The sequence below is a fragment of the Papaver somniferum genome, unplaced genomic scaffold (genome assembly GCF_003573695.1).
Source record: "Papaver somniferum cultivar HN1 unplaced genomic scaffold, ASM357369v1 unplaced-scaffold_10, whole genome shotgun sequence".
Lineage (NCBI taxonomy): Eukaryota > Viridiplantae > Streptophyta > Magnoliopsida > Ranunculales > Papaveraceae > Papaver > Papaver somniferum.
The window spans coordinates 19,798,445-19,870,533 of NW_020618825.1; the positions used below are offsets into that span (position 1 = coordinate 19,798,445).

Consider the following 72,089-nt stretch of genomic DNA (forward strand, 5'->3'; position numbering starts at 1 on the left):
GATAATAATTAGGAATATTAAATTCTTTTATTAGTCACAATAATATTTGTTGACAATTTTACAGACAATCACAATTATAATTCAAAGTGATGATTCCACCCAAATATTTCACCATATCTAAAACAACCCCAAAATTATAACACTTTGAATTTTGGTTGTGACTGATTTTCCCACATTTGTACAAACTAACAATTATATTTCATTTCTATAAATTAAGTTATTTTTATTTATTAAGAATAATTAAATTTATAAATTTAAATTAAATTACAGACCCTTTGGTCGGTAGGCGAGAAACAAGCTGAGCTCCAACCCCTTTCTGAATAACAACACCCAACCTATGGAAAATAAAACTGGCTAAACCACTACCAGCGTCATTGCTAACTAAGGTTGCACAGGAACCGAACCAGAACCGGAGAACCGCACCAAAACCGGCAAATCGGGACCAGAACCGTACTGGAACCGGAAAAGGCGGGACATGTACAGGGAATAGAATATGAGAACCGGTGTAGACCGGTACAGGTATTGGGTATAGGGAAGTACCGGCTTGTACTGGCTTGAAATTCCCGGTTAATAAGAGACGTTGATTATAGTTATACAAATCAATCTCAACTATTCGTTTTAGGTTTGGTATAAGAGATAAGGGAAAAATTCGATCAGCTTCTCGTTATTTTTTTTCACTTCCAGTTTCTTCTTCACCGCGGCTTCAAACTTCATCTTCTTCACTTCTATTGAAGAGTGAAGATTATTCTTCATTTCTTCTTTATGCATCTTCTTCTCTTTTCATTTCTTCTTTTCTGTCCTTCTTCTTCATCTGGTTTAGGGTTTTAAGCACCTATCTTTCAATTTCAATTAGGGTTTTAACCAATTGATAAAAAACAATCAAGGTAAAGCATTCATTTGATTTTGGGGTTTATTTGAGACCGATTTAGGGTTTTATTCAAAATCAATTTATGTTCTATTAAAGGAAATCGATTAGAGATCTGGATATTTATTATTTGTTTCTTTTTCTTCATTGACTTTAGAAACTAATTGTATGTTTGATTTAGGGTTTGATTCAGAAGGAAAGGAGGAAAGAAATGGATGTTGGTAAAGTGCATATGCAGTTTTTGAAGATGGTTGTTGGATTTGGTGGTTCAATCATGTTTATATCTATGTTCAATCAAACAATCTTATTATATTGTATTCCTGTTCACATATTTATCAATTTATTATGAATCAATTAATATTTTTCTGGACGTTTTATGAATTAGCTTCTTAGAACCATTAATTGAATTTGTAGGGATTTGGTAACATGGGTTCTCTGATCTTTGGGATTCCCTGAAAATGGTTGAACTTTGTAAATTTTAATGAATTGAATTTGTGGGTTTATTTTATCAGAGGATTGATTGTTGTTAATTGATAAAGGTAATAAGTAAAAACCCAGTACCGGACTGGAACCGGACTTGTCTTACCGGAACAGGTACAAGTACAAGTACATGTACATATACAGGTACTCACAATAGAGAACCGGTGAACATGAGGTACAGGTACCGGGTTCTTAGGAAACCCGTATTGTACCGGCCCATGTGCAGCCCTATTGCTAACTAAACAATTTTTCAGACGTTTGAAAAAAAAAATCATCACTAAGCTCTCCTAAAGTAGTAAAAGCTAAGACACCCAAACCGTAACCATGAGCAACACAATCAGACAAATATTTAGTAGCTTGCGTGAAATTGCTCTCGAAATAGCCTGCCCGGCCCGGAATAAAGGCACAAACATCATCACCAGTGAAGGAAGAGACCCCTGTGACATCCATACACACATCCTGCCCGTTTTCCCAATTGAGCACAAGGATATCGGTTGGGCGTAAGTCCTTGTTATCATATGATAAAATACCCAGGTTCGCTTCCTTGCGTGAAGGTACACAATCTTTGTAACAGATGTCGGTAGCTAAATCACGAACTAAGTCATGCCGAAACTTAATCCCAACGTCTTTATCATAATGAAGTGCATGATCGCCAAAAATATCCATAGGTTTACTGCAACAAGAGCATAACCCACCTTCGACGAACAAAGGAATACCAAGAAGATAACAAACTACAACTCTGAACTGTTGGGGACCAAGGCACTGACCAAGTCCACTAATAGGGACATTCAAAAGATAATCCTGAGCATGCTTGATCTGGTTACACTGCCATAGTATTGAATCTCTAGCAGATAAAGTAAACTGGACAGGGATCCGCTTCTTGACTGCATCGAAATAGGAAACTGCCTGGGAGTGCATAGAAAGGGGGGAAGTGTCGTCGACGCAATAAGTAGAAGGCAAATCACATACCTTAGTAAATTTCTGAAGAGCTAACTTGTAAGCAGCACCATTGTCGGTTGGGAATAAACCACCAAGTATCACCTTCCGCACCGAGGTCGTCTGACTCTGAGAGGAAAGATAATAGTAGGTGCGACTTTCTGCCATAGTGTAAATACCGAGGCCACCATCTTTGATAGGCAATGTAGCTAATCTCTGTTGCAAATAACTGAAACCAGCTCCATCACCCGTTATCAGAAGCCTCAAATACTTGAGTAGGTGATCGTCAAAGAGGTCGGTGGCTTGTTGTATAGCAGCAGGATTGGTGGTACGCATAGCAAAATATAGTCTGGAGACACCGACACAGTTACGAAGCAGCAACATCTCACTCTGAGGGTCTTTGAGTTTTTTGATAGCCGGCATTAGCTGAATAGTCTTGTTCACCCTACCAAAAACCATGTCGCTCATGAAATCCATGTCCAAACTCACAGGTCCACTCAAAAGTTTAACACCTTTGCTAGGCCTCCCAATGTCTTTGGGGAAAACACCCTCCTTGAGGCTGCGAGGATCAAGAGTAGGCCAAAAAACCTCAGTTTTCTTGATATTGAGATGCAAGCCTCTAGCCGGTCCTTCAGATTCTATAATTTTCAAAGCTTAGGCAACCTCCAACGTATCGCCGACAATAGTGCCATCGTCAAGATACCAAGCGTGTAAATCGAGCTTGCAACGAGTCATAACTTTATAGAATTTTTATTGCACTTATTCTCATAAGGGAAAAAAGTGCAATAAAAATTTCGAAGATTGTGAATATGACCAGACTATCCTTATCGGAAATAAGTAAATTAAATATTACAGACTGTTAAAATGACCATATTACTCTTAATGGAAAAAAGTGCAACAAAATATTATGCAGACTGTGAAAATGACCAGACTACCCTTATCAAAAATAAGTGAAATAAATATTAGAGATAGTGAAAATGACCATATTACCCTTAATGGAAATTAGTGCAATAAATATAATGGAAACTGTGAAAATAACCAGATTACCCTTATCAGAAATAAGTAAAGTAAATATTACAAACTGTGAAAATAACCATACAACTCTTATAAGAAATAAGTAAAGAAAATATTACTGTGAAAATGACCATTTTACCTTACTAGAAATAAGTACATAAATCTTTTGGAGACTGTGAAAATGACCAAACTACCCTTATCGTAAATAAGTAAAGGAAATATTACACATTTTGAAAACGACCATATTACCCTTACTGTGAAAATGACCATATTACCCTTACCAGAAATAAGTGCAATAAACATCATGGAGACTATGAAAATGACTATATTACCCTTACAAGAAATAAGTGCAATAAATATCATGGAGAATATGAAAATGACCAAACTACCCTTATCAGAAATAAGTAAAGTAAATATTACATACTATGAAATTGACTATTTTACCCTTACTGGAAATAAGTGTAATAAATATTCTGGAGACTATGAAAATGACCAGAGTACCCTTATCATAAATAAGTAAATTAAATATTACAGACTGTGAAAATGACCATATTACCCTTACTGGAAATGAGTGCAATAAATATTATGGAAACTGTGAAAATAACCAGATTACCCTTACCGGAAATAAGTAAAGTAAATATTACAGACTGTGAAAATAACCATACAACCCTTATAAGAAATAAGTAAAGTAAATATTACAGACTGTGAAAATGACCATATTACCCTTACCGGAAATTAGTGCAATAAATATTATTGAGAGTGTGAAAATGACCAGACCACCCTTATTAAAAATAAGTAAAGTTAATATTTCATACTGTGAAAATGACCATATTACCCTAACTAGAGATTACTGCAATAAACATCATGGAGACTATAAAATGACCAAACTTCCCTTATCAAAAATAAGTCAAGTAAATATTATATTCTGTGAAAATGACCATTTTGCCCTTATTGGAAATAAGGTTAATAAATGTAATGGAGACTGTGATAAGGGTAAAATGGTGATGTTCACAGTCTATAATATTTACTTAACGTATTTCCGATAAGGGTAATCTGGTCATTTTCTTTGTCACTATGTATTTATTGCACTAATTTCTAGTAAGGGTAATTTGTTCATTTTCACTGTCAGCGATATTTACTTTACTTATTTCCAATAAATGTAGTCTGGTCATTTCACAGTCTCCATAACATTTATTGCACTTATTTCCCCTAAGGGTAAAATGGTCATTTTCACAGACTGTAATATTTACTTTACTCATATCCGAAAAGGGTGGTCTGGTCATTTTCACAGTCTCCATAATATTTATTGCACTTATTTTCAGTAAGGGTAGTATAGTCATTTTCACTGTCTATAATATTCACTTTACTTATTTCCGGTAAAGATAGTGTGTAATGTGTTCATTTTGACAGTCTCCATAATATTTATTGCACTTATTTCTAGTAAAGGTAAAATAATCATTTTCACAGTCTGTAATATTTACTTTACTTATTTTTGATAAGGGTAGTCTGGTCATTTTCACAGTCTCCATAATATTTATTTCACTAATTTCCAGTAAGAGTAGTATGGTCATTTTCACCGTCTGTGTGATATTTATTGCACTTATTTCTAATAAGAGTACTTTGGTCATTTTGACAGTCTCCATAACATTTATTGCATTTATTTCCCCTAAGGATAAAATGGTCATTTTAGCAGACTGTAATATTTACTTTACTCATATCCGATAAGGGTGGTCTAGTCATTTTCACAGTCTCCATAATATTTATTGCACTTATTTCTAGTAAGGGTAGTATGGTCATTTTCACTGTCTGTAATATTCACTTTACTTATTTCCGATAAGGATAGTCTGGTCATTTTGACAGTCTCCATAATATTTATTGCACTTATTTCCAGTAAGGGTAAAATAGTCATTTTCACAGTCTGTAATATTTACTTTACTTATTTTTGATAAGGGTAGTCTAGTCATTTTCACAGTCTCCATAATCTTTATTTCACTAATTTCTAGTAAGAGTAGTATAGTCATTTTCACCGTCTGTGTGATATTTATTGCACGTATTTCCAAAAGGGTACTTTGGTCATTTTGACAGTCTCCATAATATTTATTTCACTTACTTCTAGTATGGGTAAAATAGTCATTTTCACAGTCTATAATATTTACTTTATATATTTTTGATAAGGGTAGTTTGGTCATTTTCACTATCTCTGTGATATTTATTGACTTATTTCTAGTAAGGGTAATATGGTCATTTTCACAATCTGTAATATTTCATTTACTTATTTCCAATAAGGGTAGTATGGTCATTTTAACTGTCTTCATGATATTTATTGCACTAATTTTCAGTAAGGGTAATATGGTCATTTTTACTGTCTGGGTGATATTTATTGCACTTATTTCTAGTAAAGGTAATATGGTCATTTTCACAATCTGTAATATTTCATTTACTTATTTCCGATAAGGGTAGTATGGTCATTTTAACTATCCCATGATATTTATTGCACTAATTCCTAGTAAGGGTAATATGGTCATTTTCACTGTCTGTGTGATATTTATTGCACTTATTCCTAGTAAGGGTAATATGGTCATTTTCACAATCTGTAATATTTATTTCACTTATTTCTGATAAGGGTAAAAATGGTCATTTTCACTATCTCCATGATATTTATTGTACTAACGAATCTGATATATTTCGTCTTCAGTTGTGTTATTTGGTTTTTGGTACTTACATTTTGTCTAAAGTTAGTGTTTGGTCTAACTTTTGTCCAACATAGGATTTGGTACTTGAAATAGACGTTGACTTGCATTGACTATATCATGTGATGACGTTTTTAACTTTCTGAATTTAAAATGTGTAAATACTAATTTAATTATGACTTTAGTAATAAAGACTTGTTAGTCCTTAAAATTTCTACGGTTTAAATTAGATCAGAAGAAAAATTGCACAAAATCGCACCGAGTTTCACAAGACAGCGGAGAAATTTATCCTCTTCTTCATTATAACTCTACTCTCGCATTTTCTTCTCTATAATCCCTTCAGTATTTTCCTTCTTTCTTTTTGTTGAAACCTATTTTATTAACACATCAGGATTTGTTGTACTTGGATCAAATGATGAAGAAAATCATTGTTGCAGAGATTTAGAATCTAGGGTCTGGTTTTGGGGATTTTGGTGAAACAAAAAGTCTAACAGAGGGTTTAATTTACTGTTGGTGTTGTTGCAGAAATGATTACAAATTAGTGATGGTACAATTTTTATTCGGTTAGGGTTTTGATTCTTCTTTGGGTTTCAATTTGGGTACTAACGGAATTGATTAAATCGGATCAGTTGGGATTCATTATTGTTTCGATTGACAATTTTGATGAAATGAAAAGAAATGATTAGTTCTTGTCGATTCACTTATGTAATTTGGGTTTCATAAGGGTACAATGAAGATCCTGGAAGAGATTGACGAATAAAAGATAACATTCTGAATGTGCAGATTTTTAATTTAAGCATAATTTCCTTCTTAATTTCACTTGTTTAAGCTATTTTTCAGATGGATATTGTTTAACTTTATTTGATAAGTTGTTCTTCAGCTTGATCGTCGATGAGATGGCGACTGTAATGAGAATATGTTGACAACAAAAGGGTTTGTTTTGTCTTTTCATCATTGTTGATGATTTTTCTCCTAGGGTTTTTATTTTTCTTATGGTACTGCTACTGTTTCTGCCCCATCAATGGTGGGAAGAACTTCAGAAAACGAGCTTGATTATGATGAGTGTTACTCTTCTAACGGCGATGTTAACGACATCAGTTAAATCAATTTTATTTATTTATTCTCATAATTACTAAACAGAAGTCAAGACTTTAAAGAGTCAACGTTATTTTTAAGTATCAAACCCTAAGTTGGACAAATGTTAGACCAAACACTAATTCTAGACAAAATGTAAGTACCAAAAGCCAAATAACCCTCTTCAGTTTATCCAAACGAGAAACTCAAGTCTAACTCTAGCAATCTTTGAACCTGTGATGTTCGAATATGATATATTTCGTCTTCAGTTCATCCGAACGAGAAACTCAGGTCTAACTCTAGCAATCTTTGAACCTGTGTTTTTCGAATATGATATATTTCATCTTCAGTTCATCCGAACGAGAAACTCAAGTCTAACTCTAGTAGTTTTTAAACCTCTGTTGATCAATTCCGATATATTTCGTCTTCAATTCATCCGAACGAGAAACTCAAGTCTAACTCTAGTAGTATTTGAACATGTGTTGATCCATTCTGATATATTTCGTCTTCAGTTCATCCGAACGAGAAACTCAAGTCTAACTCTAGTAGCTTTTGAACCTGTGTTGATCAATTCTGATATATTTCCTCTTCAATTTATCTGAATGGGAAACTCAAGTCTCTAACTCTAGTAGTATTTGAACCTTTGATGATCAATTCTGATATATTTCCTCTTCAGTTTATCTGAACGAGAAACTCAAGTCTAACTCAATGTGGTCGATTTCGTATCTCCGACTATCTCGCCTGGGTCCGAGATACCGAGACAGAACTTTCTCTTCGAGACAACCGGCTGGAATTCCGGAGGGACCATTTTAGGATTCTTTTTTATACTTGTGAAATTTGTACAAAAGAGTAGAGTCAGAGACGTGTCAAACTCTTGTAATCAACTCTCATAAATCCGCGACACATATATACCCTTTGGGGATTATATTATTAGCTCTCTTTCTTCTTTTTACGAGAAAAATTTGCTTTGTCTTTCACTCATTCTAAAACTCTCTCATGGAACAGAATGTTTCTTCTCGTATCGTATTGTGTGGATGTGGGCATTTTAACAAGTCTCTGCTCAGTATAAAATAGATACTAGGGTTTATTTCTTTTCTCGTGTCTTTTGAATCACTAAATGATGCACTGTAATTTTAGAGTGTATCCAAATTCAGGGTTTTGTTTCTTTATGATGGGATTGATCATGTTCTTTAATTAATTTGATTTTCCAATTATTACTCTTTTTTGTTTTGATTTCTTAGATTCTTGATTCCCTTCACCGATTGATCTTGCAACGGATGAAAACTGAAGAGTTTCAATTGAATTAGAGACTCCATGAAACTGTTAAACCAGAATTAAAATAAAAAACCGAGATTTCGGCCGAAATTTTAGCCGAGATCTAGCTCTAGCAATCTTTGAACCTGTGATGTTCGAATCTGATATATTTCGTCTTCAGTTCATCCGAACGAGAAACTCAGGTCTAACTTTAGTAATCTGATATATTTCGTCTTCAGTTCATCCGAACAAGAAACCCAGGTCTAACTCTAGCAATCTTTGAACTTGTGATGTTCGAATCTGATATATTTCGTCTCCAGTTCATCCGAACGAGAAACTTAGGCCTAACTATAAAAATATTTGAACCTGTGATGTTCAATACTGATATATTTCGTCTCCAGTTCATCCGAAAGAGAAACTCAGGTCTAACTCTAGTAATCTTTGAACATGTGATGTCCGAATTCGATATAGTTCTTCTTCAGTTCATCCGAATGAGAAACTCAGGTCCAACTCTTGTAATCTTTGAACCTGGGATGTTCAAATATGATATATTTCATTTGTAGTTCATCCGAATGGGAAACTCAGATCTAACTCTAGTAATCTTCGAACCTAGGATGTTCAAATATGATATATTTCATCTGCTGTTCATCCGAATGAGAAACTCAGGTCTAACTCTTGTAATATTTGAACCTGGGATGTTCAAATATGATATATTTCATCTGTAGTTCATCCGAATGAGAAACTCGGGTCTAACTCTTGTAATCTTTGAACCTGGGATGTTCAAATATGATATATTTCATCGGTAGTTCATCTGAATGAGAAACTCAGGTCGAACTCTAGTAATCTTCAAACCTAGGATGTTCAGATATGATATATTTCATATGTTGTTCATCCGAATGAGAAACTCAGTTCTAACTATAGTAATCATCGAACCTGGGATGTACGAATCTGATATATTTCTTCTTCAGTTCATCCGAATGAGAAACTCAGGTATAACTCTAGTAATCTTCGAACCTGGGATGTTCAAATATGATATTTTTCATCTGCGGTTCATCCGAATGAGAAAATCAGGTCTAACTCTAGTAATCTTCGAACTTGGGATGTTCAAATATGATATATTTCATCTACAGTTCATCTGAATGAGAAACTCAGGTCTAACTCTAGTAATTTTTGAACCTGGAATGTTCAAATATGATATATTTCATCTGGAGTTCATCAGAATGAGAAACTCAGGTCTAACTCTAGTAATCTTCGAACCCGGGATTTTCAAATCTGATACATTTCTTCTTCAGTTCATCCGAATGAGAAACTCAGTTCTAACTCTAATAATCTTTGAACCCGAGATGTTGAAATATGCTATATTTCATCTTCAGTTCATTTGAACAAGTGTAAACCAAATCTACTTCACTACCTCAAGGATTAGTTGAACTCGGGCCCTCAATCTACCATCGTAAACCAAATGATACTTCATAACTTCGTACACTATGTGACAAATCGAAAATCAAAGCAACAACTTAAAATTTGTCATTGTGAATCGAAATCTGCTCCACCACTTATATGGCTTGAAATCTACTACAATGGAGATCCAAATCTAGACGTGGACTAAAATATACACGACACCTTTTAAAATACTTGTTCATAATGAAGGTTGTTAATATCAGCGGCGGAGGTAGTTAAAAGCAAGGGTGTGCAGTTGCACATCCTGCTAAACCGCATCTTAAGCCTAAATTTGTCTAAATTTTCTGAGATTTTGGAATCCTAAGCCTATTTTTGCTATTTTGCATCCCTAGAACTAGAAATTTTCTGACCCGCCAGTGGTTAATATGCCGAATGCGCGAATTAAGTTTAGCAAAGAAACACAATTTAGCAAAGAAACACCAGCAAAGAAGCACAAGCTTCTCACACACCGGGGTTGATTCGTATGATAATCCGAAACCAAATCGCAGCCGTCCAAAAAATTTCGCGATCCGCATGATAAAATTTAAATTAATCTCAACCGTGAAACACTTCTATCAAAACCCAAATTCATCTGCTCTCACTTCATTTCCTCCTTTCTATTTTTCTCGCATCTCTCTCAATTTTTCCAGTCTCTCTCAAGCGGAAAAAAACCCCAAGTTACTACGAACACAGCCGCAGCCACCTTCACTCAATCACAACTACCACCACTGTAATCCCTCATCCCAGAACCAAAAATCTTTATTATTATTTTCATTTTGATTTACTTGAATCGAAAAAATGTTCCTACCTCATCATTCTTTTCAGCAACGAATACCTAGATTTGCTTCAGTTACCACCAATTTCACTAACCTAGTACTATTATTTCTATGGTAAATCTCTCTCTTTTATACATATGTATCACGATTGATAAGATTATAAGAATTTTGATGTTGTTAAAATGACACCCAGATAAAAATCCCTAAATCTTTTAACCCTAACTTTGTTTCTCATTTCAAATTCATCAATTACCATGTAGATCTTGTGTATAATCAGTTTTTATTTTTCTATCTTCATACTTGAGAGTTTATGCTTTTAAAACAGCTTAAATGCATCACGATTTGTGTAAATCAATCTTAATTTCAGTATGAATATTTGGTGCTTTGCTGTGTTAGCCTAGTATTATAGGGGTTTGGTTTGTTATTAATTTTTTAATGTTTTTTCGTTTTTAGCTCAGATGTATGTTTTACATAGAGGAGAAGAACAAGTAGGAGTTAATTCGTTTTCTACAATTGCTGCTTGATTGAGTTAGGGTGGAATAACACTGCTTCCTAATTTACAACTTATTCAGCTTATTTGGTGGTCAACAGGTACTTAGAGCACGAAATTAGTGAACTGGCAAACTACATATCCACTGTGGAATTCCATTCTTTGTCGCGGTGAGCTGCACATCCTTATATGATGGTAGATCATTTTAAAGATGTCACTCCTCAAGAGACAATCCAAATGGATAAAGAATGCCTGAGAAACATTATCTTGGAAGGGTACCTTGGAGGACGTCACATCGAGGAAGGAGCTAAGGAACTTCTTTCTCAGCTAGGTAACTAGCTTAACTGGCGACGGGCTTTCTTTTTGTTCTGTCACTTTTTGAAACTAGAAACAACTCTTGTGGACATACTCGTCTTGTTCTGTCACGTGGTATATTATATCTATATCATTATCCTTTATACTTAGTCTGTACTTAAATTTTGTCATGCACTGACTTAGGTTTTATTGCCAGGTGCATATTGCTAGAGTTGGTGATTTCCTGTTAGCTAGCTTGACAAGCTTAGCTGATCCATTTCTTGTTGTTAGCGATCTCGCTGCATGGAGTGCGAGTGTGTCAGAGCAGGGTCTTATGTTAACTTTAAGTTCCACAATGTTTCATTTGAAATGGTTAAAACTCATAATCCTTCTCAGCATATTCTCGTTGGAGGTGTCACTCTTGAAGAAGAAGCTGTTGGATGTATTCAGGGTATGCACCAATGTTTCAATAAATCACATCTATAAAAGAGCTACTGTATTTATGTTTGTACTAACATATATGCATTTCTATTTAGGTACTGGATGATTTGGATTAATAGCCAGTATAGAAAAAGAATCCGTACCTAGACAAATAGAGTAGAAATCCTTGGATTGATTACCAAATACTACTGTACTTGAGCTTCAGTTCTGCATCTTTGTCTTTAAAGAAGGTACTAGTTAGGAATTCGGTAAAAGGTGTTTTTATTAGGAATTAGTAAAGGAAAAATGAGCCAGTGGGGTGACTTCTTTTTGACTTACGAGTTAGATAGGTGGACTAAATCTAAACACGTAGTGGGCAGTGGGCTAAAATGTTAGGATAGATGGACTAAATCCACATATTGCTACAACTAGTTAGGAAATTTCTTACTTCTGTTGAGTTTTCTAAAAATTAGGGGGGGTGGGTGGGCTACAGCCAGGTTTAGCCAACCTTTGCCTCCGCCCCTGATTGGTGTGTTGACTAGTGTGATGTTTTCAATTATTTCAGTTAACGTTTATAATTTTTTGTGCTTATGTGAAGTATCCGAATTTGGATTTGTTAGTTCTAAAGTTTTATTTGATCTCTGTAGGAGCTATGGTCCAGTTAAGGATGTTAAAATCCCTGACAACAGAAAAGGATGCTCTGATTTGTTACGGTTCTTAACATGGACACTATCAAAATAATTCTAAATGAAGGGATCATTTTCTTGTGGAACTCGATTGCCGGCGAAGCCGTATTGTGAAAAATCATGACTTGTTGATAGGTATAATACTGAGTTTTCTTAGTTTATAAAAAAATGTTGAAGATTTTGTGTTGGTTTCTGCCCAATTACTAGTGAAAGAATATTTCTCCACTTCTGTTCTGTCATATATAACTTGTATAGCTAAATTTGTTCTATTTTTCCCTTTCACGAACTATTGTGACAAACATGAACATGAGCAAGTTCTTGAATATAAGATGAGGCGCCTGGGAGAGTTTGTTTTCAGAACATGAGCAATGCTACGTGCATTGATTTTTTTCGACTCATGACCACTGAACTCATAATGTAGGAATCGACACCAATCATTTTCATCTACATCCCCCAACTATTTATTCTTGGTGGTGCTATAACATATTTTTCTTCCTGATATTCCTTTTCTAGAAGTAGCTTATATGAGCTTCACATCTAGTAGTGGTCCTGCTACTTCACATCTAGTAAAGTAGCATCTAAGATGCACTTCTGTCTGTTGTTTCTGTCATCAACTTATATGTATGCTCAATTTTTATTGTTGGACAGGCGTATTAGATGCCAATGCTGAAACTGGTACAGCTAAAGAGAAAACTAGGTTCTTCTGTTCTTGATCTTGGTTGTGCTCTTCAGCCTTCAGGTATTTCCTTTCATTTTCTCATAATGTGTTATATTTTTCTTAACATGAGGATTCCTTAAATTTCTGGTCAAATCTCAGGTGTTTGAGCTTTGGAGTCGAGCATCCAGCTGCTTAAGTAGATAAATACTCTTGTCATGCCTGCAACCTTTATTCTTGTACCAACTAAGCAGCTGGAGAGGATTGTTTTTTTGTCCAACAACACTTGAGTAAGATTGAATTGTTTTTGGGTAGATTTCATAATGAATAGAAGGATTCGTTCGTATTTGTGTTTCGGTAGATTTGTAGATTGAGATTGTGTAATAATGAATGTAGGAATTGGTAGAAAGAATATGGATAGTTTGCTGAAAAAAGAAAATTCAATTGTGTTTCAGGTTTAATTGTATTTCAGTCCTGTAAACTGAAAGTGCAGGTCCATGATAATGACATGTATTACAGGCTTGTAAACTGGAAGCCCGGGTCCATGAAAATGATCTGGGCTACCCATTTTTTTTAATTGTAATTTAAAGAAATGTCCCAGGTTTAACTGTTACAACAGATGTACCTAAAAAGAACCACGTGTCATCATTTTGGTGTTCATATCAAAATGATGACACGTGTCTATTTTTGTCACAAATACAGTAACACCTATAAGTGTTAACTAGTTGGCATCAAATGATGAAACGTTCCAGAAAGGTTCGTTACCAAATAATTAACACTTATAGGTGTTACTGTATTTGTGAAAAGATACCCGTGTCAGTCAGTTAATTGTTGCGAATATGGAGTAACAATTAAAACCGTTAAAATAATTGTGGCAAATAAACACGTGTCCAAAGAAAAAATTAGATCAACTGTTGCTATTAATAATTGTGACGATTAAACGTAACTCATATATGATTATTGTCACAGAGTAAACCGTTGCAAAATTATATAACAATATTAATCACCGCGTTTCTGCAACGTCGTATATGTGTTACAAATTTAATCAGTAACAGATATACTCTGTGACAAAAATCAGGATTTGGTGTAGTGTGAACTAATTCTCTAGAGCATTCTGAGAAACAAGATACGTTCAGATTGAGAAATTTAATCAGTAACAGATATGCCCTGAATGTTATTACCACTAACTATCTTATTTCCTTGCTTGAGAATCTCAACCCAAGTTGTCTTCAATTGCTGTGCTGTACCTGCACCACCACAACTGCTCTGCTCCGCCTCATGTTGATGAAGAAAAGAACCAAGCACCGCTCCAGACATTCTCTCTCTTTAAAATACCCTCTTTTATATAGTATATAGATAATAAAATTACTAAAATACCCTCTTAATATATACCCCTAAGCGTAATGCATTACTAAAATACGTACCTTTCAAAACATTAACCCACCACTGTTATTGACCCTATGAATTCAATAATAAAATTCACTAAATCTGAATCTTCAACTCAAAATCCACACGAAATCTGAATCTCGAGTCGAAATTATCAAATCGAAAACCAAAAATCAAATTGATCTCTGAATCTGGATTGAAATCAGAAGAGGAAAAATCACTAAATCATAATTAAGTTTCAACGGTTCAAACACGCGAATCTTCGAATTCAAAAATTACCTGAAACCGAAACCTCGAACTTTAAATTTCTGAATCTAAAAACCTTATTTTATGAGATCTGATTATGGAGATGTTCTTGTAGAGATGGTTCTGGAATTTTGGCAGGTGATATAGTGGAGGTGATGTTCCTACGACGGTGGCGACGATGAATATGGTGGTGGTGGCTGACTTCGGGAGAGGAGGAGACAGAGCATAGAAATAAAAACATCGATGGGAAATATTATGTAGGTGACGGCAGATTTGGTACTATAACTTTATAGAATTTCTCTTTGAAATGGGAGGGGTATTTGTATTATGGATAAGGGTATTTGTGCAGGATCCATGGATAGTAGGGGTGTTTATAACATTCCCACGCAATATAAAGGTAATCAAGAATTGGCGTACCATTATAACACAAAGTCCATATCAGAAAAGAAATCTTCAGAGGAACTTTAAAATTCCCAAGCTGCTTATCAGGGAGGCATTCCATTTTAATTTGTTATATGTTAACTGATTTCTATGACAATACCTAACAAGTTTGGATCTTTTTTCTTTGTAAGACAGTGCTTTTCAGTTCTAATGTACTCTTCTTCTTTTTTTGGCAAGACTCGCGAGGAGATTTTATTAATAAAAGGCAAAGCAAATAAATAGAAAGAGGCTAGGCCAAACCTCAGGAAAAGGAGTGAAATAGATGAAAAACAAAAGAAAACATGCTACAAATTATTTGAATCGATGAGAAGAAATACTCTAGTATGCTAAACCAAAATCTTTCACTAATATTAGAACATGCAAATCTTATTGCATGAGAATCTTATAACACGTTACTCGATTACAAGTAGAAATTTTTGAAACACAGCCCAAAGAGAAATTTATAGATAAAAGAAAGGAAAACAGAAATGAGGAGGCAAGGCCTGACTTCAAATATTACAAGTAGAAATCAAACAAGCAATAAACAAGAAAGACATCTTTGACCCGATCGTTATTGTTGGACCATTATTTAGTTAAACGATAACTTGGGATAGCCATCAAATGGTTAGCTCTAGGAACAGTTAAACCACACTTTTCATTCATTTCCAACTTATGGGGTGACATTCCATGTGGGAGTTCTCAATTAAAGCAATGCACTAATTGTGCTAACATCAATCGGACCAAGGTAAGACCCATTTGCATTCCAGGGCAACCTCTACGACCTGATCCAAACGGCAGAAGCCTAAAGTCTTTTCCTCTCATATCTACATCCACCACAGTAAACCTCTCTGGGTAAAATTCCTCAGCATTATCCGACCACACTTTTTTGTCCCTTCCGATTGCCCAAACGTTCACAAATACCCTTGTCTTTTTAGGTATGTGGTAACCGTTAATGTTGATATCATCCATGGATTCACGAGGTATCAAGAGCGGAGTCACGGGATGAAGTCGCATACTCTCTTTTAGCACCATATCTAAGTATGGAAACTTCACTAGATCGGTCTCTTCTACTTGTCTATCCAACCCAACTACTGTTTCTAATTCTTGTTGAACTAGTTTCATGACACGAGTGTTCTTTATGATTTCTGAGATTGCCCACTGAACCGTCGTTGCTGACGTCTCCATCATTGCTCCAATCATGTCTAACGAGATTGCTTTGACGTTTTCACGATCTAATTTCAGTTCATTATTCATGGTCGTCTCTTGTGCATTCATCAAGGATAACAAAATATCGACGAAGTCCCTTTGATAATGATCTTGTTGTGACATTCCATGGTCTTTTATATGTTGGTCGATGATATGCTCGAGGAATTCATCTACAAGTTTGCCGGTTGATTTTATTTGCCTGGCCAATCCCTAAATATAGATTCACAAATAAGAGAACAGGAGAAAAAAAATAACTGTCAACCTATATTGGTCATGGATCTGACTCTTATATTTATTATTTATTGAAGGCATTATACAAGAATTTTTGGTATACATACATACCTGAGGGTCAAGTGTTCCAATATATGGAATGTAATCAGCTACGTTGAAGGCTCCTGCTAACCTAAAAGCTTCTTGGATGAGAGATTTAGAATTAAACCGATCATTCTTAAGTGATCCAAATATTGTTTTATGAGTTATATCTTCTGCTAACGATTCCACTATAAGGCTCAAATTAACGAGCACTTGACTATCAGCTGCAACTTTAATCGACTCAACAGCATTTCTCACTTCACTTTCTCGTGTAGACCTGAACGATTCAATCTTCGAATTAGTAAGTAAATGTAAAGTACATAGTTTCCGAATATTTCGCCATGCCGAGCAATATTGTTTGAAAACTAACTCCTGTTCATAACCAAAGTATTTTCCACTCTCAAGTATTGATCTGCTAGCAAAAACAATGTCATGAGTTTTCAGGATCAGTTCGGCTAACTCCGGTGATGTGACAACAATGGCTGGAACTAGACCCAATCTCATGTACATTATGGGTCCATATTTGAGGGATAATTTCTGAAGGTTTTGATGTGGGAGATTACCCAACCTATGAAGATTGCCAAGAAATATGGACCAGGTGGTAACTGGTAACTACCTTTAAAAAGTATTGACTTCAAGAAGAGATATGAAAACAAGAATAGAGTTGCAATAAAGAATAGAGACATAAACATGGTGATCCAAGAAGAATCCATAGAAAAATTCTACTATAGAAGAGATGTAATCAGAAAAAATAGATCATATATGGATGCAAGAAATTAATACAACTACATTCTATTATGGTAAAGGTCATACTAGACAAGCATTTAAGCAGTTGGAAGTTAGTGACAAATGGTTTGCGCGCCACTCATCATATTCCAATCCGACGTATTTGCTTACGGGGGTGTTTTGGAAGCATAATACTATTTTACCCCTGAAACTAAGATTTGAAAGATTTTCATTTCAGGGCTAAATCAAAGAACTACAATTATATTATAAAATAAATTTAGTTTTTGATTTAAATATATTTATTTGGTAGTGTCAGTATGGATAACGATTGGGAATTTAATTGGGTTTTTATCAAGATACTTTATACTCCCTCCGTCCCACTTCTAAGTGACCTATTTGAAATTTGCACAATTTTTAAGGCAAGCAAGGAAAATAGTATTTTTAATCATTTTTTACAATTATACCCTTATGAATAATAACTAGTGAAATTTAAAAATGGTTTATCTCTCAAAATACTCCACGGATGTTCGCAAATTTCATACAATTGAAAAGCATTTTAAAACACCTACGTAACGAATATAAACATGCCTATCAAATTATACATATTTCATATATTATTTATAATTAACTAAAAGGATAATTCCGGAATATCTCATTGTTTAGTGATATAGGTCACTTATCATTGGGACAAAATCTAAAATCAAATAGGTCACTTAGGAGTGGGACGGAGGGAGTATATTATTACATATTCTATTTCAAAAAAACGGGTAGTTGGCTCAGCTGGTCATCCACGTTTCTTAAAGGTTTCATGTTCTTCAGGAGGTCCCACGTTCGAGTCCGCGATGGCGTAATATTGTAGAATTTGACATATAAGGTAGAGTTAGCTTGCCCCCTTGCTGACATAATCATCCCCATATCCGCTTCGGCCTTCTTGATTGGTTTCTCATGAGGCTCGCTGGTAAGCTAGCACGGAAACCTGTTAAACTAATGTAGTAGTACGCTGTTAAAGCTTAGCTTATTAGACTTCCAACTAGTTTCTTGTAATAATACTCCTTATTCAATAATGAACAGAAATGTTTCAAAATAAAATAAAATTACAAATATTCATGGCCAGAGCAGTGATGAAGATGGTGATGATAATACTTCTTAATCAATCAAGATAAAACATCAAAAACATGAAGAACATCTCCATCAGAACAAAGTATTTTATTCTAAGAACGTGAAAAACACATCAAAAACAGTTAAATGCCAAAAAAAATCTTTTATTATTATTATTATTATTTATTTTTTTTTGATTCACAACCAGACTAGGTCAATAATTTTCGTAAGTTCAATATTTGTGTTGCTTAAGTATGCAGTGACTGTTTTTCTTTAAAATTTACTGACGCTTACATTCTCTCAATTGTTGCTAATTATTAATAACGAAAAACAACCGTTTCTAAACACATTACGAACGTAAATATCCACATATAATTACTAGCATATTTGAATCTGAACTACAAATATAGGATCAACAGTGAATAAGAAAACAAAAATATTTAATGAACAACACTAAAACCGTGAATATGAACAATACCAAAACTACCTCTCACGTAACTTTTTAGTTGAGTCCCATAGCATCCAGTTAGGAACTCAGCGCTCCAAAAAGGGTTCTCATTTTCCCTTTTAAGGATGTATTTGGAGTTGGGGTGGTTTTAGTGTTGTTTTTACACGATTCATTTAGAACCAATGATAAAGGAAACGACAAAAAGAAGTTCCGGTTTTTATTTTATTAAATGCTCTTAATCTAACAATAAAAGAAAACGTTCAGATAGTTGATTTTCTTGATCGATTTCTATGTTCTTGACAGAAAAGCATGATATTTTTCTTTTGGTGATTGAGTTTTTGGTGTGTTCTTGATATTTTACGGCATTATCATCACCATATCATCACTACCGTACCACGGTGTCGTTTTGTGCTGTGCCGGAGATTATAACGTGTCGTGTTAGAAGGCGTGCTAGGCTGGGATGTGCCAGAAAAATAAATGTGCTGGCCCGTGCTGTGGCTGTGGCATGCACATTTATTTTATATTTTCCAACATCAATGTTTTCCAAATATTTAGGTATTGTATGTGTTATTATGGAAATAAGTTAACATAACGGCAGTAAAATGTCAATAATCGACTAGAATAAAGTTTTTTTTTTGTGAAAAAATATACACAAAATGTGATGTATTGTGCTATGTTTTGTAGTATTTTATATATTTTATGGCGTGCTTTCTTAACGTGATGTGTTGTGTCGTGCCACATGCTAATCCGCGTCGCGTGCTGTGCTGGGTTACTGTGCCAATTAGTCAAACCCAACACGTCCCATTTAACTAATGTGCTATGCCCTGCTGGGCTAAATCACGTGTTGAGCTGGGCTGTGCTCAACTTTTAGCGTGCTGTGCTGGGTTGTGTTTGTGTTGGCACAGCCCATTTACACCTCTACCTATGCCCTTATGAGTTGGGCAAACCGCATTCTCGTGGCGGGCGAAGTACTATTTGTCCCTGCTGTATAAATATTTTTAAGTGGTTGGAAGTACCATTCCCGTTAGATTTCTAACTAATTAACAGAATGACCTAGAAAGAGGAATCGCGCCAACATTGGGTGTGAAAGCCAGGCCCCACTAGCACGTTGGATGCAAGTCGGCACATTCGGTGTCCATGGATTGGATAATGGGGGAAGTTAAAAGTTTGTTGTACGTCTATATCCACTAAGCTGATAGTGTTGTAACTTAGTTGTCAACATCAATACATAAGTTGATGTACCGATATATTCATTAGTTTATATCGGCTCACACCAATATCTACAGTTAGTAATAACACTGTCTCACACCAACCATAATAGTTATTAGTGTATATCCATAAATTAAGAAGAAGAAAAAAAGATGGGAGAAAAGACGGGACTGAGTTCTCTTTTTCATTTCATTGCTATTGTTGCATTTCAAATCGGCTAGTATTTGTAGCCACTCAAAGAAAACATGGACTTATTGCACAAAAACACGTGCGTATCCAACTGTTATCTAACAAGGACCTCGTGGCATGCATATTTACACAATGCAATTATGGATAGAAATGAAGCTCATATCCAATGGTGGTCAGCCATCTAATATTGTTTGGGCCCACATTATATAACACTTTCCTTGGATGACCACCATTCTAATGATGTTGCTGCACAGGAATAACTCGCCCGGATAAGTTCTGGTCCAATGAAATAAGTACAACACTTCGAGTTTTTGGTGACCGTATATTTTCCAGGAAAGCTGCTTGGAAACACTTGAATGTTGGAAGCTCACAAAGATATTGTCGATGTTACTGACTTTTCTTCATCAAAATCTTTTCAGGAAAAACTATATACGGTAAAACCCGAATCCAATAATACGGGCGATTATTAGATAACCGCATCCTGGAAAAACTCTATGGATACACATCACTTTAGATGATGATTACTGTTCTAAGATTGTTATCTCATTAAAAACCTCGTCAGGAAAATCCTCGGGGAGAAAACCTGAACGTAGGAAAACATGAGTTCTCAGAACAATAATAAACCCGCAGATGCTGCCTCGTTAAAACCTTGTCTGGAAAAACCCAAAGGGACAAAAACCAAGACGAAGGAAAAATAGTACAACATTTCAAACTGCGGATGGAGGTGGACTCGCATGCCTCATTAAAACATCGACAAGGAAAACCCAGTGGGACAAAACCTTGACTAAGGAAAAAGAGTACACGACGTAATGTCCATCATACCCAATATCCATAGTCTTCTGTGGATTTACTCCCCCTGATGAGAAGCCTTATCAGTTGATCATTGTGCTCGATGATACTACATAGAAACCACGAACCATCCTTTAATGTCTTTAGCAGCTCCAGTTTCCTTTAGTGGAGAAAATCAGTCTGATTTTCTTGTGTGCAATTTATCAATGATCTTCTGATAGTATAACCTTTTATTCTCCACTAAATTTGTCTGAACAATCGTAACTGATTGGAGGAATAAAAGTATCTTCTATTACCATACTATTAGCTAGGAGAATGCTTAGCTGCTTCAACAAACCTGTTAAAGATCAAAAACTCAAGCAGTCCGATTAAATTTTCTCTGTGGAAGACATCCAGCGATCTTTCATACAAAAGATCAAGCTTAGTGGTACCAGGAAGATGAAGGGGTTATCTTCGGACCAATGTCTCGATATTGGTATTGGGACAGAGCCAGGCTTACGTGTTTACCACAAACCCAATATCAGGTATCTATAGCATATTTCAGCTGATATACCATTTACACATCTTTTGTGTAATGCAAACCACCGAGTGATACACTATCTTTGTTGAGGTGTAAGCCGATCAATCTTAAATGTATGAGATCGAATGACTGAAACAATGTCATCTTGTCCATTTAAACATGTCTAAACCCTTAAGGTTGACAAAATTAATGGACTTCCATCTACAATGCTCAACCAACAGATTGAGACCTTGTTTTACCGAGAATTCATCTCGAACTCTTGCTTTAAGCAATTTTGTGCTTTTGAGGACTCTTCAGAAGTTCCAATAAAGCATATGTTGTATAAATCAAATCTAGTAAATGCACAATTTTATGAGCATATAAGATGGCTCCCATATCCCTGGATAATATAAGAATTCACTTAGATGATCGCCCATTTTCGTCCTTATCGAGCAAATGCATACGACATGGTAATTCTACTGATAGGTGGAAAAACTTTAGGAATTTATATGCAGTTATTTGTACTTCACACAGATTCGCAATAACCACATCCTCTAGATGCATGTTGAGTCCTTTAAAGACTGCCAGACAAATACCAAAGAGGTAGTTGCATCCATAATAGGGAATATGTTTCTTTGTAATCCATTTCATATTTTTGTGAAAGAATTTGTGCCATTTGTTGATTTTGATTTTCTCATTATGCGTAAACATCCACCTATAGCCACTAGGGTTACATCATCGGACGTCGATACTACAAACACCCACATGTGGCTAAGAGTAGCTCACATTATCGAGCGTTCTGGTTGCAGTACCAAAACTATGCATTTTATGATAAATTGTTATTCTGCCTGAATGTATCCCTTCTAGTTTAGCCAATCATATCTTTGATGACATCCCAATATAGAGAGTGGTTCAACACCAGCATCATCTATAAAAGTATCGTTGGATACTTCGAGTATGTCACCAACAATCATTGTATTGTGATCGCAAATTTCTCTATTGCACACATGCCTTATGGATATCCTCTCATTTTGAGGTTCCATAACTGTTGCAAGGATGTTCTCATATAATGAGAATTGTGCTCACAGAAATCAGATCTTCCTTTGACAGTCTCCTTAAGAGCACTATCTTTAAATGATTGTGACTGGTTCTTTCCTTTTAGGAGAAGCAAAATATTTTGAGTCAACCTATATCCATGCTCAAGGTGTGTTTTAAATGAAACACTTACTACAGCTTCTCAATAAGCAACTTGGTTTGCAATTTCTGAAGATAACAAATCTTCTGCATGTCTTTCATTTCTGAAAACATCGAGATGAGATACATCCTGGTTTATTTTGTGCAAACCATAATAATTCACGCCGTTTCTCAGGAGACAGCCTTTCCTGCCCCAAATGGTGAAAAGATTTTCTCATCAAATTTTCAAACCTTGTAGTAGAGTACTAACAACAGCAGAATGTAGCACGTCTCGAACATAAAACATAACAATGGTTTCATGAGTAATAAGTTCAAAATGCTTTATGAATGAAGTAACTAGACCATTTAGTGAATGCACAATAACAACAGGTATACACACCATCAATGCCCAAAGCATCACTAGGATGATACAACATCAATAACTAACAAACAAGAGTTTCATTTAATATCTATATGAGTATAGATATACAGTTACCACCCAGTTGACAAGTCGAGTCACGTATGACTACCAGACCATACTTCTGTCAACCAGGTTAGTGGTTGTGGAAACTCACTTTCATAGGGTGGCGCTACAAGCAACCTAAATTAGTTTTCTCAATACTCTATCATATAAGCATCACATTTGCGACTGATGCTAAGACTAAGGTCTCAAAAGCGTACAAAAGGGAGAAAACACCCCAATATGAACTGAGGTCTACATCTTCCAATCATATAAACGTTTTATATAATTCCTTTGCAAAGGGGGATATCTATCCACAACAATTTCAGTAGCTACTCTGAACATTATCGACTACCAGTTCATAATCATCTAGTTAATGATCTTACATCATTCTCAAGAGCATGAGGATATTTTAATCCATTGGTACCATATTTCAGTATGCGGATATTATTCACCACGAAATATCAACGCAAACTAAATGGATGTGCTCCTCGTCAGGAGATATATCAACTCATCACTCAAAGAGAATATGGACGTCATCTGATTATATTGGCATACCTCATACAAGAGGTTTTCGTCTATGATTCTAAGCATATTTCCAGACGAAATAATCGTTGCGATTACATGGAAAGCGTTGCAAGGACTTTAATATATGCTGAATCAAGCAAGCGTACTCTTGCTAAATCAAGCAATAGAGTAATCTCCAACACCTCAGGCATTTCTCGGTGTGAGAATTTAAATGACACACAATTGGAGTTAACCAATATCGTCGACGATTCTCCCCCTAATCCTTAGGCGGGAATGCCTAGTCAACAGAACCCTCAGTTCCGCATTACTCTACCTATCAAGGGAGCAACTGGGTGCAGAAAAGAATTCGCATCCCAGGAAAGATAACCAATCAATTTTCACTCTCGTTTACTGTCCAGCTGGAATAGTTTTAAAGAATTTAAATTTTCATGTAAAATTAACAGTAAACTGTGAACGAATTTTGTAACCACATACACTATATCAATATCAGTACCAGTCCTGCCAAGACGACCGATAGTGATCAACAACAATAAACGACATTTCAGATGCACGTATCGTGTTTGTCACAACGATAGCAGAGCTTTACCAGGCTCAGAGATGGCTTATTCAAACCAATCATTATGCTACCGTCCCGTATATTTCCACTTCTGGTGGTACGGTGTTAATCAGGTTCTTAAACCCTAGAACTATTGTGGTTCCCATATTCAAGAATAAGCCTACCACAATTGCATCTTATTTGCATTCACCATTCGTGATTTTGGGTAATAGCTCAGGCGACGAGAAGACATGATATTAACGCTAAATATCATTTAAAGAAATGCAACACTCATTATCGCTCGACAATTGTATATCTACAAGGCGCAATTAACATATGCAGCACTCGTTTTTGTTGACACAACATTTACAAAGTGCAAATTACACACTAGCTTTATAAAGCTCGTCGAAGCATATAATAGGTACATATTATGCACGCTGTAAAGATAGCGGGAATACATAAGGGCGCAAATTGTGCGACCCTCCTTATTGCTCGCGCAACATTTTATACGGTGCATATATCTTCTCTAAAAATTAAGCGAAACTATTTACCACAAAAACCAATGGTGAAACGAGGAAGAAAACATTCAATGCAATATATACGGTTGTTGATGGTGGTTTTTAGCTTAGCGTCAAAATCGTAAAACTGTATATCTGACATGATGTCATTATGACCATTAGCACATCTATTGAATCAAACAGCATGCCTACGTAAGAATTACCGGGATACCCCTTTTTTTTTACATGGGTCATGTTCCACGGCAGAACCCTTAACACTGTCTGACATCATCTATGCCAAACCCTAATTCTCATGCTACCGCGCCAAGGCATGCCAACCATGCCAGCCGCACCACTGTGCCAATGGCAGACCATGCCATCCACGTCTCCGCGCCAAGGAATGCCAACCATGCCAGCCGCACCACTGCGCCAATGGCATGCCATGCAAGCCGCACCTCCGCGCCAAGGCATGCCAACCATACCAACCGCACCACTGCGCCAATGACATGCCATGCCAGCCGCATCATTACACCAATGGAAAGCCATGCCATCCGCACCTCCGCGCCAAGGCATGCCAACTAGGGCTGTCAATGGGTACCCATTACCCGAACCCGATATATTTGGGTCCGGTTCCGGGTCCTAAAGTTGGACCCATTAGCTACTTAGGACCCGGCGGGTAATTACCCGGTTGGACCCGAATTTAAACGGGTTCAAATGGGTAATACTCGTTGGGTACCCGCGGGTATCGGGTACCCGTTTATTCATTCTTTTATTCATGTTTTTAGCAAAATTACAAGTATTTTTGCTAGTTTTAGCTTTGATATTTTACTCATTTAAATTTTTTCTCTTACATTTAACCTTTATTTAGTACATTAATAAGAAATAATAATAAATTTTTATAAAAATTACTTAAATCCAAGCCAAAAAGAGAAATATATTAAGTTTTTGAGGTTTTTTAAATAGTTTTATTAAGACCCAATGGGTACCCGGAACCGACGGGTACCCGGGTATTTAAACGGGTCCGGTTCTGGGTCCACAAGTTTAGGAACCGGACCCGGAACCGGACCCGACCATTATAAGTAGGGTCCGGGTCTAGTGATACCCGGGAAGACCCGGACCCGTTGACACCCCTAATGCCAACCATGCAATCCGCATTACATGTGCCAATGGCATGCCAACCACCTTGCTGCGCCATACCATGCCAGCCTTTCCTATGCGGCTGCCAAAATGAAGGCGTGCGATGATCAACGGCCACCCTTCCATCTTAGATGCAAATCTTAGCCGTCTAAGGTCGCCAAAAAACGCATGGTAACCTTTGGCCCAACGCCAAAACCCTAGTTTGGCCGCTCCTAAACCACGCCAAGGCATGCCGACCATGCCACATGTGCCAATGGCATGCCGCGCCATCCACCTTGCTGCGCCTAAGCCATGCCATGCCGGTCTTACCTTCTCGGCTACCAAAATGAAGGTGTGTGATGATCAACGACCACCCTTCCATCTTAAATGCGAATCTTAGCCGTTCAAGGTCGCCAAACAACACATGGTAACCTTTGGACCAACGTCAAAACCCTAGTTTGGCCGCGCCTAAACCACGCCAAGGCATGACGACCATGCCACATGTGCAAATGGCATGCCACGCCATCCACCTTGCCGCGCCTAAGCTATGCCATGCCAACCTTCCCTTCAAGGCTGCCAAAACGAAGGCGTGCGACAATCAACGGCCACCCTTCCATCTTATATGCAAATCTCAGCCGTCCAAGGTCACCAACCAACGCATGGTAACCTTTGGCCCAACACCAAAACCCTAGCTTGGCCGCGCCTAAACCACGCCAAGGCATGTCGAATATGCCACGTGTGCCAATGGCATTCCGCTCCATCCACCTTGTCGCGCCTAAGCCATGCCATGTCGTCCTTCCCTTCGCGGCTACCAAAACGAAGACGTGCGATGATCAACGACCACCCTTCCATCTTAGATGCAAATCTCAGCCGTCCAAGGTCACCAACCAACGCATGGTAACCTTTGGCCCAACGCCAAAACCCTAGTTTGGTCGCGCCTAAACCACGCCAAGGCATGCCGACCATGCCACATGTGCCAATGGCATGCCGCGCCATCCACCTTGTCTCGCCTAAGCCATGCCATGCCGGCATTCCCTTCGAGGCTACCAAAACGAAGGCGTGCGATGATCAACGACCACCTTTCCATCTTAGATGCAAATCTTAGCCGTCTAAGGTTGCCAAACAATGCATGCTAACCTTTGGCCCAACGCCAAAACCCTAGTTTGGCCGCTCCTAAACCACGCCAAGGCATACCGACCATGCCACATGTGCCAATGGCATGCCGCACCACCCACTTTGCCGCACCTAAGCTATGCCATGCGGGCCTTCCCTTCACGGCTGCCAAAACGAAGGCGTGCGACAATCAACGACCACCCTTCTATCTTAGATGCAAATCTCAGCCGTCCAAGGTCGCCAAACAACGCATGGTAACCTTTGGCCCAAAACCCTAGTTTTGGTCACGTCCAAACCGCGCCAAGGCATGCCGGCCATGCCACATGTGCCAATGGCATGCCAGCCACCTTGTCGCGCCATACCATGCCGGCCTTCCCTATGCGGTTACCAAAACAAAGGCTGGCGACGATCAACGACCATCCTTCCATATAAGATGCAAATCTTAGCCGTCCAAGGTCGCCGACCAACGTATGGTAACCTTTGTACCAGTGCCAAAAACTTTGTTTTGGCCACGCCCGAACCGCGCCAAGGCATGCCAGCCATGCCACATGTGCCAATGGTATGCCAACCACCTTGCGGCGCCATACCATGCCGGACTTCCCTATGCGGCTACCAAAACAAAGGCTTGGGAAGATCAACGAACACTTTTCCATCTAAGATGAAGATCTTAGACGTCCAAGGTTACCAGCTAACGCATGTAAACCTTTGGCCCGACGCCAAGCCCTAGTTTAGTCGCTCCCAAACAAAGCCAAAACCCTAACTTTTGTCCGCGCCTAAACTAGGCCATATTAAAGCCGTACAGGCCAAGCTTTCATGCCACTGGCTACCAAACGAAGGGGTGCAATAATCAACGACTACCCTTCCTCTCAAGATGCAAAATCTTGACCGTCGAAGGTCACCACCTAGCCGGAAAGTCTCCCAAGCTCAACTTGCCGAACAACAACATGCTACATGTTTTCCACGAAAACACTCGAGACATAAACACATGTCACAAACTGGGGGATGCTCATTGGGTATTGATTTGGCGGTTTACAGCGTGCGGCGTACACTACGCCCGTTATAAGACAGTGTCATAAGGATGAGGCGGTTAGTAAATACAAGGGGTAATAGTGAAACGATTTCTTTTATGGAACATCAATTCCATGCGTTACCGGTTACCACCTCCTCCCATTTACTCATGCGTTTTCCAATTCTTACGAGACCAGAGTACGTTTCACTTCGACTTGTATAAATAGGTCTTACCTATTTCCACCGAACAACAAGTTCAGGTCAGGAGGATACAACACTCAGAAAATATTTGCTAGCTTTCCATCTGTTAGCTTCCCACTTTCTGATACAATTCGTGAAACAACTACTCTTCCACAATCAACTATTCTGGTCTCAACACTATCTTCGCTTCCCTCCCTAAAACCAACCCATCTCCTTCACTTTGTGACCGAAGCAAGTCTGGAACGGCCATTTCTTGGTTTAGGACGGATTTGTACAGATTGATCTCTCGAATCTAAAGTACTCCCTTGCTGTAAATTGTTTAGGGTTTAAACTAGTTCCTCACCCACACACCCGAAATTACCAAATACAGCAGAAATCGTTTTCACCCGCAAACAATTGGCGACCACAGTGGGAGGTTGATCTTTCAATCACAATGTAAATTTTCAATCTTCAATATCATACCTCGACCCAGACGTCAGGACAGTAAAATCAAACGATCCGTTCAGGAATCGACGACTCAGCTACTAGGCGGCTCGATTACCAGTCGTGACACGGCAAGGGACGACTGGGGACTTCCGAGGGGTTAGAAGCAAACGATCCGCCTAGGTATCGGCAACATGACAAGGAATGACTGGGGACTTTCCACAGTCACGGCGATGTTTCCCACAAAACTCGGTCTTACATCTAGGAGATTCCTTTTTCACCAGAAGATCCAAAAACCGAGTAAGTATTGCCTATACAAATACGTGGTTTACTACTTCAGGTTTTCACGGGAATGATGAAACCAATAGTCATGTTATGTTTCATCTCATGCTCTCTGTCGACAAGCAATGCTCACGATTCAGTGGCTTTCCTGGGATGTTTGCACCATTCGCAATCGTAACCAAAAAGCATCGTTATTCTAAAAACAGTTTGTTCCAAATAATAAACCAAAACCCTCAAGGTAACATTTGTCTGTCAAACCAAAAATCCAGGAAATCAAAATCGTAAACTAGGCGTTTCATTTTCCTTTCAAAAAAAAAACCTAAAATAAGAAGTTCAGATGACAGAAATGCGTTCAAAGAAAGTTTTTCAACAATGTCTTGCTCTTCTTGGAAAAAGCCTCTGTCGTGATTTGGAGATCCGCCCTCTTCAACTTCAGCTTCCTGGACAACTTTTCGACTTCCGCTTCCTGCTTCTTCACCATATCCGTAAAAGGACCTTCGACTGTTTCGGCCAGCAACTTTTCAACCTCAAAGAAATCTTCAACGAACCAAGGAACATTGAACTCGAAGTTTACACACGTGTCACGAAGGAACCTCTAGCTCGAGACTACATCCTCAGAAACAGTATTACCAGTCACATTGCACATGTCGTCAATCGAAGACAAAGCTTCCCCCACACGCTTAACCAACGAAAATCGACTAGTAATTTTCTTGGTCGTGGCGATATGTCCGTAGATTTCCCATATTATGGTGTATAGAGCCGCGTGTTTGGATGGCACACTAAATCCCATGATCAACACATGAACCGGATGAGAAACTAGATATGGAGGGTTGAAAGTGGCTCCCGCGACTGCATCAGCAACCGAAAAGGGATTCCTAACGACAATTTCACCTGAGGCCACTGGAGTACTCTCCATTGTCTGAGTCACAACGAGGTTTTCATCTCGATCAACATCCATTTCAAGGTCGCCCGGTGCGGCTGTCACAGTTGGAGACAAAGCTATATCTCCTCCAGTATCCGTCTCAGGGCCATCTTCAGAAACGGCTTTCCCCTATGATATCACGGATTAAATATTTTCCAAATAGAAAGGAAGAGATAAAGAAGAAAAAACGTGCGGGAGACATACTGATTCGCTTTCAGACCGACTAGAGGAAGATTCAGCACTACTGTCGGAAGAACTACTCTCGCCATCACTGGACTCTGAACTTTCATCCTTCTCGGGTTCCCCATCCCCATGGATAGGCTCAGCACCGCCACCCTCCATCTCGAGAAACGATGTTTTAATATCAAGAGGAAAAGCATAGTACCCGCATATTAGATGAACTGAAAGTCGGTTGGGCTGTCGAATCTGACTGGGAACCGTCTGCACGGATTTTAGACCTCCGCTTCTTCACTTGGGGACAATCTGCATTCGGGCTAACAGATTTTCGCTTAGTCGAAGAAGAATCCCTCAGCAGTGGGTGCTCCGCTAAAACCGCAGGACAAGGCTTACCTCGACGGTTTTCTACCACATCATTCACGAATCCATGGATAGCGAGAAACTCATCATGCCAAAATATGTTATATTTGGATGTTGTTGATGGAATTCATTCCGCGAGCGGAAAAGGGAAACTTTTACCCGACACAAGAACACTAGCATCGAGAAAGTTGGCAACGAGTCTTCTGGAACAACCGGCTGACGAACGAGTGGGACCCCTTAGTCAAAACCCATATTCCGAGCCTCCCTATCGATATTGTAAGAAACTGCTTTGCAAGATCCTTGAAAGAAAGACGACACATGACCCGGCGTGAAGCTTCGCATGAACACCATCTCTCCAACACTCATATCCTCTTTATCAGAAGACAAAGACATGCTCGGAGCAGGAACAAAGGTATTGATATGATTTATGGACGCATGCACCGGAGCCCATGGAGGATCGTGTGCGAGTTTTCAAGGAATCCAACCAGGTTCGAACCAATCTTTGGGGGCCTATTCGACCAGCTCAGTATCCTAGAACCACCCCAAGACTCAGGAAGTGCGTACAACGGTTTTGGAGCATACCTTTCGAAGTGCTCCCACAACCACGCTTGGAGAAATGCGGCATGAATATACGAATCCACTTTCATGTAGCCATTTGAAGCGCACATGTCCGCGACCAGATGATCCAAGTGTGTGTATAGAGAACCAAGAAACAAGCCGCCAATAGGGAGAACGACACCTTTTTCCAATTTTATGGAAAACTTGATAAGTTCCTGTCTTATCTCGTTCTTACCAGAGTCGTCATCGAAAATATCTCTGAATAACCAAAGAGCCAAGAACGCTGCAACATGAAGTGTACTATTTTTCTGGTTTGGCTCCAACTCATCAGAAAACCATTGAGACATCCACCAGCCGTAGAAGCACCTCGTCTCGTTTTCTTTTCGAACGAATCCTTTTGATTAAGCAACCAGAGCGGCACGCATTTCTTCTTCATCTGCAGACAACTTGACATCGAGGTTTCCTATTACGGGAAGGTTCAACAAGACGGCCATGCTCTCTAAAGAGATAGTCATATCACCCCACCTGCATATGGCCGTGTGAGTGTCGGACACCTTCTGGAAATAAAAGCAACCAAGCCTGGAATATCTTTCCTAATTTGAAGCATTGCGGAAGCCGCGACAACATCAATAATCTGCGCCTTGGTCAAACTGACTTTTACACATTCCTGGCTCATCATGAATCGCATCCATTTCTCAAAGGGAAACAACGGACTCACACAGATTTTAAAGTCAATGGGAGAAGCAGAATAATCTTTCCTCTGAAGACAAAACCTTATTACACCTCCAATCCGAACTGGCCGGGCCTCTCCTTCACTTTCCGGACCAGTCAGAAGAATAAACACATACTTGGGATGATTTTTCCTAATTGTGGCGGATGTTGTAAAGAACTCATCGTCTATGTTTGGATTGGAATTGCCAACATCTTTCGGTACGACATAACTTTTCTCAAATGACATCCTAACAAAATTCTCTCACGCTACTTTCACCTTAGAAATAACTATAATGGAACAATACAAAGAGAAATTATTACAAAAAGTGCATGGAAATTATTTTATCAGACACGAGATCCATCCTGGACGCAAACCAATTTGTTGCAAAGTCATAATGCGCATGAGCAAAGAAATGGGGACTGTCAGACCCTGCATCACCACCTCATGCCAAGGCCGTACGATGCAGCAGGAAATTTGCGCCCGGACGAGGAGGCGCGCCCCACCATGTAAACAATACACACGGACACACCAGGAAAAGGGAGGAAACGCTAGGATATAGGTTTTCATGGGAAGGGAATGGCAGTTACTAGCTCATTCATGCCTACGTTGCACAATAATTGAGGCGGCCAACATTACTACGTTAATCACGCTTAAATGTTACTACAAGTTCACGCAAAGCATATTTACGGCTACGATTCATACCAACACAAAAGAACAATATTTTTACAAGTTCATGAAAAGGTATGCCTACATCTAGGGTTTGCACTAACACAAGAAAACAAGAAAAACAAGTTAAAGAGGAAGTGCTGGAAGACATACCTGAGATTCGCTCGTCCGCTTTACTGTTACCACATGGCCAGAATAAAAAAAAATATAAAGGTATGAAATAAAAGGAGAAGCCGACCCCCTTTTATAGGCATGGTACTTGGGAGTTTGAATAAGGAAAGGACTTTCTATTTGAGTCAAGTAAGGAAAAGAGGCAACCGGGCCCGCGAAGACAAATCACCATGTGAAGCCGTCCGCGCATGCTTTGCCTCACCAAACCGCGCCATTGCCTTGGCCCCACCACGCCAAGTCGTCCACATGCTTTTCCTCGCCAAACCGCGCCTTTCCTTGGCCCCACCATGCCAATCCCTCCGCGCCATTGCCTTGGACCCACCATGCCAAGCCGTCCGCGCCATTACCTTGGCCCCACCATGCCAATCCGTCCGCGCCATGACTTGCCGCGCCAACACCAACAACTCGCCAAGCCAGCGTCATGATGTTCCCTAACCCATCCAAGATGATGCATGGCCAGACTAAGACGACGATCTTCATCTCACCACTTCACGGTCTACACCACAAATAAAATCTACGCAAGGCCGCCAAACATGAGGATCATGAACTCTCCTTACCTCTCGAAAAAGTTTAGTCGGACTTTCTTGACCATCTTTTCACGACCTGTCATTTCGATTTTTGTCCTCGCCTATCACCATCTTATGCTTACCTCGCAACAATGCTTCTATTCCAAGCTAAGCAGGGGACTTAATGTTGATGGTGGTTATTAGCTTAGGGTCAAAATCGTAAAAGTGTACATCTGACATGACGTCACTATGACCATTAGCACATTTATTGAATCAGTCAACATGCCTACGTAAGAATTACCGGGGTACCCCCCCTTTTTTTATATGGGTCATGTTACACGGCAGAACCCTTAACATTGACTGACATCATATATGCCAAACCCTAATTCTCATGCTACCGCACCAAGGCATGCCAACCATGCAAGCCGCACCACTTTGCCAATGGCAGACCATGCCATCCACGTCTCTGCGCCAAGGAATGCCAACCATGCCAGCCGCACCTCCGCGCCAAGGCATGCCAACCATACCAAGCGCACCACTGCGCCAATGGCATGCCATGCCAGCCGCACCATTGCGCCAATGGAAAGCCATGCCAGCCGCACCTCCGCGCCAAGGCATGCCAACCATGCCAGCCGCACCACTGCGCCAATGGCATGCCATGCCAGCCGCACCTCCGCGCCAAGGCATGCCAACCATGCAAGCCGCACCACATGTGCCAATGGCATGCCAACCACCTTGCTGCGCCATACCATGTCGGCCTTCCCTATGCGGCTGCTAAAACGAAGGCGTGCGATGATCAATGGCCACCCTTCCATCTTAGATGCAAATCTTAGCCGTCCAAGGTCGCCAAAAAACGCATGTTAACCTTTGGCCCAACGCCAAAACCCTAGTTTGGTCGCGCCTAAACCACGCCAAGGCATGCCGACCATCCACATGTGCCAATGGCATGCCGCGCCATCCACCTTGCCGCGCCTAAGCCATGCCATGCCGGTCTTCCATTCTCGGCTACCAAAACTAAGGTGTGCGATGATCAACGACTACCCTTCCATCTTAGATGAAAATCTTAGTCGTTCAAGGTCGCCAAACAACGCATGGTAACCTTTGGCCCAACGTCAAAACCCTAGTTTGGCCGCGCCTAAACCACGCCAAGGCATGCCGACCATGCCACATGTGCCAATGACATGCCACGCCATCCACCTTGTCGCGCCTAAGCCATGCCATGCAGACTTCCCTTCACGGCTGCCAAAACGAAGGCGTGCGACAATCAACGACCACCCTTCCATCTTAGATGCAAATCTCAGCCGTCCAAGGTCACCAACCAACGCATGGTAACCTTTGTCCCAACACCAAAACCCTAGTTTGGCCGCGCCTAAACCACGCCAAGGCATGCCGACCATGCCCCATGTGCCAATGGCATGCCGCTCCATCCACCTTGCCGCGCCTAAGCCATGCCATGCCGTCCTTCCCTTCACGGCTACAAAACGAATGCGTGCGATGATCAACGACCATCCTTCCATCCTATATGCAAAACTCAGCCGTCCAAGGTCACCAACCAACGCATGGTAACCTTTGGCCCAACGCCAGAACCCTGGTTTGGCCGCGCCTAAACCACGCCAAGGCATGCCGCCCATGCCACATGTGCCAATGGCATGCCGCGCCATCCACCTTGTCGCGTCTCAGCCATGCCATGCCGGCCTTCCCTTCGCGGCTACCAAACGAAGGCGTGCGATGATCAACGACCACCCTTCCATCTTAGATGCAAATCTTAGCCGTCCAAGGTTGCCAAACAACGCATGGTAACCTTTGGCCCAACGCTAAAACCCTAGTTTGGCCGCACCTAAATCACGCCAAGGCATGCCGACCATGCCACATGTGCCAATGACATGCCGCGCCATCCACCTTGCCGCGCCTAAGCCATGCCATGCTGGCCTTCCCTTCACGGCTACCAAAACGAAGGCGGGAGACAATCAACCGCCACCCTTCCATCTTAGATGCAAATCTCAGCCGTCCTAGGTCGCCAACCAACGCATGGTAACCTTTGGCCCAAAACCCCAGTTTTGGTCACGCCCAAACCGCGCCAAGGCATGCCGGCTATGCCACATGTGCCAATGGCATGCCAGCCACCTTTCTGCGCCATACCATGCCGGCCTTCCCTATGCGGTTACCAAAACAAAGGCTGGCGACGATCAACGACCATCCTTCCATCTAAGATGCAAATATTAGCCGTCCAAGGTCGTAAACCAACGCATGGTAACCTTTGGCCCAACACCAAAACCTTTGTTTTGGCCACGCCCAAACCGCGCCAAGGCATGCCAGCCATGCCACATGTGCCAATGACATGCCAACCACCTTGCCGCGCCATACCATGCCGGCCTTCCCTATGCGGCTACCAAAATAAAGGCTTGCGAATATCAAAGACCACTTTTCCATCTAAGATGCAGATCTTAGTCGTCCAAGGTTACCAGCTAACGCATGGCAACCTTTGGCCCGACGCCAAGCCCTAGTTTGGTCGCGCCCAAACAAAGCCAAAACCCTAACTTTTGGCCGCGCCTAAACTAGGCCATATGAAAGTCGTACCGGCCATGCTTTCATGCCACTGGATACCAAACGAAGGGTTGCAATAATCAACAGCTACCCTTCCTCTCAAGATGCAAAATATCGACCGTCGAAGGTCACCACCGAGCCGGCAAGTCTCACAAGCTCAACTTGCCGAACAACAACATGCCACATGTTTTCCACGAAAACACTCGAGACATCAACACATGTCACAAACTGGGGATGCTCATTGGGTATTGGTTTGGAGGTTTACAGCGTGCGGCGTACACTACGCCCGTTATAAGACAGTGTCATAAGGATGAGGCGGTTAGTAAATACAGGGAGTAATGGTGAAACGCTTTCTTTTATGGAACATCAATTCAGGCGTTACCGGTTACCACCTCCTCCCATTTACTCATCCGTTTTCCATTTCTTACGAGACCAGAGTACGTTTCACTTCGACTTGTATAAATATGTCTTACCTATTTCCACCAAACAACAAGTTCAGGTCAGGAGGATACAACACTCAGAAAATATTTGCTAGCTTGCCATCTGTTAGCTTCCCAATTTCTGATACAAGTCGTGAAACAACTACTCTTCCAGAATCAACTATTCTGGTCTCAACACTCTCTTCGCTTCCCTCCCCAAAACCAACCCTTCTTCTTCACTTTGTGACCGAAGCAAGTCTGGAACGGCCATTTCTTGGTTTAGGCCGGATTTGTACAGATTGATCTCTCGAATCTAAAGTACTCCCTTGCAGTATATTGTTTAGGGTTTAAATTCGTTTCTCACCCACACACCCGAAATTACCAAAATCAGCAGAAATCGTTTTCACCCTCAAACAACGGTTCTAGCATAATATCGGAAAATCTCCAATTTCGTCCATCAGGGTCGACGAAATATAAATTATCAAAGCTAGAATACAAACACATTCTTTATATCTTAAAAGAAATTGTCTCAATATCCACTGCAGGTTATTTCAAAGACCGCTGATAGAGACTGGCTAACCATGTTAACCCGGTGTCCATTTTCATCGCATTCCACTCCTTATGCCGAACTACTATGAATTCTAGAGATTATTATAGCAAAGGAATGTTAAAATTTTGCTATCCTTCAGGATGCAACAAATCCTCGCTCTGTCGATATTAAACCGTTAACACCATAAAACTCAATGGTGTACCAACAAATGTAACTTTATTCTCTACGCTATCCAAAAGGACGCGGAAAAACCTTCCGTTGGTTGGCTAAAACGGAAAATAGAAAAATCCACAAAACTCAAATATTTGGTTAAATTCGGTAATCGAATAACATCACAAATATGAGTCGTTGCTAATACGTACCTATTTTGGATATCTCTTCATGTACCATACAATTTTCCGTGCTCCAAATAGCACATACAAGACACCATAAGATGTCTAACTTTTTCTTTAACAAATCCTAATCGAAATAGAAAAGAAAGTTAGACATAATAAAAATTGTATGCATAAAACTATTTAGAAATAATCAAATTAAATATGCAAAGGTTGAAGAGAATTATCCTTTTCCGCATCGTCAGCCCCAACGCCGATTACCGCAAAGCAAATTCGTGCTGATAACGTGTTGTAAATTAGTTGTCAACATCAATACATAAGTTGATGTAACGATATATTCATTAGTTTATATCGGCTCACACCAATATCTACAATTAGTAATAACACTGTCTCACACCCCTAGTTAGCAATTCGGGAGTCGGCAAACGTACGGAACGACAAACGTACGAGTATTATACGGTTTTGTAAATTCCAGATTCGGTCCAAAATTCGATCAACGGGACGTGATTCGTTAGTAATTCGGAACGACATACGTACGTGTATAATTCGATTTATAAATGTGAGTTCGGCTCTGAAAATTCGGTATCTATATATAACAAATAATTTGTATTTATAAGGTCATAGACCAATTTTTATGCATATGTGTGAGTTATTTAAAGAAAAAATAAACTTAATATGATGATATTAATAATATATACAACATTAGTTATCCAAGAGGACGTCGTATGGTGGTTTAGATGCTTGGTTAGTGAGTTTGAGATCTCTCTCACCTTCACCTTCAAATCTCTTCAGTCGTTTTTGTTTCATAAAAATTACAACACGTCTAATATTCGGTCGTGTATGCTCGGGAGGCAGTAAAGCCCAAAAAGTGGGGTCTTTGAAAAGTAAAATCTAAAGAATTTATGGAGAATTAAACGGACGTATCATTCAGGATACGTAAAATTCGTAAACAATTCGCGAATAATCCGGGAATGCCACATAATACGCGACTTGGATTCGGAGTTGCAAACGTACGCGAATAAGACGGTAAAATTCGTGATACGGAAAAATTCGTGATACGGAAAAATTCGCGAATGATTCGCAAACTTACTAACTATGCTCACACCAACTATAATAGTTATTAGTGTATATACATATATTAAGAAGAAGAAAGAAAGATGGGAGAAAAGACGGGACTGAGTTCCCTTTTTCATTTCATTCCTATCGTTGTATTTACATCGCATAGTATTTATAGCCACTCAAAAAAGACATGGACTTATTGCACAAAAACACGTGCGTGTCCAACTTTTAACTAACAAAGACCTCGTGGCATGCATATTTACAAGATGCAATTATGGATAGAAATGAAGCTCCCATCCAATGGTGGTCAGCCATCTAATATTGTTTGGGCCCACATTATATAACATATAGTTATTTTTCTTTGGGTGTGTTTATGATAATATAGTTGCTTCGGTGAAATTAAGCTGATAGTTATCTTGTTCACTTTTTTTTTTTTTGAAACTAGGCATAGGTCCGTCCTGCCCCCTAACAGCGTAGCCACCTGCTTACTCCTTGAGCAAATTCGGCCCTTATCCACATTAAGTTAGTAATAATTACACGAGATCTCCAATGTTTTGTTAGCAGCAAAAAAAAAAAAAGATCTCTAATGTTTCGGTGAAGTACGGTAATTCCTGATGCTACTATATTACTCCCTCCGTTCCACTTTAGATGATTGTTTAAGGTTATTTTTTGTTCCACATTACTTGATAGTTTTCATATTTTTCCCACAAAATTACCAACAATAACCTAACATTTTGTCTTGGAACCATAAATTTATTTCAAATGCACTAATAGCAATTAATGCTTGAAGACTTTTCTCAAGGGTATAAATAAAATTTTTTTATATCTCTCTCAATTTCTTAATCTGCAAGAAAAATTAGAAATGTTTTTATTAAATGAATATGACGAGTTTCTTCACTAGTATTTTATGGGGGCCAGGTCATATCTTTACTAGTATTTAACGAGTGAGTAAATAAAACATCAATAAAAATTATGTGTATTTGAATTAATATTAGAAATCATGGTAATGGTAACGAGTTTTTAAATCATGTTTATTAATTATATTTTGCATATTTTAAATGTTAATTATAAACGGAATCGATTAAATTATCTGCGTCTAATCATTTGTTGTTGGATAAGATGCAGATGTCAAAATTGTTATCCGCAGTACATTGGATTGGATGCAGATAAAGCGAAAACTGAATCTCGACAGTGCTTACTCTTGGTTTTCAAATTGCATTACCTAAAACTAAAAGTATACTAATTTTACTTGACAACAAAAAAGGATTGGTACCATTTGACCAAGCTGTTTTTTATTTTACACATTTTACATTTCCAGTTACTTAATTTAATATTCTTTTTCACATTTTACATTTTTACTTTTATTATGTTTTACTTTAAAAGGTAAGCAAACATAGTGTAAATCTTTGAGGGTATAATAACAACTTCTTCTTGGATCCATACAGGGTTCAGAGGATTCGTGGATGGGTGGACAATTTCAACCAACAACGTTACACTGCATCGTCTAGGGACACAACAATTAATTGGATTTTCTCGTGATCTGGTTGTCGTCCATGCCTGGGTGATATCCGAATGCGGCTCGAAAAATCTTTTCAAAGGCTTCATCCATACATGAAATGAAAAGTTCTGAATCAATGAAACCCTTTTCCATTGTTACCACAAGCTTCAATTGTTCCATGCAGCTCACTGATGTGAATGTTACACTCTGCATAAAAGAAACACAAGCATAAGTTAATCATCTCAAAATAAGCACGTCTACGAAATTTCACAACTAACAAGTAATTTCTAATCCAAGTGCATGATATTTACCTGAGGTATACCGGAGACGAAGTAATAAAAACTGTTAATAGGATGATTCAAGATAGCCATCTGCTCTTTTGGACCTATCACACTTGTTATCATTGTGCTTGCATTCTTAAGGCTGTAATACAACATTTCATCTATCCCCTGCGTGACATGTTAAGGTAGCTTTTTAGATAAATGGATCAGTGTAACGAATAGTTTAGAAATAGGCGTATCATAATTTGTACATACCTTTTGCCCCTTAATCCACATTGCAGTCTTTAGAAGTGAATCAATAAGATAAAAAATCATGGAATTCTTCTTTCTGTCCATATTCTCTTTCGCTTTGATTATAAAATCAAGAGGGTTAACTTCCTCAAGATATGGAAAAGTCGGTAATGGTATCATCAAGAGTCTAGAATGGTTACCCCATGCATCCGCCCTTATCATATCTTCCATGTTCGTAAATCGCTTAAATATTCTCATGTTTAGCATGACACATATAGTCATGCTTGTATTTGTGCCACAAGTAGTTGAGTCTATCTTTGATCCATCTTCACCATACTGATCCATATTCTTTGTCTTCCTCACCGCGTACAAGTGAATGATATACGATAGTAATCCAACGATTACATCATTTACCGTCTGGATAATACAATGGTAGTCAGCTAGAGTTATATAAATATAAATATAAGAATTAGGGGAATTAATTGATTAATGTGAATTGACCTTACCGCTCCAAGCTTGGATTTAACTTGCTTAACTCTTTCAAGTGATAATGTCACCGAGTGGATGTTAAAAGGTCTGAATAACTCAATCTTCATACTTTCTGACGTCTCCGAACGTATTGCAGATAGCCGATCTTCAAAAAATGTTGTCCTCAGCAAGCTTTCCATGAGGTCATAAGATGTGTTCTTGCACTTACGCATCAGCCCGAACAACTTCTTCCCCAATCCTATTACTCGATAACCATCATATTGTTGTTGTGTTTTCATCAATGACAGTCGCGGAAAAGTAAGAGGAGATGAAGACTTATCAGCTCTTCCGCAACACTTGAAAAACACTCTTATAAAAGAATAACCATCACCAAGTGCATGACTAAACTTAAAGATCATAGTACAAGCACCATTCAAGCTTGGGAACTTAACTAAATGAACTTCCCATAACGGTTTTTCGTCTGAAAACTTCTCACAACCTATTTTTGATAAGTATTCTCTCAAGTGTTCATCGTAACCTTCTCTACTTAAACCTATTGGGAACGTTGGAACGATCAAATGATCTTCCATTCGAACATCAACTTTCTTCCATCTGAGAACACCTTTATTGTTTTTCTCCATGCATGATTGAAGAAAAACGAGTACTCAATGGTACTAAATGGTTGAGCAAAATTTCTAGTGTTTCGAACTCAGTAATTGGTGTTTCTAGTTCAAAAACAGCGAAAATGATCAACGATATGGTTGTGCTATTTAAGCTTTGTGATAATGGGCTTACTGGATGACTTGTTTCTTCATGATCTCTATTTGTTTCACTGTTGTACTCCATTGTTGCTAGCTTTAGTTGTTTCTCTATGATACATTAGATGGTATATATATATTACGACTTACCCTATGTAATACTTGCTATTTGTTTACCACTTAAATGTATATAAATTATAGGAGGGTCTAGGTTGTGGAATATGCAGTTGATACTGTTTATACACTTTAAACTTTAAACTCATAGTCTTTCACTCCAAAGATAGACACACATAGACTGGTATATGTAGTATGTCACAACGTGGAAAGTCATATGTAATTTCCCTTCCTTGAAAGGAATAGGCAGATGCAGTAGTTGAGAAAGTAGATGAAGTGGTTGTTACATGATGAATATTGTCAGTAGATATGCGCATCAAATTAAGTGCAAACTCGAGTGGTGTCTGAAACAGTTAAAAGGTTCACCCACTTACGAAGAATTCAATTAAGCAACCACATTTTTGTTTCTCGAGAGAAGTACACTAGCTATCTTATGTCGAATCTATGGTGATGAACATTGAATGTTTAGGTCAGATCAACAGTTAGCTAAGAAAGTGATTGCAGTGGTTGCTATTTGAAAATAGCAAGATTGCTAATAGGGGTACCTGATTAAGTGGGGTGTACCAAAATTATAATAAGCCAAAATATATTTTCATATAGGACAAAACAGTTTTTGTCTTGGCTTGGTATATCCCACTAAGTCCGGCACCCTATTAGCAGCCTTGAAAAATAGCTCAGTGAAATGCACTTGCCCATTTCAAACAAGATGCATGTCAGAAATTTGTCAAGTTTTTGCATGCGTCAAACATGATTTGCAACTCCTATTTATTTGTTTTTGTATTACATGCCGTCCATCGGTCGATGTCATGACTGCTAAAATACTGGTACCCCTTTAGTATCATGGTCCGTGTAGATTAATTTTTGAATCCAATTGAAAATCAACATGATCGCCCATAATTTTGATTAGTTTTACCCTAAAAAAACTAATCATAGTAGATTAGTTTGAAATATGTATCACGTTGATGTTAGGGATGCGGTTTTATGTCCTCTTCATTCATGAAATATAAAGAAAAAAAATGACATAAATTCCAAATTTTTATTTATGGAAACTCTCTTTGGGTTTATTCCGAATAAGTTGTATTGAGAAGAAAAAACCATACAACCATAGATGATTTCTAAATTACAACTGGAGAATCATCTCCCAATTTTTAATGGGTTGTTGGTGACGGATGTTTATTCAACAAAATCAATATAGACGAATAAATAGGCATACGGTCCGAAGAAACCATCTTGGGAGACCAACATCAACATAGATCAGCTGATGACTCAATAGTATCAATGATGGTTATGTAGAATACACCCGCATAGCTCCATAAAATCTTTGATACTTAAGTTTTCACCAACATCTGAATTGTAGTATTCAGATTTTAATAACTAGCTCCCGGATAATAATAATAATTTTTCGAAAGAATTAATGTGCTGATCTGTTATCTTTTTTCCCGACTCCTGTTTTTCTTTCCTGAATTACATAATTTTATTTAACAAAGGAGAAAATTACAATTCAATTAACAGAGTTCATTGTTCAAACAAATAGACTGAAAATGAAATCAAAGAACAAGATACCTTAAATCAACAGAACCCGTAGTAATCAACATTGGACATCTCAAGTGAAGCACCCCTTTTAGCAGTGTTATCAGCAGAGAAATTGACCTCCCTGTAACTGCATATATTTTATTTGCTTAAACTGCTTAATAGCTTTCAACCATCTTCCTTTAATAAACCAGGGAACATTTCCTTGAATAAACTCTACAATTACTGTTTTTGAGTCTGACACAATTATGATGTTCTGCAGCTCCCATTGTACTGCTAATTCCATTGCATTTATGACACCATAAGTTTCAGCTAGATAATTTGAAGCAATCCCAATACCTCCAGATAAAGTAGCAACCACCTGACAATCTAAGTTTCTTACAACAATTCCAAAGCCTGCTGCACCAGGATTCCCAAATGAAGAACCATTACAGCAGAACATTACAAAACCAATTTCAGGTGGACTCCATTGGAATCTTTTAATGACCTGAAATTTAGAATATCTAGGTCCCAAATCAAATCTTGTTATTATTTCATTATCATAAGTTTGATTCCATTTGGTTCCTGTCATTCTTAAGCCTCCTTCATTCACTAACTTGAGAATTCTGCATTTAAAAGCCTTAGCATTTGGCTTTATATTATCAAAGAATTTCTTGTTCTTTTGGAACCATAATTACTTAAGAATGGAACAAGTAGCAGTCATCCATACCTGTTTAATCAGAGAGCTGCAGTTTGAAACACATCTCCAGATATCCTCAAGAGATTTAGGCATCACAAAATTCGAATGTTACACAAATCAAACTCCATATTTCAATACTGAAACTGCATTCCCATAGTAGGTGCATCATATTATCTTGTTCAGACTCACAAATGCAGCATCTTGATACAATTTCATATCCATTACTTATCATAGTAGTATCATCTGTATAAAATCCTTGAAAAAACGGGGGTCTAACCACCCAATATTTCTCTTAGCAATCTGTATGGACAAACTCGAATATACTTTTAAGAGACTCAACAAGACTCAATCAATTAAAAGTACATCAACGAGTTTATATCTCTCTCTCTTGATTTGATTTCCTCAAACAGAAACAGCGAGTACTAATCAAATACAAGGAATAACTTGGATGGTACCAAAGACCAATATCCAAGGATCAATCAATGACAATCAACAGCCAACGGTTGGATTACTCTAATTGATGATCTAACGCACAACTTGTATTATTTAAATTATAAAGATAAAACAATATAATGCTGAAACTGAAATAACACAGACACCAGAAATTTTGTTAACGAGGAAACCGCAAATGTAGAAAAACCCGGGACCTAGTTCAGATTGAACACACATTGTATTTAGCCGCTACAGACACTAGCCTACTCCAAGCTAACTTCGGACTGGACTGTAGTTGAACCCCAATCATTCTCCCACTGATCCAAGGTACAGTTTTACTCCCTACGCCTCTGATCCCATCAGGATACTGCGCACTTGATTCCCTTCGATGATCTCACCCACAACTAAGAGTTGCTACGACCCAAAATCGTAGGCTTTAATAATAAACAAATCTGTCTCACACAGACAAGTCTATCAAAGGATCAATCTGTCTCCAACAGAAAAACCCTAAAGTTTTTATTCCGTCTTTTGATAATAATCAAGGTAAACAGGAACCAATTGATAATCCGGTCTTATATTCCCGAAGAACAACCTAGATAAATCAGTCACCTTACAACAATCTTAAACGTATGATAGCGAAACAAGAAGTTACGGAATCACAAACAATGAGATGAAGATGTTTGTGACTACTTTTTATATCTTGCCTATCAAAGATATTAATCTCAAGCCAATCAATATGATTGTACTCGTACGATAGAAGATGCAAGATCAGATCACACAACTACGATAAAAGTAGTATCGGTCTGGATTCACAATCCCAATGAAGTCTTTAAGTCGTTAACCTGGTTTTAGAATAAGAAAACCAAAGGTTAAAGGAGAAACGACTCTAGCACCCAAACTAGTATCACACGTGAGGTGTGGGGATTAGTTTTGCAGAGTTGCTAGATGTTCCCTTATATACTCTTTCAAATCAGGGTTTCACCTTGGTCGTAAAGAAAACAATATCCACCGTTAGATGAAAACCTGATTTAGATTCAAGTTAATATTTCTCAACCGTTAGATCGAAAACTTAGCTTGTTATACACAAATGAAATGTAGGCTTCCAGGTTTGTTAACCGTTCCCAAACGTGTACATTGTTGGTTCAACAATAGTTAACCAAAAGGTTAGCCATATGAGCATTTCATACCAACCATATTCTTCTTCACCATAACTAGTTCAACTGACTCAAATGAACTAGTTAGAGAGTTGTTCAATTGCAAGGAAATCTTATGTACTACACAAGACACAATTGAAGCAAAGATGATTTGATTCACTTGAATCGGTTCATGAACTTTATAGCCACGGTTTGCAATTTGGATTTCTTAGTTTTTATAAGTTTAAGTTCAGAAATCATCTTCAGATATATAACCTTCTTAAGTTCGCACAGTAGGTTCGTGGACTTAAGCAACCGGGCATAGTTTAGAAACTCCAGCAGAAAATCTCGGCAAAGACTTTCCGCCGGTTTGCGGACTGGGTTCGCGGACTGGTACTCACGTAACAAGTTTGTTAACTCTAGCAGAATTTCTCGGGATGAGAAGTTCGGCAGTTCGGACTTGGAAACAAGCCATTATTCCGGTTTCTCTTGATCAACAAAGTTCGCAAACTTTGGTTCAAGGAATAAGACTTATCCACATATGTGTTTCCACAACAATACTCATGTCCATCATTGGTTATGTAATCTAAACTCTCATTCCGACCATTGAAACATTCTTAGAGGACGTTATGTAGTTGTTGCACCATTTCTCGCCAAAGTAATTTTCAAAGTGATTGAAACATATCATGACTTTTGTCACTAGGTAAAGATAAACATGGTCGAAGCGAAACGCTTACCAACATATATTTCGAGATATAGATATGCGAGGTATACTCGGCTCGAAATACCAAATGTGTATAATCTAAGTCTATATATAGCATACGACTTTTTGTCTCAAGAAGTGGGAGATAGAGTAGATAGACTTTCGAGTGACAGATAAGTTCAAGTCTTCACATACTTTTTTGTCGAGAAGTTCCACCGGTTCCTTGAGTAGTTCTTCTTCTTGTATGATGAATCGCCATGAAGTACTTGATCTCAACTACACTTTCTATCCTAGTCCGAGACTTAGCTATAGTACACTAGAAATCAAGGCTTATAGTTTTGATCACTAACATTGGAAAACATGCTTGAGATAGCAACTCATGCGAGTTCGACCGAGCAATGCTTTAACAATCTCCCCCTTTGTCAATTTTGGTGACAAAACTATCAATACATATGGAATACAAAAAAGATAAAGAAACTTTAGTAGTTCCTATTCCACATGTCTAATCTTTAACATTCCTCGAAATCTTCGTCACTTCCAAGTACTCCAATGATCCCAAAGGTTGTAAGTTTAGCATCACCATTATTGAAGATTCGTAGCTATAACAATGAGAAAGCATCGGTCTCGATCATTGTTATACAGTGTCATAGTATTATTACACAGTGTCAAAGTCAAATTGTATCACAACTTTAACAATAATACTATGGTGATATGTATCACTCCCCCTTAGTCAATACTCCATCTCATATGGAAACCACTCCCCCTTACACAATGATCCGAAAACCATATGTATTTGTAGTGTGAACTACATATTAATTCTCCCCCTTTTTGTCAATAAAATTGGCAAAGGTACAAGAACGGGATCATAATGAAATTTGCGTAAGATACATTTCAGGACTAAAATAAAAAAATACATACCATCTAATTTAGATGCAATCATATAGCCGAAGCTAATAGCATTCATCAAGGGTTTTACAAGATACAAGATAACCCCTTTAAAATTCCACAGCCGCAAACCCCTCAAGATATGACTATTAAGCACAAGTTCAAAAGAAGTCTCCCCCATTTGATGTCATTCCCAAGGGAACAACAAGAGCGGCCTTAATTTCAAAAGAAAAGAAGGATTTTTATTGGACACCAAAAACCATGAGAATGATTTTCTATATTCAAAAACTCAATCAAATTAATCATTAGTAAACCCATGATTAATTAAATCGAAATACGCAATCAAATTAAACACAAAAGTGATAAAGTTAATTGATTATGCTCGACATAAGAGAACTTACGGAGCATACGACTAACATACCCATCAAAAAATGAATAGTATAGTCGTTCATATACTCAACATAAGAGGAATCTTACGGAGTATGAAAATACTCAACTAGATTAATTACAAGAGAACCAATAATTAATCTAATTGGAATACACACTAAAACTAATTACAAAAGTAATCAATTTAATTGTCATTTGTTTTGCTCGACATAAAAATACTTATGGATCAATAACTAAATAACCAAACAAGATGATTAATTTAGTTCAAGAATGCTCAACATAAAGTACCTTACGGAACAACCAACAAAGCTAATCAAAAATTAATCAACTTGGTTGTATCGTGCTCAACATAAGACACATTACGGAGCCTCACGGTATTACATAAAATATGGATCAGTGAAGATCAATACTGTGAAATACACAAGGATTCATTCTATCTTCCATCACTATTTGCATAATGATTTTTAATAGACATAATCCTTGAACACAAAAGATTTTAACCTATCTTCAATCAAAGAATTGACAATATAGGCTTAACTTTTGTATATGTCAAAAGTCTATTCATCCTTAAATCAATACATGAATACCGATCATGAACGACTTTACTTTTGACACAATATGGGACAACATAGTTCACGGACGTAAACACCAATATCCCATAACAAATTGCAATATAACAAATCATAAGATTAAATACTGCAAACCATCATCCTCCAAATATTTTTAGAATTTAATACCAAGAAACCTAAAAAAGAACAAGAAGATGAAAAATAATAGCTATGTGTAGTCACAGTAATGTCTATTCCAAACTCTAGTAATCCTTCTCAAAAGAAGAATAAATTCTCATAAGAAGTTACCTAGGCATCAGGACAAACTCGTTATGCACATATAAGATGATTTGTCCTTTGAGGGTAGAATCAATCTTTTTCGCCCGGATTTACACCAAGAACAACTACCAAAGGCGTATATACAGATTTTCTTAATAAAGAATAACATACAAAGTCATTAACGACCATGCACTACAATTCACATAAGATGATTGTGAACATCCAAGAATCCCATAGTAATGCATACTACTGCCTGTTCTTGAACTTCCTTCTTTGTGATTCACCAACAACATTCTTGTAAAATCTACAATGATCTTAGAAGAGTAGTACTCCAAGAATACAAGTGCCAAATCCAAGAGAAGTGGAACAAGTTCCACGAAACTGAGCAAAAAACTCAAAAACAAGATATAGGACAAATACTAAACTTAACTCATCCAAATACAATAATTCTCATATCCAGTTTGAAGATAATTCAAAGAGGAAGATAATGCAAAAAGAATGAGGTCATTCCGAGTTCATACAAAGAAGTTATGGCCAAAACAAGTTTACCGAATATCGACGTCAAGTATGCATACGGATTTGCAAACGAATTTTCAAGTCCGCGAACTTAAACCCCTGGATTTTGATTTTAAAAGATGTTATGCATACCTGGTAGGTGTACCATGAAGTTCAAACATCCCGAACTACTATTTTCAAACCTAAACGTTTAAAAACCTTAAACACAGATCAAGTTAGGTAAAAAAGAACGATAAGAAAGGTACGTGAATTATTATAAGTTCTCTAAACAAATAAAAGAACAAATCTTGCTCAAGTTTATAGACATACCTTTTTAGATGAATCCAATTGAATTCTACAGCCTTACCGAACATAATCTGTGCGCCCCAATTTTCGTGCTTCCCTCACCGTATACATAGCAGGGCATTCCTTTGTGAGGATGCACTTACAACACAATCAAGTTGTGTTGGGGTGAACAGTGTCTTGTTCACCACAATTGACATTTGAATTATGATGAAAGGGATCACTTTTAGAGCCTTTCACATTTTCCAAAAAACTTGTTAAGTTCCAACATCATGGATACTGCCTTCTCCATAGTCATGGAATTTTCTGGAAGATCATTCCTTTTCACACTCAAAGCATCATTAGCTTTCTTTGGTACCCACTTCTGAGTGCGTTTAGGAACATCCGGAACCTTCTTCCCATTACTCTCTTCAAGATTTCTCGAAAGAGAATTGGATTGACTATTCTCTTGCAAGTTAGTCTTTCTCCAATTGGGAGCATCGGATCTTGTCTTCGTCTTTACGAAGTTATCCTTTTGATAACCATTACGATTGTGAAAAGGCTTCATATAACGTTTATAGGCAAATTTAGGTTTATCACATCAACGATTCGTTTGCCTAAAGGTTGGAAAGTTACAACCTGTAATGTTAAGGGGATTAACCTTAGCATATGATCTTGGTTTCACAACTTCTTGTGATGCCCAAACAAGAACATCATGAAGTTTCTTATTCTTCATACGAAAACGACATCTCCTTTCCAGGTGACCTTTATTTCCGCAATAGTGGCAAACATAAGGAATGTTTTTACCTCGATCCGCATGTGCTGACTTTGGAGGTTGATATTCTTTGCTCTTTCGAACCTAAATTACGGTGAAGGTATTTCACTTTTGCCATCAGTGGAAACCTTTTGTTGAGAAGAATCACTAGCTTTGACAAATTTTACCTCTTTGCTAATACTTGGAGCATCTAGTCCCTTATATCCCAATCCTCGTGTATCACGATGATTTTTACTTGCTCCTAGCATAGTGGTTAATTTTCTTGAACTAGTATTGAAATTTTCCAAGTCATCTTCCAACATCTTGATTTTATCAAGAGCAGCATATAAATCAGCCTCAAGGCGTTTTTCTCGAGCGAGACAAGCACTTTCCCTGTCATCAAAACTAATTTGTTGAGAGTTAAACCTTGCTTCAGATTCTACAAGTTTCTCTTCCAACAAAAAGTACTTTTGATAAAGATTATCACGTTCAAGTGACTTCATACGTAGGTTTTCCTCAGAATCCTTGAGGATCGATTCGTTAGAACGATTCGAAAAATAAACACCTGCGTAACATCTTCTCAATTTCTTGTTTTCTCGACAGAGAGGGGTCAGAAGAGGTGAGACATGAGAAGTTTTAATCTTCTTCATCATCCACGAATCCAAAAACTTAACATACTCTGAGACTTCCTCATCAACATCTCTATCAATATCTGAATCACCTTCATCAGAAAGTTCATCCAATTGTTCTTCTAGGAGAGTTTCCCAATCAACAGTTTTTACATCAAGAGATTGTTTAGATATTGACTTAGATGTGATAGTTCTCTCAGGTGAATACAATCTTTTAGAATCATCTGGTAATTTCTGAACTGATACGTTATTAGAGATAGACTCGTCCATAATCAGATCATTACAAACACAGACTTATAAGGTCTTTAACGTGTTTGCCTGCTCTGATACCAATTGAAAACACGGGGGTCTAACAACACCACCCAATATTTCGCTTAGCAATCTGTATGGACAAGATCGAATATACTTTTAAGAGAATCAACAAGACTTAATCAATTAAAAGTACATCAACGAGTTTATATCTCTCTCTTGATTTGATTTCCTCAAACAGAAACTGCGAGTACTAATCAAATACAAGGAATAACTTGGATGGTACCAAAGACCAATATCCAAGGATCAATCAATGACAATCAACGACCAAAGGTTGGATAACTCTAATTGATGATCTAACGGACAACCTGTATTATTTCAATTATAAAGATAAAACAATATAATGTGAAACTGAAATAACACAGACACCAGAAATTTTGTTAACGAGGAAACCACAAATGCAGAAAAACCCCGAACCTAGTCCATATTGAACACACACTGTATTAAGCCGCTACAGAAACTAGCCTACTCCAATCTAACTTCATACTGGACTGTAGTTGAACCCCAATCAGTCTCCCACTGATCCAAGGTACAGTTGTACTCCCTACGCCTCTGATCCCAGCAGGATACTACGCACTTGATTCCCTTAGCTGATCTCACCCACAACTAAGAGTTTCTACGACCCAAAATCGCAGGCTTTAACAATAAACAAATCTGTCTCACACAGACAAGTCTATCAAAGGATCAATCTGTCTCCCACAGAAAAACCCTAAAGTTTTTGTTCCGTTTTTTGATAATAATTAAGGTGAACAAGAACCAATTGATAATCCGGTCTTATATTCCCGAAAAACAACCTAGATAAATTGATCACCTCATAACAGTCTTAATCGTATGGTAGCGAAACAAGATGTTGCGGAATCGCAAACAATGAGACGAAGATGTTTGTGACTACTTTTTATATATTTCCTATCGGAGGTATTAATCTCAACCAATCAATATGATTGTACTCGTATGATAGAAGATGCAAGATCAGATCACACAACTATGATAAAAGTAGTATCGGTACGGCTTCACAATCCCAATGAAGTCTTTAAGTCGTTAACCTAGTTTTAGAAGAAAAAAACCAAAGGTTAAAGGATAAACGATTCTAGAACGCAAACTAGTATCACACGTAAGGTGTGGGGATTAGTTTTGCAGAGTTGTTAGATGTCCCCTTATATAGTCTTTCAAATTAGGGTTTCGCCTTGGTCACAAAGCAAACAATATCCACCATTAGATGAAAACCTGATTTAGATTCAAGATAATATTCTCAACCGTTAGATCGAAAACTTAGCTTGTTATACACAAATTAAATGTATGCTTTTTAGGGTTGTTAACCGTTCCCAAACGTGTACGTTGTTGGTTCAACAATATTTAACCAAAAGGTTAGCCATATGATCATTTCATACCAACCATATTCTTCTTCACCATAACTAGTTCAAGTGACTCAAATGAACTAGTTAGAGAGTTGTTCAATTGCAAGGAAATCTTATGTACTACACAAAACACAATTAAGCAAAGATGATTTGATTCACTTGAATCGGTTCATGAACTTTATAGCCACAGTTTGCAATTTGCATTCCTTAATCTTTATAAGTTTAAGTTCAGAAATCATATTCAGATATATAACCTTATTAAGTTCGCACACTAGGTTCGCAGACTTAAGCAACCGGACAGAGTTTACAATCTCCAGCAGAAAATCTCGGCAAAGACTTTCCGCCGGTTCGCGGACTGGTACTCACGTAACAAGTTTGTCAACTCTAGCAGAATTTCTCGGGATGAGAAGTTCGGTAGTTCGCGGACTTGGCAACAAGCCATTCTTCCGGTTTCTCTTGATCAACAAAGTTCGCAAACTTTGGTTCAAGGAATAGGACTTATGCACATATGTGTTTCCACAACAATACTCATGTCCATCATTGGTTATGTAATCTAGACCCTCATTCCAACCATTGAAACATTCTTATAGGACGTTATATAGTTGTTGCACTATTTCTCGTCAAAGCAATTTTCAAAGTGGTTGAAACATATCATGACTTTCGTCACTAGGTAAAGATAAACATGGTCGAAGCGAAACGCTTACCAACACATATTTCAAGATATAGATAGGCGAGGTATACTCGGATCGAAATACCAAATGTGTATAATCTAAGTCTATATATAGCGTACGACTTTTTGTCTCAAGAAGTAGGAGATAAAGTAAATAGACTTTTGAGTGACAGATAAGTTCAAGTCTTCACATACCTTTTTGTCGAAAAGTTCCATTGGTTCCTTGAGTAGTTCTTCTTCTTGTATGATGAATCGCCATGAAGTCCTTGAGCTCAACTACACTTTCTATCCTAGTACGAGACTTAGATATGGTAGACTTGAAATCAAGACTTATAGTTTTGATCGCTAATATTGACAAACATGCTTGAGATAGCAACGCATGCAAGTTCGACCAAGCAATGCTCTAACACTCCTTGAATGATCTTCCTGATATTACTGGCATTAGAAGGATGAAGAAAAGAATTCCATATATACTTAGACCAATTAACTTCCTGTTCTTTATCTCTAATTTTATTTAAAGCTTCAGGCATAGAAAATTTACGTTTTAAGTTTCTTGTCCATATTAAGACATCTGCTCCTCCACAAATTTCAGGTAATTGCCCATTTGAAATTGTCTGTTGAAGCTCAGTTGGCAGATACCAAACACCATCAGCTATGATATCAGAAATTTTCAAGTGGATATTGTCATTTACAAAAGATGTATAACCAATTTTATCTATTAATGTGCCTTCCTCAATCCAATTATCAAACCAGACATATATTTGTTTACCATCACCAATTCTCCATCTAACATCTTCCTTGAGGGCTTCCCAGGCCCATTTCAAACCTGGCCACACTGAAGATAACTGCCACTGTGAACTCCATTGCCCATTTTTATCTTTATATTTATCCTAAATAAACAATTCCCGGTCTTCTTTAGAATTATTAACTTTCCACATTATCTTCATGATAAGAACCTTGTTCAAAGCTTCAAGTCTTGGAATGCCCAAACCTCCTTCTTTTAGAGGAGTGCAAAAAATTTTCCATGAAAACTTGATATATTTTCTTGTATCACCATCTCCAGGCCAAAGAAAATTCCTTATGATTTTTTCACAAGTTTTAGTAATTGATTCATGCCATTTATAAATTTCCATACTGTATTGGAATGCTGCAAAGAACTAATCTAATTAGCACCACCCTCTCCTGGAAGGATAACAATTTACCTTTCAATGTAGCAAGTTTCTTCTGCATCAGTTCTACCATTGGCCATACTGTTGAGACTTTTACCCTTCCAACATATAGAATAACCCCAAGATATTTATCTGGGAATACAGTTTTTTCCATTTGAATCATTTGTTTAAGTTGACTTTTTCTCAGTTCAGCACCACCATCAATGAACATTTTACTTTTATGTTTATTTATTATCTGACCAGAACTCTTTTGATAATCTTCAAGAAACTTCATCAAGTTTAGAATTCTCTTCTTTGCATCATTACAGAAAATGAAAACATCATCTGCAAATAGTAAATGAGTTGGACGAATACCCTTTCTTACAACCATTGGAAATATTAAGCCTGCTTCCACCATCTGAGTTAATCTTCTACTTAATGCTTCCTCCAGTAATACAAAAAGAATGTGAGACAAGGGATCCCCTTTTCTCAATCCCCTGCCTACTGAGAAGAAACCACAGGGACCCCCATCAACCATCACAGAAATTCTTGCAGACTGAAATAGAATATGAATTCATTCACACCACTCCTTTGAAAAGCCATACTTCTTAAGTAATTTAAACAAAAATTCTCAGCTAACTGAATCATAAGCTTGAGAAATATCAAGCTTAAGCCCCACATTGCCACATCTTCTCTTTTTTACCATCTCATTTACCATTTCAGAAGCAAGCATAATCTGATCTTGAATACATCTACCATTGACATAAGCAACTTGTTGAGGAGAAACTAGTTTGTGCATAAGATGTCCCGTTCTTGTTGCCATTATCTTGGTGAAAATTTTGAAACTCACATTGCTCAGACCAATTGGTCTGAATTGATTTGGACTTCTTGCTCCTTCAGTCTTGGAATAAGAACTAAAAAATTTGAATTAATCCCCTTGGGTATAAACCTCCTTTTCCAGCAAAATTGAATTGCATTGACAACATCTTTATTGATAACGTGCCAACAAGCTTTATAAAAGCATCCTGAAAAACCATCAGGTCCAGGTGCACTATCAGTCTCCATAACAAAAAGAGTGTCTTTAATCTCATTCTCATCAGGTATAGCCTCTAACATATTTTGATCCTCACTAGTTAATACTTCAAGGATGCCATCTATCATGTGCTCAATATCTTCCACTTCTTGAATTTTGAATTTTTCCTCAAAGTATTTCACTCATTCTTCAGAAATTTTTCCTTGATCAGATACAATATCTCCATTATTAACCTCCAACTCACTGATGGTGTTCCTTGTTTGTCTAATTTTAGGATTTGTATGAAGAAAACCATTATTTGTTGCACCCTCTTTTATCCATTTAATTCTTGATTTTCGTTTCAGGAAAGTATTCATTTGTACTTCTTTTGAGTTGTACAGATTTTGAGCACTTAGCAAATTATTAAGTAAATTTTCATCACTTGGGTTATTGTATGAATTCTCCATTGCCTCCTGAACTTTAACTTCAGCTTCCTTTATTTGCATATTTATATCCCCAAAAGCTGTCCAATTCCAATCTTTAAAAATTCCTTTTAAATTTTTTTAGTTTTGTTTGAAAGATGAAAGCTGGATCACCCACTACTACCTCAGAGTAACACTTCTCAACAACTGCCATAAAAGTTGGATGTGAGATCCATATTTTTTGAAACCTCATTGGAGCATTGTGTGGTTTGGGAACATCCACCTAGCAAAGGGGCATGATATGAGGAAATTCTCAAACCAACTTTATATTCCCAACCAATAAATTTTTGTAGCCATAGTTGGTTGAACACAATTCTATCAAGATTACATAATATCCTCTTACTCTCATGCTAGCAATACTGAGGACCTGTTTTAGGAGCCTGCATTAATTCACAGATGTCTAAACAATTATTAAAATCCAATATTGCTCTTTTATTTGGATTTTTTCCACCAACTTTCTCCTCAACTGAAGTAACAACATTGAAGTCACCAATGGCTAACCAAGGTAAATTCAAACCACTAATTAACTCCATCTCAGACCACAAAAATCTTCTTTGAACTACACCAACATGAGTGTAAATACCAGATATCAGAACACCACCTATTTCAACTGTAATCATCTGACTTGACATAGATACTACTGAAGGAGTGGATAAATTCTTATTCTAAAATAGTCATATATTGCCTTTTTTTATTTGATATTGAATTGTGAATTACCATGCTTTGCATACCTGGTAGATTCAACTTATTGCAAAAAGAAGAATTACATACTACTTTGGGTTCTGCCACCCATACAGCTGAAGGATTAAATTGGTTAATTAGAGACCATAATTTATTTTGAGACCTGGCTCTTCTAAGGCCTCTTAAATTCCAATACAAGACTTTCATGATTTGGAATAGAGGCCTTTAGTACCTCCTTTTCCTTGATTTTTCCTAAAATTGTATTTGCTAGGAACTTGAGTACTAGAAGGAACATGAGTACTAGAAGAAACTTGAGTATCCATTACCTTAGCTGTTTCAGTACTGGTTGCTGTTGAATTCACATTTGAAGGCTTCTGTACAACTCTAGACCAAAAAGTAACAAGAACTCTTTCATAGGATATAGTCCCATCTATTCCATTAATGAATTTAATCACACTTTTCTCCACAGAATTATCCTGTGCAACTTGAAGTATTTTTGCTGGAGTAAGAACTTCTTGTGACTACTGCTTTTCATTTGATGTATTGAAAACTACTGCATTATCCTGCAAGGAACTAAATCTTCCATTTGTAATAAGTACCTCATTATTTGATTGAGAATCATTAATATGTTTACTGCTTTGACCACTTGGTGGAAGACAGATATCAAAAGGCTTTGTAACTATTTTTGGTGTGACAACTTCTCTACCAGCAGCATTGTTTACTGGTTTTTCAGTAGCACTTTTAGGCAATACTTCATGCCTACTAAAATTCTTCACACTGTTAACAGGTTTTCCAATAGGATTTTCAACAGGATGACCCTTATTAAATCTACATTCAGATAACACATGCCCAATAATTTTGCACTTAGAACAGAATTTTGGAGGCTTATTCAGAATAATCTCCTGTGAGAAACTACTATATTTAGTAATAATACATAATTTGTTAGGAATTTTCTCAGCAAAATCAATTTCAACCAAGACTTTTGCAGCATATCCACTTGCATATTTAAGAGTATCATCATCAACTTTGACTGGATTTCCAATTGCATCACAGATTGTAAATATCTCATCCCAATATTCAAGACTTAATCCTGGCAGAGACACCCAAATTAGAGCATGAGATGTTCTTTGATTTTCAGGACGAAAATTTGGAATCCAATTTCGAGTTTTCAACACTTGATCCTGCACATCCCATGTACTATTTTTGATATAATTCTTATCTTCTTCATTAGACAACTTAATGGTGAAAAAACCTTTACCCAAAGGAATCAACAGACAGTCACCAGATAACTTCCATTGTGTTTTCAAAATATTCATCGCATCAACAAATTTAATTTTAAGAAAATCTAATATACCAATTAAAGAAAATTTCCAGGAATCATACCCAGAATCACTCTGACCATCAATCAAAAAAATCGATGGACATTTTTCAGCTGGGATCGAGATTTAACAACCCTAGAACCCATTTCCGCTTCTTCGTTTATATTTTGTTGATCCATATTATCTCACTAATATAGATCCATCTTTGTTAATTGAAGGAAAATACATCAGATTCACCTTAGAAAACCAAGATTCACCTGAAAGTATTGATGATCCATATTATCTCACTAATATAGATCCATCTTTGTTAATTGAAGGAAAATACACCAGATTCACCTGAGAAAACCAAGATTCACCTGAAAGTATTGATTACAAGTGATTGAATGATTAATGAAGGAAGAAAAATGTTGAAGATCAAGAAAATTTTGACACTAAGTTAGTCACCGATTTGCAGAGCCTAACTCAGTTGCCGATTTGCTTCACCGTTCCTCCCGACTCCTGATGAGCAAGATTATACATCGCATCCTCAACTCAACTAATAAACTAGTGTTCAAGTTGTTCTTCGCCCATATTCCACACACCACGACTATGGTCTGATTACCAGAAACGGCATATGGATGGGAGACCATTTTTTTAAAGCATTTTGACTAATGGGACAAATAACGAACGGGCCTCCATGCAAAGCCCCAAGTGAACCAACTTGAAAAGTGAAAACCATAGATTTTATTTTTTATATTTTTCATTTTTTTTAAGGGATGTTCTAGTGGCATCAAAATGACTAAATTATCCTTTATGTATCGAAATCGTATTACCCGTTCAAAATACGCGCTAAGTCCACATGGTCAATTATGGATTCCGAAAAACTTGATTGATTATTATTTTCATGCAATCGGCTAGGTAGAGCTTCTACCAATTTAGCCAATTATGATGTGCATCTTGGGAATTAAATAAATAAAATACATGCTCAGGGGCTGTTGAGTGTTGATACTCGAAAATACCAAATGAGGTTCGAGGCCCATTGCAGGCAGAGATAGGCTTGGGTTGAGGGCATGATGAGTGGCATGGCGTAAAAAGGGGTTGCCCATAGGCGGAAACAAGTCAAACAACCAGCAAACAGGGTGAAGAAACCAGAAAAATAGTCGATATAGGTCGTTAAAGAGCTCTGACCATGAGGTCGACAACGGTTTGGGAGAAAGGAAAGAGTTTTCCGGTAAGATCATCAAACAGCACGCTCATCGTGCTATTTATTAGGACACCATGACGAAGAATGGAAAGGTGGTGGCAACAAGAAATGCCAACTCGTCGAATATTCTTCATCAAGACACTGCAGCGATAAAGGCAAAATAGCAGCAGCTGGAAATGTCAATTCGTGAAACTGGAAACGTGCGACACTTTTTTCTTGCTCGGCAAAAAAATAAAATATATTAAATGAATGAAAGAATACGAAACCGACTGACCACGAAGGCTTGGAAGACAAACTGAAATCCAAAAAAAAAAACCCAAAAAATATAATCCAGACATCCTAGCTTAGTGAGAATTTAAAAAGAAATTATACAATACCACAATTACATATGTAGTATTGATACCTTTAAAGCAGTCCAGACCTTTAGACTAGTTGAAGGCGTTTGTTTTAATGTCTCTGATAATATTGTGAAGCTTGAAAATCTTTCCGGAGAAGGCAACAGGGGATGGCCGCCGGAGAAGGCAACAGAAGGAATATGAGGTACACGTGACACAAACCGTCAACATGTGACCATGCTCCTCAATAATACCCTTATACATTTCTGAAAAAGCGGGGGTCTAATAACCTCACCCGATATTTCGCTTAGCAATTTTTATGGACTAACTCCAATATACTTTCAAGAGAATCAACTAGACAGTCAAATTCTATCTTAAGAAAAGTATATCAAAGAGTTACATCTCAATCTCTCAATTCAATCGACAGTCAAACAAATAATGATTTGCGAGCCCGATTGAATATAAGAGAGATAACTTGAACGGTACCAAAGACCAATGTTCAAGGATCAATCAATTTCAATCAACAACCAAAGGTTGGATTTACCAATTGATCGATTTCAACGCACAACCTGTGGTATTTCAATTATATAACAAAATTTAATGTGGAAAAGAAATAACCCAGACAACAGAAGTTTTGTTAACGAGGAAACCGCAAATGAAGAAAAACCCCTGGACCTAGTCCAGATTGAACACCAAACTGTATTAAGCCGCTACAACTAGCCTACCACAAACTAACTTTGGTCTGGACTGTAGTTGAACCCTAACCAATCTCACACTGATTCAAGGTACAGTTGAATTCCTTACGTCTCTGATCCCAGCAGGATACTACGCACTAGATTCCCTTAATTGATCTCACCCACAACTAAGAGTTTCTACGACTCAAAGTCAAATACTTGATAAACAAATTTGTCCCACACAGAAAAGTTTATAGGAATATATAAATATGTCTCCCACAGAAATACCTACGAGTTTTGTTCTGTCTTTTCATAAATCAAGGTGAACAGGAACCAATTGATATAACGGACTTATATTCCCGAAGAACAGCCTAGAAATATCAATCACATCACAATATTCTTAATCGACTAGCGAAACAAGATATTGTGGAATCACAAACGCTGAGGTTAAGTTGTTTGTGACTAATTTTGTATCTTGCCTATCAGAGATCTAAATCTCAAGTCAATCTTACGATTGCACTCAACCACGATAGAAACAACAAGATCAGATCACGCAACTACAGAGAAAATAGTTAGGTCTGGATTCACAATCACAATGAAGTCTTTAAGTCGTTAACCTACAGGGTTTCGTGAAAAACCTAAGGTTAAAGGAGAATCAACTCTAGCTTATAAAACTAGTATCACACAGGAGGTGTGGGGATTGGGTTTCCCAGTTGCTAGAGTTCTCCTTTATATAGATTTAAAATCAGGGTTTGCAATCTAAGTTACCTTGGTAACAAAGCATTCAATATTTACCGTCAGATGAAAACCTGATTAGATTCAAGCTAATATCTTTCAACCGTTAGATCGAACTTAGCTTGTTATATAGAAATGAAATGTAATTTCATTTAGGTTTGATTAACCGTACCTAAACGTGTGCACTTAGTTGGTTCAACAATAGTTAACCAATGGTTAGCCATATGAGTACTTTCATATCAACCTTATTCATCTTCACCACAACAAGTTCAAATGACTCAAATGAACTAGTTAGAGAGTTGTTCAATTGCTTAGATCTCATAGAAGTATACAAGACACAATCGAAGCTAAATCGGTTTTGATTCACTCAAATCGATTCATGAATATTATAGCCACGGTTTGCAAATATTGCATTCCTTATTATATAAATGTTTTAGTTCATGAACAAGCCAATTTTAGAAAGTAACATACCTAAGTATGCGAACAAGTACACGTACTTAAGTAATCGAATTGAGTTTGTTTTTGCTTTCAAAGTCCAGCAAAAATTCACGGACGTGAACTTTCTGCCAGTATGCGTACGGCTACGTATACTTACCCGGATTTTCAACAATTACGCATACTTACCCGGATTTCCAACAACCGCAAGTACGCGTACGGGTACGCATACTTTGGGTTCCCGGTTTTAGACCTTTACACAAATGTGAGAACACACGATGTTATATCCAAAGATGGTTACATGTTCTAAACTCTCATTTCAATCATTGAAACTTTCTTAGAGGATGTTATATAGTTGTTATTTACAAACTATTTTTTATTAAAGCGATTTTCAAGTTATTGAAATAATCAACATGAATTTCGTCACGAGTAAAGATGAACTTTGCCAAGGCGAAAGCTTACCAACACATATTTCGAGAAATAGATAAGCGAGATAAACTCGGCTCAAAATAGAAAATGGATATAATCGAAGTCTATATAGCAATACGACTTTTATCTCAATATAGGAATAGATAAGTTCAGGTCTCCACATACCTTTTTGTCGATGAAGTTCCACAAGTTACTTGAGTAGTTCTTCGTCTTCGCATGATGAAAGTCGTGGAGTCTAGAGCTCAACTACACTTATTATCCTAGTCCGAGAATTATCTACAAGTAGACTAGAAATCAAGACTTATAGTTTTGGAAACTAAACTTGACAAACAAGCTTGAGATAGGAACGCTTGCGAGTTCGACCAAGCAGTGCTCTAAAAATCTCCCCCTGGTCAATTTTAGTGAAAAAACTATCAATACATATGGAATACAAAATAAATAAACTTTGTATCTTTTCATCCAAATGCTTGATCTCCTTGGTTCTTCAACATTACTCGAAATCTTTGTCACTTCCAAGTACTCCAATGATTCTAAAGGTATTCAACTCATTACCATCGTTGTTGAAGTTCCGTAGCCATAAAAATGAGAAAACAATATCTCTCAATCATTGTTATACAGTATTATCACACAGCATCAAAGTTCAATTGTATCACAACTTCGATAACAATACTATGCTGATATGTATCACTCCCCCTTAGTCGATACTTCATCTCACATGAAAACTAATCCCCTTTACATAATGATTGGAAAACCATATGTATTTGAAGTGTGAACTACAGATTTGTCAATAAAATTGGCGAAGGTACGAAAATTAGTTGGATTCTAATGAAATTTCCATAGAGATACTTCATTACCAAAAGAAAAGAACATATCAACCTTTTTAGATGCAATCATATAGCCGAAACTAAATACATTCATCAAGGAGTTTATAAAGATACAAGATAACCCTATAATATTCCACAGCCGCACTCCCCACAAAGATTTGGCAATTAAGCACAAGTTCAATTAAGAACTCTCCCCGATAAAATGTCATTCCCGAAAGAACAACAAGAGCGACCTTACTTTCACAGGAAAATAAGGATTTCTTTGGACATTAACAAATCACATAAGAATATGAATTTGTATCCAAAAATCTCAATTAAATTAACCACAAGAGAACCCATGATTAATTCAATCGGAAATGCTCTCATAATAAAACTTACGGAGCCGCATAGTATATACATAAAAATATGGATCAGGGAAGATCAATACTGCGGAATAAACAAAGATTCATTTTATTCTTCATCACTATTTGCACAATGACATATAATATACTTAATCTTTGTAAATAAAAGCTCATCCTATCTTCCATCAATATTTTCATAATGACATAATAGGATTATCTTTTTTTTTTGTCAAAAGTTCATTCAATCTTTTATCAATACTTGCATACCGACATATGAAAGACTAAACTTTTGACCACGTATGGGACAATCATAGTTCACGGACGCAAACACATATATCCCATAAAAAGTTGCAATATATAAAATTATAAAGATTAAAACTGCAAAATCATCTTCCAAATAAACTTTAGAATTTAAATGAATAAATTTAAAAACATTGCAAGATGAAAATCGTTGGAAATAGCCATGTGTACTCACAATAATGGTTATTCCAAACCCTAGTTATCCTTCTTAAAAACACAAGAATAAATTTCATAAGAAGTTTCCTAGATAAAATGAAATCAACAAGCTAAAAAACAAAAAGAGACTCCTAAACCACCAAAACTGAACACACACTGAAGTCAAATAGACGTTTTGGAATCCTCGCGAGCCTTGATCTTTGAGGTTGTGATTGACAACATCCACTGCTTCTTCAGAGAAGATATACTCATTGAGAAGTTCTTTAACATGTGTCTTTATGAGAGCAAGGTCAGAAGTAACCTTTTTCAACTCAGTTCTTAACACATCAAGACTCTTCAAAGTCTCAACAAGTTGCAGTTTAGCATCCTCAAAGTATTTAAGAAAATCATGAACCACTTCATCAGAAATCATATCCTCATACTCAATCTCCTGATGTTTATAGGCATAGTAACATGAGGCATTAGGACAATCATCTTCTACTAGAGTTCTTTTATTCTTCCTTTTGTACTCGAAACCAATACCTTTATCAAGAAAACCTCTTGGAAAATCACCAGAGCGACAAGATGAATACATTCTTGACAAAAACAAAATAACCCAGAGTATGCGTACGAGACTCAATAGGTTTGGTATTTAAATGGTTTCTTAGGGAGGTAAATTTTAGGGTTTCCACAATTGATTCGTGACAGTAACACGGGTACCCGTACGAATACAACTTGACCCAAAAGGAAACAAAAACACAAAGGTCGTACTTTTATGGCACGACGGAATTTTTACTTCGTTGAATATTTTCACAAAATTTTTGGCTGAATAAATTTTATATCTTCATAGAGAAATAATTTAGAGCATAAAAGTAGCAGGAAACTTAGTTGCAACGATAACTTCTTTGAAAAAAACAAAAAAAAAGGCGAAGAACAACTTCAGACACAACCAATACTTAAGCAAAGTTGTCTGCAGATAATAGTTTAGCTATGGACGATAAGAAAATATCTCAACTAAACAGAAAGAAATTTTTCCAAAAGTATACCTGAATATATCTCACTCAACCAGGAATTTTTATTGAGTGAGATTTCAACCTTGTGATCAATTAGCACAAGTATGAGTCTCGAGCTCATTAAATGAACGTTGTTTTCGGTTAACCCTCTTTCTCCTGATCTTTGGAGGAAAACCGTTATGATGCGAAAAGTTATCAAAATACGACGCATAATATGTATTCTTACCTGAAGAATTTTGACTAGAGGGAATTGAAAGCCTGTTAATAATCTCTTTATAACCTTCAATTATCATTTTTAGGTTGTCTTCCATCTCTCCATTTTTGCTTTCTTCTTCTGGAACCTTTTTCACATCATGAACAACATTATCTATCTTTTTAATTGAAAAAGACCCATGAGTTCTTCTTGAACGATTTTTATTAAGGAGTCTGTTATGTTTTTGAGCATTTGAGGAATACATCGAACTAACTTTCCTGGTAGAATACACAGAGTGAGTACTGAAACCAATCGGTTTAGACATACGAATGTCAGTTACACCTTTGAGGATTAAACCTAAGGTGTGTTGAAGTCGAACAAAGGAATTGTTATTCAACCTAGAGTTTCTCTTTTGCTTAACATGCCCTTTTGAATCACAAAAGAGACGCACTTTCTGATCACAAGAGTGATTAGAGATAACAGACTTAACATCATCGTTTGGAGATTTCTTCCTTCCATGTGATGTGGAACTTCCTTGATTAAAGGAGGCTATGAGCACATCTTTTCCAATAGGAAGGGATTCTGATTTTAATTCTGGATTGAAACTTTTTCAGTTGTGACAGAAGAAAATGGTATAGTAGAATTTCTAGAACAGCCTTGAATAAATAGTTTACTCAAGAGATGTTCAATTTCCAAAGCATGTTTTTTGAGGTTCCCCTCGAGTAACATATGTGATGACCGAGCTTCAGCGTTTTCCTTGCAAGGAGCTTTTTCTTTAGAGTCATAGTCTCTCACTATACCGAGAAGAACATTGACATTGTTTTTCAACCGATTTATTCTATCAGCCTGGTTTCTAACAAGGTTTAGAATCAATTTACTCTCTTCAGCTGATTCCCTTTCATCAATGGAGTCAGACTCATTTGAAGGGTAATCAGGATAATACATGTCAGTGTCAGTTTGTTTCATTAGAACACTAGGTTCGTCTATATTTTAGATTGACAAATCTTTCTCTTCAATAGACATTATAGAAACATAACTTTTGTTTCTGGTGACGCGTTTATCAGAGATAGTACTGTCGTCCATAGAGTCAGATCGCTACAAACACAGACTTATGAGGTCTTAAACGGGTCTTCCTGCTCTGATATCATTTGAAAAAGCGTAGGTCTAACAACCTCACCCAATATTTCGCTTAACAATCTATATGCACTAACTCCAATAGACAGTCAGACTCAATCTTAAGAAAAGTATATCAAAGAGTTATATCTCAATCTCTCAATTCAATCCGCAATCAAACAAATAATAATTTGCGAGCCCCATTGTATATAATAGAGATAACTTGAACGGTACCAAAGACCAATGTTTACGGATCAATCAACAACCAAAGGTTGGATTTACCAATTGATCGATTCAACGCACAACCTGTGATATTTCAATTATATAACAAAATATAATGCGGAAAAGAACTGACACAGACACCAGAAGTTTCGTTAACGAGGAAAACGCAAATGCAGAAATACCCGGGAGCTAGTCCAGATTGAACACCACACTGTATTAAGACGCTACAGACACTAGCCTATTACAAACTAACTTCGGCTTGTCTGTAGTTGAACCCTAATCAATCTCACACTGATTCAAGGTACAATTGTGTTCCTTACGCCTCTGATCCCAGCAGGATACTACACACTTTATTCCCTTAGATGATCTCTCCCACAACTAAGAGTTGCTAAGACCCAAAGTCGAAGACTTGATAAACAAATTTTTCTCACACAGAAAAGTCTATAGGAATAGATAAATCTGTCTCCCGCAGAAATACCTACGAGTTTTGTTCCATCTTTTGATAAATCAAGGTGAACATGAACCAATTGATATACCAGAATTATATTCCTGAAGAACAGCCTAGAAAAATCAATCACCTCACAATAATCTTAATCGACGCGGTGAAAGAAGATATTTTGGAATCACATAGGATGAGACGAAGGTTTTTGTGACTACTTTTCTATCTTGCCTATCAGAGATATAAATCTCAAGCTAATCTTACGATTTCACTAAATCATGATAGAAACAACAAGATCAAATCACGTAACTACAGAGAAAATAGTTGGGTCTGGCTTCACAATCCCAATGAAGTCTTTAAGTCGTTAACCTACAGGGTTTCGTGCAAAACCTAAGGTTAAAGGAGAATCAACCCTAGCTTATACAACTAGTATCACACAGGAGGTGTGGGGATTGGGTTTTCCAGTTTCTAGAGTTATCCTTTATATAGATTTCAAATCAGGGACTTCAATCTAAGTTACCTTGGTAACAAAGCATTCAATACTCACAGTTAGATAAAAACCTGATTAGATTCAAGCTAATATATTTCAACCATTTGATCGAACTTAACTTGTTATACACAAATGAAATGTAACTTCATTTAGGTTTGAGTAACCGTACCTAAACGTGTACACTTAGTTGGTTCAACAATAGTTAACTGATGGTTAGCCATATGAGTACTTTCATATCAACCTTATTCATCTTCACCATAACTATTTCAAATGACTCAAATGAGATAGTTAGAGAGTTGTTCAATTGCTTAGATCTCATAGAAGTATACAACACAGTCGAAGCAAAATCGTTTTTGATTCACTCGAATCGATTCATGAACATTATAGCCACGGTTTGCAAAGATTGCATTCCTTATTATATAAATGTTTTAGTTCATGAAAAAACCGATTATAGAAAGTAACCTATCTAAGTATGCGAACAGGTACGCGTACTTAAGTAACCGGATTGAGTTTGTTTTTACTTTCAAACTTCAGCAGAAATTCACGGACGTGAACTTTCCGCCAGTATGCGTACGGTATATGAGAACACACTATGTTTTATATCCAAAGATGGTTGCATGTTCTAAACTCTCATTTTAATCATTGAAACTTTCGTAGATGATGTTATATAGTTGTTATTCACAAACTATTTTTCATTAAAGTGATTTTCAAGTTATTGAAATAATCAACATGACTTTCCTCACGAGTAAAGATGAACTTGGCCAAAGCGAGAGCTTACCAACACATATTTCGAGAAATAGATAAGCTAGATAAACTTGGCTCGAAATAGCAAATGTGTATAATCGAAGTCTATATAGCAATACGACTTTTATCTTAAGATATGAGATATAATATAGACTTTTGAGTGATAGATAGGTTCAAGTCTCCGCATACCTATTTGTCGGTGAAGTTCCATAAGTTCCTTGAGTAGTTCTTCGTCTCCACATGATGAACGCCGTGGAGTCTAGAGCTCAACTACACTTACTATCCTAGTCTGAGACCTAGCTATAAGTATACTAGAAATCAAGACTTATATTTTTGGAAACTAAACTTGACAAACTAGTTTGAGATAGCAACGCTTAAGAGTTCGACCGATCAGTGCTCTAACAATTTCAGTAAACTCTGCCAGCGGCAACCAATTCCATGCACAACAACGTAGTCACTGTTGGGAAATTGGCACCCCGAGCGCAGCGGAACATATGATCACAAAGTGCAATTGGTGATTTAAAACAAACATCGGAGAAATAATAAGAGATATAGAAGATAAAGAACCACAACACAAGATATACGCGGTTCACCTTTACAAGTTACGTCCATGGACAACACGTACCACCAGAAAAAATTCAATTATAAATCAAAGACCATTACATGCACTTTACACAACACAAGACAAGACCCAAAGAGTTAACAAGACATATCGAAAACACCATCATAGAAACTATAGAAACCAATTCTCTAACCATTCATAGATCCAGCCTCATGTCTTCTCTTTTACACCTTCTTCACAGCTACTTGTAACAGAGGAAAAACATGGAAACACTAGAAACTTGGTTAGGGAAAATCCCTAAACCCTAAACGCTAGAACACCAAAAATCCTCTATCTACAAGTTTTTCTCTCACACCGATATTGACCTTCACGATAGCACTCGAACCTCCCAAAAAAGAGTCCAAAATCCTAAGCACAAGGATTTACCACTCTTCTAGGTTGAATTTCTACAAACCTACAATTATAGTCATATATATAGATAGCACAAACTTAGCCATCAAGTAAACTCTTTCCTAATTGGATTAGGAAATCCATCTCAATATATGGAGAGTTCCTAAAATAGGAAACCCACGGTTTTCCTAACAATCTCCACCTCGAATTATACTTTCAAGCATGAGACGATCACAGAAAATCACCTCCATCTTACACCAGAGTTCACTAGTGGAAAATGGAAGTTATCCACTGTCAGGAAAAGAAGTAATATCACTAAAAACGACTGTGTCCATCAGTTGAAATCTAGAAGTGGTTTTTCCCAAAACGATTGTTTCTGGCAAACATTGAATTTCTTAAAAGAACCACTTTCTTTAACAGTGGACCTAATGGACACAGTGGTTTTACTAGTGATATTTTATTTAAAAAAATTGATATTGATTCAGCTGAATCCAAAGCTGATTCAACTGAATTACTAAAAGCTGAATAATGACTTCAAAACTAGATCTCACAGAATTAAATTCATAATGACTTTAAAACTCAATTTATATTAAAATGTGTGTTCAGTTTACAATTTCAGCTTTCGAATACTGCAAGTTCCAAGTCTGAAAAAGTAAAGTTGGAGACTAAGTTGGAAAACCTTGACCAATATCCTATTACAAGCTTAACAAACCATAAAGTTTCCCCATCCATGCCTTCATTTTGCGAAAACGTATCTCAAATCAAGTCCATTGCTCTATCCCTACGCTGTAAACGAAAACATACCAAGACTATATCAATTAACAGCAAGAAAAAAGGAAATGAGAAAAGGAATCTGCTCGTCACCGGAGCCGCCTAAACACATACAAGTATCCAATTCCACTCAAATTGAAATTTGAAGAAAACATATGATTGCAGCTAATTTTCATACGTAAAATATCCCGTCCATATCTCATGTAGAAATTGAGGTCCTGAAATCATGATCAAAAGCATACACGATAAACTAGTACACTTATCACACAGTTCATGGCATCTTCTCCTGAAATCTAGTTCCCAATATTAATACTACTATGAAACAATAAGGAAGTGAAAATCAATTTTATAAGTCTGCAAATGAAACATATTATATCATTTTGGAAATAAAAAACAACCCTCTACAGATTCTTAGCAGAAACTCATATCAAATTCGGAAACTAAATGGCACAAAATCAGATGGAAAAATAGGCACAGGTGCTGAATTCAGAAAATTAACTTGACTGCTTGTACGTTCCAAGCTCTATCTTCGAAACTACAAGTGCAAACAATATGCCTTTTTAACAAACGGTAAAGGACACTATAGGAGACATTTCTCAAGAAGAAACTATTAGATAAAACCCCACCTATACGCGCTGAAACTAGCCTCCAAAAAGACTGTCCGCGTAATAATTATAAATGTTCGTTGACATTCTACCAAACATGCATTTCACAAATCCATAAATGTTATCGAAAATAGTCCAAATTTAGCAATTTAAAGTCTTACACCTCGATCAAAATCTCAGCTCATATTGTAAAATCTAATACTACTTATACAAGTGACATTGGATGTTATTGCTTATAACCATGAGCAGTTCACAAGTATTCGCAAGGCCTACATTTAGATGGAAAATAAGCAAAGAAAATGAATGGAACTTGTATGGATTGTAGTAGGCTCAACAAATTAATAAATATATTTCCCACTAATTAACTGGTAATATAACGGTAGTAAGAGATTGTTCCCACAAAGAGCTGTGTAATTGATAGGTTATTTGTATTAGCAAAACAAAATAAATAATAAAGGGGGTTTTCGGTTTATAAGATAAATAAAGACAATAAACAATAAAAGAGATGATTAAGGAATCCTTCACCGTTACCAAGCGATAGCTAGATTAATATACTTATCTATATTCCGTTAGAACCATTCATCACTAACCGTAGAATAGCAGGTAGCTTAGTGCTATCCCCCAAACTCGTTAAACCACGAATATGGAAGCACTCCAATATCAGATTATATTCAACCGAACCACCAAGTAGTATCTCACTCAAGGTGTAATCCAATCGAATGCTTTAAGCTTTGTTAATTAGGTTAATCCCTGTAGTTAAAATCTTATCTCAAGGTTTACTTGCTGGTGTTGTTTTTACACACGATTCCTCCACAGAATCCCTCTGTAAGGTCTCGTGATTTCTACTTGTGTAGAGAGTTATTCGACGATTAGTTATCTCCTAACTTCCACTAGCAATAGAACGATCAATAGATCAATCTAGCGTGCACTCCAAATCAATCTAAGAATCACTCATAAACCCTAGATATGGTAAAAACAAACGATGATGATAAAAACTCTCACTAGATTTGTATTAATAATAAAGCTTCACGCTTAGAACATTGAATTCATCCGTAATCAACTATGGATTTAGCTACTCATATTACAAAGAAGATGATAATGGTGGTTTCCCCCTAAAGGGTAAACCCTAGGTTTTGATGTAGAAGTTGTGATATGAGATCCATTGATTCTTTTACATAACCTAATACCTTTTTATAGGTTTACATTACTTGGTCTCCAAGTATTTAGTTCGGTTCAAGAACCCGACACGAAATAATGACCCCAAACGTTCCCTTAGGCCTTCCAAGGTGTTAATACACGTTTTACACTTGCTAAGTTCGCGAACCCAGTCCGCGAACTTCAAATTCCAGCTGATATTTTCGGAATTAAAGTATGAAACCCGTCCGCGAACTTTACTGTCTTCGGTATTCAATAAAAACTTGTTTTGGCCACAACTTTTTCATCCGAACTCGGAATGACCTCATTATTTTTGAATTCTTTTTATAGTTCAATTCTCTTCAAGATGGTGATGACAAATCCTTAATTTGAATAAGTTAAGAACGGTCTTTGGCCCTTCTCTTGATTTTGAGCGTTTTGCTCCTTTTCGTCGCACTTCTTCAACTTCTCTTGGACTTGGGCACTTGGATACTTGGAATACTTCTCTCCTTAGATCTTTTCAGCGCTGCGTAGCTCCTTTTTGGATAATTCACCTAATTGAGACAAATAAGAGACAATCAAAGTAATAATACGAAAATATGCAAGAATAATAGCTAAAACAAGTATGGAATGGACACTAAAATTATATGAATTATGCTCTTATAAGCACCCATGAACAATATCCACCTAAAATTAGCTTGGTACACATGACCACATTAATTCCAGGAAACTCAAACATTTCCAAACTTGGTTAATCCGCTACCAGCTTGCCATATTTAAGCATACAAAAATCAGGCTCATAAAAAGAGAAGCCTTACATTTAATTAATTACTCCAAATCAGATTGCACCACCGCGCTGACAAGTCTTCAATGGTGTTCCAACCAGATCAGATGATGTTTTCCCAAGGCCGTCATTGTGTCTCCCGTAAGCCTGCTAATCAAAATGAGACGAAAAGAGAGGAGATCATGACTATGGTCTAACATTTATAACCATACAGAGTCGTGATAAGTAGCTAAGTAGATCGCATTACAAAAACAAATATAAAAATAAAAATGTCACTTCAATGTCTAAGATCAATAACCACATGATTCGTAAAGAAAAAGAAAACCAAAAGTACTAACATTTGATGCTAACAAAAGGAAACAGAAAACTAAAAATTAGTATAAATAGGATGCAGATTAGCATAAATATAACAGATGGTTCATTAATATCAGTGGAGAATACAACTACAGTATATGACCCATGAATTATTTAGTGTATGACAAATAAACTCAATTTGAAACCTGTTTATGTGAAATATCTTCTAACCATTCCCAATCATCTCACATCCACTACTCTAACCATAAATCCTGACAACATGGACGTATTTGTGCTCTATATCAATAATTTGACAAAAATCATGAAAAGATTTTTGGAAACTTATATCAAGTAATTACGCACAACGATAATCTAAAAAGAATATGTGACTACGAGAAAACCTTCCCAAGTATGACAAATCACCAGCTTCGTCAGCCACGACTATTAATGACCCTTCCCAAATTCCAAAATCAAATTTCACAAGATTAAATATCATGCTGGGTATTCCAAAATACTTTCCACAGAACTAGATTAATCGGGTGCGTGTAATTCCCTCCTTCTTCCCTTCCTTCTTGTTCTACATCCACAGACCATTATGTTCTATCCCTCAGTTCTGAACTTAGTCCAAGATCTCACTTCGCTACCTCTACCATATGCTGAAACATCCAAAACAGATTCATGTTAGGGGATACCTCGTAAGCACCAAACCAAACACAAAACAAAAAAGAAGGTAGTCAGACCTTACATCCAATTATGCAATAACAGATCGTCGCTCACCGGTGGTTCTTGATTAATATTTTTGATTGTAATTGTAGTAAATAAGATTCGTTTCAGACTTGTGAAGGAAATGAAATTTTTAGATTTAATAAAAATATATATACAAAAATATTAACAATGGGCGAGAGGTACTGGGACTAAGGATTTGGCCGAATTCACTAAACAGGGTTCATTCATATATTCTTTGACAATTT

General features: G+C 37.3%; 3 protein-coding genes and 1 long non-coding RNA gene across 4 annotated transcripts; 1 reads left to right on the forward strand and 3 right to left on the reverse strand.

Annotated features, from left to right (window-relative positions):
* Positions 1 to 10,383: 10,383 nt before the first annotated feature.
* LOC113327029 lies at positions 10,384 to 13,684 on the forward strand. The gene is made up of 6 exons (XR_003348692.1): positions 10,384 to 10,640; positions 11,118 to 11,347; positions 11,528 to 11,761; positions 12,378 to 12,551; positions 13,065 to 13,155; positions 13,234 to 13,684. It is a non-coding gene; the product is annotated as an uncharacterized LOC113327029 (long non-coding RNA).
* A 1,816-nt stretch (positions 13,685 to 15,500) lies between these two features.
* LOC113326067 (cytochrome P450 CYP736A12-like) lies at positions 15,501 to 17,387 on the reverse strand. Its single transcript, XM_026573874.1, has 2 exons — positions 16,672 to 17,387; positions 15,501 to 16,539 (listed from the first exon to the last, which is right to left on the reverse strand). The coding sequence occupies exons 1-2, from the start codon at positions 17,149 to 17,151 to the stop codon at positions 15,823 to 15,825; spliced, it is 1,197 nt and encodes a 398-aa protein (XP_026429659.1). The 5' UTR covers positions 17,152 to 17,387; the 3' UTR covers positions 15,501 to 15,822.
* Positions 17,388 to 39,204: 21,817 nt separating this feature from the next.
* LOC113326947 (O-acyltransferase WSD1-like) lies at positions 39,205 to 41,400 on the reverse strand. The gene is made up of 4 exons (XM_026574602.1): positions 40,428 to 41,400; positions 39,946 to 40,338; positions 39,721 to 39,858; positions 39,205 to 39,616 (listed from the first exon to the last, which is right to left on the reverse strand). The coding sequence occupies exons 1-4, from the start codon at positions 41,028 to 41,030 to the stop codon at positions 39,431 to 39,433; spliced, it is 1,320 nt and encodes a 439-aa protein (XP_026430387.1). The 5' UTR covers positions 41,031 to 41,400; the 3' UTR covers positions 39,205 to 39,430.
* Positions 41,401 to 42,894: 1,494 nt separating this feature from the next.
* On the reverse strand, positions 42,895 to 54,302 carry LOC113326516. Its single transcript, XM_026574231.1, has 4 exons — positions 54,120 to 54,302; positions 53,534 to 54,035; positions 52,820 to 53,157; positions 42,895 to 43,449 (listed from the first exon to the last, which is right to left on the reverse strand). Exons 1-4 carry the CDS (start codon positions 54,300 to 54,302, stop codon positions 42,895 to 42,897), a joined length of 1,578 nt encoding a protein of 525 aa, XP_026430016.1.
* Between the last annotated feature and the right edge of the window lie 17,787 nt (positions 54,303 to 72,089).

Excerpts from the sequence above, each read along its gene's own strand:
- LOC113326516 (XM_026574231.1), bottom strand. The coding sequence starts at position 54,302 with ATGGCAACAAGAACGGGACATCTTATGCACAAACTAGTTTCTCCTCAA. Across the intron at positions 54,036-54,119 it reads TTTCTCAAGCTTATGATTCA|TCTGCAAGAATTTCTGTGAT; the intron begins GTTAGCTGAGAA and ends ATTCTATTTCAG. Across the intron at positions 43,450-52,819 it reads TTAGAGATAAAGAACAGGAA|AACAAGAAATTCTTTGATAA; the intron begins GTTAATTGGTCT and ends TGGTTCCAAAAG.
- LOC113326067 (XM_026573874.1), bottom strand. The coding sequence starts at position 17,151 with ATGTACATGAGATTGGGTCTAGTTCCAGCCATTGTTGTCACATCACCG. Across the intron at positions 16,540-16,671 it reads TTGGAACACTTGACCCTCAG|GGATTGGCCAGGCAAATAAA; the intron begins GTATGTATGTAT and ends ATCTATATTTAG.
- LOC113326947 (XM_026574602.1), bottom strand. The coding sequence starts at position 41,030 with ATGGAGAAAAACAATAAAGGTGTTCTCAGATGGAAGAAAGTTGATGTT. Across the intron at positions 39,859-39,945 it reads TGTGGATTAAGGGGCAAAAG|GGGATAGATGAAATGTTGTA; the intron begins GTATGTACAAAT and ends CATGTCACGCAG. Across the intron at positions 39,617-39,720 it reads TCGTCTCCGGTATACCTCAG|AGTGTAACATTCACATCAGT; the intron begins GTAAATATCATG and ends TCTTTTATGCAG.